Raw genomic sequence first — 60948 nt, forward strand, 5'->3', positions numbered from 1 at the left:
TCCAAAAGCAAAAATTAGAACAAAACTACAAAAGGAGAAGGGATACATTGGGAATAAAATGAAGTATCGGAGGAGAAAAGGGTCAATATAAAACAAGAGTTTCTCAGTTTTGGTCTATTGCGGGTCCCTCACGACACTTTCTTTTCTCATAACAAATGATGTACTAATTATAAACTTTTGGAGGATGTTAAACAGTGCCCTCGGGTATTGGTTAAACACCAAAAGAAGTAAGTTTTTGTTAAAAAGTAATATAATTATTACTTCATGAAAAGTGACAGTTTATAGTTTTAAGACAGAAAATTCTATTTTTGGATTCCTTAACCAATGCCCCGGAGGCACTGGTTAACAAGACCCTAAACTTTTTTATAAAAGAAAAATTAGATGAGGTTGAATTCAGACTCAAGGTTAGGGCAAACTTCAAATCGCTTGCTGAAATACTTGGGAAAAACTTCAGCGACATAATGTCACGGTACCATTGTGCATAGAGCCAATAAAATTTTGACACATATGCTGGGAAAGTTTATGTTTACAAGATCCTATGGACCAAATGCAATGACACAAGATCCTATGGACCAAAATTAATGGCACCGTGCCATTAATGGCACCGAAGTGCTACTCGAAATACTTCCTCTATCCAAAATATAAGTAAAAATGGGTCAATATAAGTTGATATATCTGGTATCAAATTTTAACTAAATACATTAATTTTTGTTGATCAATTTTTGTATTTACATATTATCCTTAAAGAAATTTTTACATCAGTGGCCAAAGTTAATGTCACATCTCTACAAAATATGTGTCAAACTATGAAGCACAGATACTTTTTCAATTAGGCGTGTCTCAGTGTCAGACACATATCATGTCCGATCGACATCGACACATATAATCACGTTGAATTATGTGATTTTTTCAAATTATTAATGGTGTCAACATGTCAATGTCTATATCATGTCTGATGTCCGTGTCCATATCCGTGTCAACTTCTTACTAATCGAATAAATTTTTATCAACAATGATGGTGTACTAATTAATTATGTTTGGGTGTTTTGTCACATTGACATGTGACAACTTACAAGACCTTTTAACTAAACACAAATTTCGAGCCAACCTAAGCCAAACATTCGAGCTTTTAATTCCCGCTAATGTTTGTTCCTTAAAAAAATCCAGTTGTTTTACAGGCTGTTATGATTGGATCATACCAAAAGGTCACATGATAGATCTCCTACTACTTTTTCTAACAATGAAAAAAATGTGCTGGAACAAAAATGATTGAACCAGAAAACAAAAATAAATCCTTAATAAATGGTGGCATTTAACATACACAAATGATAATAAAGCCCGTCATCAATTATAAAATCAATGAAAATTAATTTTTTGTCACAATAGAACAAAACAAACACGAAACATATCCCTTAAATATGTGTTTTCAATAAATCACTCATAACTACCAAACTATAGATGCCTTTTTTGTCATAATGTTTTAACTAACATTTCTTTTGATTATTTTTTGGAAAATGCTAACTGATGCCCCGACACTGGTTAAGAGTACTAAAAAAGGAAATTTTATAGTAATTAGTAATTAATATAGTGAAAAGTGTGTAATTAATCCATAAAAAGTTTAAAAAGTTTCCGTTTTTAGTAATACGTTCCTTTTATGGTGTGTTTAACCAGTGCCCCAGGGCACCGGTTAGCATGACCCTTATTTTTTTTATAGCCAACCTATTGCATATAATCATATATTCATATTTATATATGAACAACTCTTCATTTGAAACCTTAGTTTGTCGCATTATTATGAAAGTCCTTTTTTGTATTTCTACGTGTAACTACATAAACTAATCCTTAAGTTGAGTAAGATTACGATAAATGATAAAACTCTCTCATAAGATTAACATCATTGCATTTAGGACGCTAATTTGAAATGAACATGCTAACCAAACTAAATATTTATGTTTTTTGATTATTCAAATTTTTTTTTTTTTATGTTTTTTGAGTGAAGTAACTAATATTGAATATTATTGATTACAACCAACAACAATTAGTACTAGTAGTAGTATTACTCAACTAAAAACGCAGAACAAGTTTAAATATCCAAAGGTGGTAATTAAATTATGCCAATGTGATAGTATAAAGTTGAAAATGACAATAAAAAAAGTAACCAATAAGAAAAAAGAAAGAGTAATGATAACCTGAGTAAATTGCAGGACAGTGGTTGCCATCTATAATGGGTATAAATCAGATCAGGTCTACCATTTGCTTCACACCTGAACTCTCTTTCTATAAATGGACACGTGGCTGTTGGTTTATACAACGGATATGACTCATCCACCACCCATTTTCCTGTAAACATATCACACTGTTGAGAAGAACCTCCATAACCCTTTGCTTTCACTCTCACCACCACCATAAGAATAAGGAAAAAATATGAGAGAATATGGTGAATATAACCCATTTCTCAACCTCTCAAAGGTTATGAGAGAGAGAGGGAGAGAGAGGGGAGGGAGAGAGAGGGGAGGGAGAGAGAGGTTGTTTTGTTTTGTAACTCTCTTGTGTTATGAATATTTGTTTGATAAGCTCATGGTATTTATATAAGTGTGTGGATGCATGTGTATTCATGGGACACTCTTTGAAGAGAGTTATTTTGTTTTCTTTTGCTATTTTTAGTTTTTAGTTCTCTTTCTTTTTTAGAAATTGTTGTTTTCTTATGGGAATCGAATATCTTTACTTATAACTATAAAAATTAATTTTTTGAATCGGATAAAACCCGGTAAAATGCGATAAAATTCTCGTTCAAAATATTTAAGTTTGATTCGAATCACAATCTTGGGTTAAACTTAGAGCATCCATAATAGTAGTTCTTTAACAGGGACTCCTTAAATGAATCTCACGTTACACATCATTTATTTATAATATTTTAATAAAAGTACATATTAAAGACTCAATGACTCCAATAAGAGTACACTAATAATGATTTCAATGAAAAGTACTTAAATAGGTCCCACTATTTTACATCATTAAACAAAAATAATTTATTTATTAAATTATAAATTACCTCATAATATTTAATTATAATCCTTAAAAAAATTAAATTATAAAATATTTATTTATTCGTATGAACTTAAATTTCTGCCACATTTGCCAATAATTTAAAAATGGAAAAATTAACATTACAAATTTTACATTCCTTCCTTAAAAAATAATAATAATAATAATAATAATAATAATAATTTGCATGAATTACATTTTATTTAAACGTGGGATCCGTTAGTTACCTATGAGAGAGAGGGTCTTTATATAGTTGCTCGTTCCTTAATGATGACTCATTTTTTCTTCCTCCAATAGAAGGTCCTTAACAGGAAGTGGCCATTGTTAAGTAAGGACCTCTCGTTGGAGATGCTCTTATCTCATTCAAATGTTTTTGATTAAATTGTTATTTAATGTTGAGTGATCATTAATTGAATATAATTATCATTGATTGATATAATTGAATATGAGTCTTGTTAACGAGTTCCCCGGGACACTCTTTAATGATCATTGATTGATATATTTTAATCATAATACCAAAATGCATATTTCGAATCTTTAAGATTGATGAAATCAGAATAACATCGTCATTATGATAAAGTATTTTTTTATTTTTTTTAAAAAAAGTTATAATGAAATTTCAATAATCAAACCTCTTTACTTGTCCAGCACAAGATATGCTAGAGAGAAACAAAGAGAAAAATTAAGTTGCATAAACATGTAAGACATACAATCTCACAATTTTTTATTTTTTATTTAAATTAACAGAAACATGTAGGACATATATACAATCTCACGAATATATGTTACTTTTGTAAATATCATCCGAATTATGTAAAAAAAAAAATAAACATTAAAAAAATTGACAGCGTATTCCAATAACCATAGAAAAATACATCTTTTATAATTTTTTTTTTGTGGTCGGGATTCGAACCAGGACCATCTTTTATAATCTTTGATATGACTAAAAAAGAGAAGAAAACTATTAAAAACAAAATGGTATTTACCCGGAATAAAAATACGTTGTCGATCTACAATAAAAACGTTGATCTAATAATAATTAGCTTTTAAAACGTTGATCTTATTCCCTAAAAATAATAATAATAACGTTGATCTTATAATAATAGTAATAATTACCTTTTTAATAGTTGGGAAGAAAGAGATCTCAATCACCAAATGACTACTACCTTGAAAGGAATTTACTACTGAAATTAGCGCCATTTTAATTTTGAGTGGAAAAGGAATAAAAGGAATTGGGTGTTGTGTGGTTGTTGCAAGATGGTATGAACTTTCGTGATGAGCTAGGGATTGCAATTGACACTAATATGAAAATATAAAAAGAAAGAAAAAGGAAATATCAAATTGATTCTAACACAATAAAAGAAAAGGCTAAAATATGGTTTTGGTCCCTGCAGATATGCCTCGTTTTCGTTTTGGTTTTAGTCCCTGTAATTTTTTTTTTGTAGTTTTTGATCCCTGCAAATATGCCTCGTTTTGGTTTTGATCCCTGGCCCCACTGTTGTGATGATTTGCACACGTGGCACATGATGACTGAACCTATTTTGTAGAAAAATAGTCCCTGTAAAATATTTTGATTTTTAAAAAGGTCCCCCCTAATGGACTATTTCCAAAAACAAAATATTTTGCAGGAACCAAAAACTACAAAAAAATTTTACAGGGACTAAAACCAAAACGAGGCATATTTGCAGGGATCAAAACCATATTTTAGCCTTAAAAAAAAGAAGAAAAAAAAGGCCCGAGTTTTTTCAAAGTTGCTATCTAGTTTGAAGAGCGACTAATTTGGAGTATGAGTCTCATCATCCACTAGCAGAAGGTGGTGGCAATTAAAGCCGAGCAAAATTTTGTATAAACTGATTCAATACAATATTTTTTTTTAGTCTAGAGATTGGAATCTAAGACCTAAAAAAAAGCATACTATCAAGTTTGAAGTCTATACCATTAGTTGAAGAATCTTATTTGGAGAATGTATAGGGGTTGTTTGCCAACGCGTGTTCGTCTTTAGGATAAAGGAGTCGAGTGTTAAACAAAATGTGTTAGTTGTAAATTGCGGTTTCAGTGCTCAATTAGGTCTTCTGTCTTTGTTTATATAGCCTGCTTCCTGAATGGGCTTGATGCGCAGAACCGGCTAAAGATCAGCTGAATCTCGAATATTCAGCACAAATATTCTGAAGCCGATCAGATGTTTCCTTAAATGTTGCAACAACATTGTTAAGGACCATGCTAAGTATAAACCGCCTTTACCCTGCTTCTAGAAACATGCTTTCTTGGTCAACTCTTCACGTGAAACAAATCTTTAGATAATACATGAATATCTTCACGTTTAAAACGAATCTCCAAGTAAGCGGATCAAGGCACGCTATTATGTTGTACCAACATGTTAAGACGTTGTGTCTGACATCTTGCTATAACTAAAGTTTTAACAAAATGCAGCCAATACATGTCTAAAAACCTAACATAAATAATTAAGCATCAATTAGTCTTATTTGAATTTCCACTGATTTTTGGAACAAGCGTCACAAAAATCTAGAATTTGATTTACCGTGATTCTGGAGAAATCGTCACAAAATCATGGCTAATCTGATTATCAAGTTCAACCAAACCTACAACTAAGCGTTATGGAACCTAACAATCTTCATTTGAAATAGTATAAATCAAGCATCTAAAATAATTCAAATATCCTATGCAGGTCTCTGATAACAATTCAATATAATCAAATTTGAATTGAAACAAATGTTCAAACACAGACGAAATTATGAGTTGTAATTGATAGAATCAAAATGAAATGAAACAAGCGTCCAAACATATATAATCATGGGAAAATAGAAGACTGAAAGAAAAAAGATAGTAAATCATAAGAAACAAAAGTGACATTAGAATTCAGACCTCAAGACATTAAGCAAAATATTTGACCAATGGATACATGATTATACTTCAATGGACAATAACAGTTAAAGGCTCCCATAAGATGTCATTTTTGGTTGTAGCTTCCTTATTTATACCCTTAACAGTTTAACCTAGTTTTAGAAACCGAATTTCAACAGTTGTTGGGCTATAAATTGGCCTATCACAACAAAATATTTAGTGGCCCAAAATCCCGCAGTCAGCTTTAGTGATCCATAGATTCTTATTGTTTTACCATCAAGACGTTCGAACTGGGTTTTGTGAATAACATGAAAGTTATAGCTCCATTCCTTAGCTTTCCAACGCATATTTGTACGTCTTGTTTTGATAAACGCATCTGAAGTTATGGCATGAACGGTGAACATGGGTCAGAACACATTAAATACGGAAATTAATCCAAGAATTACATTAACGCTCAAATCAGACCAAAAGATATAGAAACATGCTAAAAAATATTATGTTAAGGACAGAAAGCTCTCAAATTGTCAAAATTATCAAACTCCCCCACACTTAAGATTTTGCACTCCGACCAAAACTCAAGATTAAAGCCTTAAAATAAAAATCAAGACAAAATAAAATAGATCATGATACAAAGGTGCAAGACTCTAGCACATTCTAAGATTCAAGTAGCATGGCAATCATGAATAAAATCTTATAACATGCGTAATATATAAGGGGGCTAATCAAGACAAAATAAAATAGATCATGATACAAAGGTGCAAGACTCTAGCACATTCTAAGATTCAAGTAGCATGGCAATCATGAATAACATCTTATAACATGCGTAATATATAAGGGGGCTAGTTGACTAAAAAGTGCATAAAAGATGATAGCACTAAATTAAGTTTTCTTATATATTCGTTTGTAATCTATGTTATGGAATGTTGTTGTTAATCATATTGAAACCCTAACCGTCTCTTTATTATTAGGTTAAAATGCACTTTTGGTCCCCCAAGTTTCACAAACTTGTAATTTTGGCCCCCAAGTTTAAAAATAGCACTTTTGACTCTTAAGTTTTACCCCCTTTTCAAATCCTTGGTCCCCCTTGATTTTGACCCAGTCAAAGCTGACATGGCGCTATTTTTTAATGTTCTTTGTTGATGTGGATGCAATTTAAAATAAAAGAAAAAAGCATAAAACAATTAAAGGTCACGTGAGCCATTCCATTTTCCAAATCAGAACACAAAATCAAATTGGGAATTAGGGCTTAGGGTCTCATTCTCATCTCAATCAAAAATAAAAAACGTGAGAAGATTACATTCATGAAATCGAAACCGAACATGATTTGGAAAGACTTGGATTCCAAAGGAAAATAAAAAACGAAAGGCTCTGATGCGAAATTGAAAATGATAGCGATGAAGAAAGGTACAAAAATGGTGGTTGGTGAGAAGGTTGATTCGAGTTCGAAGATGAAAGATCCGAAAACGATGGTTGCTGAGAAGGTCGATTCAAGTTCAAAGAAGAAAGAATCGAAAATGGGAGTTGCTGAGAAGCTGATGGGTGATGCGATGAAGGAAAATAATGGAATGAAGGACATTGCTTTGGGTGATGGAACAAGTCAGAACCAAGTCAGGAAAATAATGGAATGAATGAAGGACATCGCCTCGAAAGAGCCCTAATAATTTTCTTCTGCCTTTCTGAAACTTCAGCATCATACCAATTAAAAAAACTAGTATGGAGCTCGTGTCAAGCACAGGTAAATAATTTTCCATTAAAAAAATAATTTTTGTTTCAAAAAAATAAAGGAAAATAGTTGTTTTTTGTTGTATAGTGACACACGTTTTAGAGAGTGCTCAAGTAAAATATACCATCTTTTTTTTTTGGTAGTAAAATAGACCATCTTTTTATTATGTTTGGAATATAAAACAGATCAGTTTTGTAAAAACGTGTTTAAATATAAATATGGTTTATTTGTAATAAAATTACATATTTAGTCTCAGCATTATTGTTTGACATGCAGTCACGTATTTATGTATGGATGTAATTTATTATTAATTTTTAATATTATGAAATATATTTGAAACATTAAAGATAATGGGGCTATATTGACCATATTAACGGTCTAATATTATTAATTAGCGTAAAGGGAACACAAAAATATGTTGAGATAGCCGCCTCCACCAATGACCTAACTACTCTTTTCTCCTTTATCCATCAGGTGAGGGGTGAATTATTGTAATTTTTTGGTCTCAAATTACCTCTCTTAATCGTTTTATCTTCTCGTTCGATTCAAATAAGTGAATTTTTACATATATTTGGTTTTTCTTTTTGTTTTGTTTTGTTTTTTTACATATCTTCTCGTTCTTCCCCCTTTTGATTCTTTTAATTGATTGCTTCTATCCCCTTTGATTCTTCTGATTGATTGCTTCTCCACCCTTTTTATTATTCTGATTGTTTGATTCTCCCCTTTTTATTCTTCTGATTGATTGCTTCTTTCTCTATTGATTCTTCTATTTGATTGTTTATCTCTGTATTTAGTTCTTCTCTTTGATTGTACTTCTCCCTTTCGAATCTTCAATTTCATTTCTCCTCTCTTTATTGGTTCTTCTGTATGGTTGTTTTTCTCTACCGGTTCTTTTGTTTGTATGGTCTATCTCTTTGGCTAGTTGATGGTTGTTGTTGCTCTCTCTACGATAATAACTCACTTTGGTTACTGTTTTCCATTGATTATTCTATCAGCTGATTTGGTTTATTTTTCGGGTTAATTTGTAACAAGCTTAAATCTTAGTAAGCTTATGCTTGAAGGGTAGTGTTAGAAGTTTATATTATTTAGTACATTTTCGTATTTTGTTTGACAAACTCACAATGCTTCTTGTTAATGCATCATGAGTTTGAGGGTAGGTGTTAGATAATAAAGTATTGAGCTTAAATTATTGGACCATTATATTCCTAAGTTAGCAGTCCATTAGGTTTTATTATATATTTGTTTGTAATATATGTTATGAAATGTCGTTGTTAATCATATTGAAACCCTAGATGTCTCTTTCCTATTCTTTTGAAACCCTATATTGTTAAGAAAGTGCACTTAATCACTCATAATGTGTGTGCAATATGTATAAAGTGGCATGTATTGGGTTGGTATTCGCACTAAAAGCACATCATCAAAGCTAGCACTGTCATAGGCTTGACAAGCTTATATCGTCCACACATGATTAAGGATGTCCACACATGGTGAAAGTTATGAGTGTTTCGAGGTAGCCTATAACCTTTACGTTGTCAATTCTAATAGAACATCATTGTATGGATTCTATTCCGAATAAGGAAATCGCAGCTATTTGTATACATCATCGAAGATGATGTCCGTATAACTGCCTTGGTTAATCTAGCTCCTTCTGACGTTGCAGTTTATCATGATTGCTGATATGATCACAAGATATGTTCATCATGTTGCTTATATATACCCTTATAGTACTTCTCATAGAATAAGTGTCATTCCTGACATTTTATTGGCCTTAGGACAAGTTTGAGAAAAGGGCCCCTTCTATAATGTATCATAATGTTTTTTTATTATAAATAATGAATGAGACATGCAATAATCATGGTGGTTGACATCTCAACCATGCTGCCACCCTAAAATACTGTGTGTCAAGTACATCTCGTCCTATATATTATTAACAAAAAAGAATAACAAAACAAAAAATGTTTGGGGGACCGAACCAAACCCAACAAAGCTAAGTAAAACACATTTCCCTCATACCCAATAACATGAAAACCTTTTATCATTTGATGTTACTAATAAAAATTCACACAAGACTAAATTTGATGTTCCAAGTATGAAACTTTCATGATGAGAGTCATATCATTATATTATGAAAACTCAATATAAAATCGGATTCGCTTCAATTTGAAACACCAAAAAGTAACCTCAAAATAAAAAACAAATTTATCCTTTGAGAAGGAGTAGACATTTTAGGTTTTACGTGTTGCTTCTGTGTTTTACCTTTTAATTCTAATTTTTGCGTTTTCGCCAACGAAATGATAGGGTGTGTGAAATAAAAAGGGGTGAAAGGGCTATTGGGCTGAAGTATGATAAAAGGTTGGGCCCTAATTGCGATTTTCGCTATGTATATCCCCATTATAAAACATATTGATATATACACCCCCACCTGATAATTTTTTTTGTCCCCCCCACGGGCATGTGCCATAGGACTCTGTACCCCTGGCATATACCTTTGGGTCGGCACTGCGTAGAATGTAATATAGGAAAGTATGTTTCTGACCGGTGTTGTGCAGACGGACCTCACAATTCATAGGCATCTTGTTTTTGCGCATTTAAGAGGTCCTGCTCCAACGAATCTTTTTGAAATTGAAGTTGATGTCACAAGGTGGAGGGGTAGCCCTCCTTTCTCTCCGTTCTTCCCTATTATGTCAAATTTTTTGGGCTACTAGACCTTCTTCAAGGTTAAGGATAATAGATTGATATGTGTACAATTAACTTTTTTTTTAAGGGATATGTGTACAATTAACTTAAAAATTAAATGTAGAAGCGATACCTATTACTATCCATCTAAATAAGAGGTTGCCAATTCATATATAGTTGTGATATAATGTTACCTTTTTTTTTGTTTGTTTGTAATTCAAAAATATTATTTCTCTTTTTAGAATATTCCCTTATGCACCACGAAAGAGTAATTAAAATTTAAATAAATATCATGAAATTTCAGTTTGAAAACAATTAATTTTTGAAGTTTATGAAGAATTAATTTGTTCTTCATAGAATGGGGTGGTTTTGGTCTTGACTTGTGGTTGGTTTTGTAAACCCGAAAAGGTATGTTGTGGTTGGTTTCGTATACCCGTAAGGGTTGTTCTTCGATTAACTCAAACGGGTCTGGCTACTAACGTATTGAACTTATCACTCGATCTGAGTTTTACGCGTCTCTTGGAAACCGTTGTGTTTGGTGGTCTGTCGTTCGATTTTCTAATGTTTTCAGAACTGTTGAGTTCTGCGTGTTTCGAAGAGTCATGGTCGCCACCGATACTTTGGTACATGCTCGAAAGAGCTTTTATGCTTGCTGCTTGTTCAGGGAGTTGTTGTCACTTGGATTTTGATACTGTGTTGGCGGTAAATCTATTCACTATTCTTAAATCCTAACTGTTTTACAGAAGTTCACTCTTCATATTTTTTTGTAGCATGGTTTCGTGCCCGTACGCAGGTTCGCTAGGTTGCGCGCCTGACTAGTGATTTTTTGTTTGAATAGATTAGGACTGGTCCACTTGGTATGATTTATCACGATGTATTTTCATATGGATTGTAGCTGGGTCAGGTCTCATGTCTCCTGGTCTTTGTACCTTTCTTTTTTATTTTAATTTAATTTAATTTTCATTTTGCCTAAAAAAAAGGGAAATGCTAACCTGTGTCCCTTGCATTGAAAATTGCACTAATTTATTACTCTTAAGATTGAAATTTAATTTTTCTCAATAAATACTTTCTTTTTTTGAAAACCTTAACATGTGCCCTTGGAGCATAAGTTAGCATGACAAAAAAGAATAATTTAAGTGATCTATTGATTGAGTTCTAGATATAACTATTATAGAGATAGTTATAGAGACAATTTAAGTGATCTATTGATTGGTAAACTTTAAAGACGTTTATTATGATTTGATGTATGGCTTCATACACTTCAAAGTGTGCTCAAATTTATATAATGAGTTTTTTCTTTTCTTTTTTATTCATAAATTCTATTTAACTGGGGACGTGATTCACTGCAGTCAAAATAATAATACAGTCATGCAGTCAAATTAATTACAGCCATTCGATCAAAGCAATGCTTCAGATTCACTCACACTTAAAATTCACAACACAGCAAATCCAAATGTGTGAATCTTCTCCCTTTCTCCTCCAAGTCTCCAACCCAGCAAGAAAAAGCACAAGATTGTAAAATACGAAAAGCCAACACCGTCATGTTCTGGTTCATCTGCATAAGTGGTGGAACCTTTTGTTCCGATACTCATGTTTTGTGGCCAATTCATCAATTCAGTCAAATGTTGTAATACCAATTCACTCAATTTCATGCAATCCATGCCAATTTACTCAATTTGAATCTCACAATTTTCTTATGCCAATTGAGAGTGGTTATTGCCATTCATACCAGTTTTCTCAATTGCACAGAAACTTTTTCTTCTCACTCTGTGTCACTGCCGACACAAAGACAGACACCGACACACAATACTGAGGCTGTGAGCATCAACACAAACTGCCTCAACCGCAACATAACACACCACCGTAATTTCTACTTTCTATCGTTGTCCTACGGTACAATCGGTACAATTAATTCATAGAAACAATGAACCATCTAAGTCAAACCATCGCAATTAAAGGGTTGTTTACAGTGGTATTGCATCTAAACTGTGAAATTGATTTTTTTTTTTTTTGAAAACTCCATTGAATAAAAAATTAATAAGCCCTAATGTGGAAGATGAAGACAAGAAACAGATGACCTGAATCTGAATCGTTGATGGTAAATGGAGGCAAGAAACTGAAAACGGAGAAAAGAGAAGGTTGACGATGGTGGAGAGAGAGAAAGAGAGAACATGGAAAATTTGTTTTGGACTTAAAAGAGTAAAATAAGAAAAGTTAGATCTGGACCGTGGAATAGATCGGATGGCTGATATGCTTTTGACTGTGTGACTGCATAATATTTGTGACTGCTGTGAATCATCATCCATTTAACTGGAGTTGACAAAGCCTTATGTTGTTACTTATAAATTCAAACATTTTCCTAGTTGTTAAACGATAAAAAACATGGCTAAAATTCTCAAATACGTTCATGTTATGTTCATCTTTCTGTCTCTATTTCTTGTTGTAACCAACGCTAGTAAGTCCACTTTAAACTTTTCTTCTTTATCATACACAAAATCTTTCATCCCCGTTTCTAACATTCCTTTACTCTTATTTTGCATCATAGGTACTTCTTCCTTCCTCATAAAAACAGAAACTTTTGTTATTGAGTGTTATACCAACACAGATTGTGCACATCGTGTGTGCAAACCTCCTGCTTCTCCGAAGTGCCTTAATTGTCTTAGGTGTATTTGCTTATGATGTATTTGTATGTCATAATGCTATTACAATTATGATTTTTGGTACACTTTAATTTATGTTTCTGAAAGATTTCCATATTGTAACAAGCTCATAAGAATTTTATAGACAAACCCTATATTATAATTGTCTTTTGACAAAATAATATTATATAAATATAGGTTTTGTGGGGATTATAAAAATATTCTTATTACCATTATATAAAAATATTGAGAAAAACGTCATTCCATAATTCCTCTAAAAGAGAAAACACATTCCTTAGTTATAGTGTATGTTCGCTCATGCATTGAATTATAAAATAGATCACACTTAATTTGAATAAGATAAACGTAATATTATATAAATATAGGTTTTGTGGGGATTATAAAAATATTCTTATTACCATTATATAAAAATATTGAGAAAAACGTCATTCCATAATTCCTCTAAAAGAGAAAACACATTCCTTAGTTATAGTGTATGTTCGCTCATGCATTGAATTATAAAATAGATCACACTTAATTTGAATAAGATAAACGAAATGATAAACATTCTTAATTACTTCCTTCAAAAAAAAACATTCTTAATTACTGATACTTATCCTTTTTCAATAAAACTAATTAATGTTATTTATTTGAAAAATCAATTTTTTTTTTTGTGTGTAACAAAGTTTGTTTTTTGTTATGTGCAAATTTAAATTTCCATGAAAGACATGATATGAAAGTTTTTGTTACTTGTGTTTGATCTGCTAAAAAATGAAGGATAAAACATGACAACTTCAGTTGTATAATGTTTGATTTGTAAAACTCTTTTAGGGATAGAACAAATTGGAGGCAAAGAACATAACAAAAATAGTATAAGACTAGATATTATTCAATACCATAAAATTTTGTTACATGTTATTCGTCTTGTGTTGTGCTATATATTTTGTTTTGAGCAGTTTTGTCCGGTTCTTACTGTTTAACATATCAAACACACCCATAATAATGGTTTCCTGTATAGTTAAACCATAAAATTTTGTTACATGTTGTTCTATCTTGTGTTGTGCTATATATTTTGTTTTGAGCAGTTTTGTCCGGTTCTTACTGTTTAACATATCAAACACACCCATAATAATGGTTTCCTGTATAGTTAAAATTCTATTATTAAGATCAAAACATTGTTAAAAGTCTCAAGTGCAAATATAATAACAATTCTAATGGAAAAAACAAAAGACTTCGTTAATGTTAATAAAAAGAAGAAAGAGTGGAAGAGAGAGGACCCATCAATTTATTTATTTTTTGTTTTTGGTGAAATGACCCATCAATTTGAGATAAGTGTATGTAAAAAAATAAGGAATTTAGTGGAGAGAGGGGGTAATGTATCACAATTATTTATTATAGGAGAAAAGATTAGACATCAAAGTTATTGGAAACAAAGAGTGAATGAGTTTTTTTTATTGGTGGATTAAAATGAGGATATAATATAAAAAACAAAAAAAAATCCCCTTCATTAATTTTAGGGATGAAAATATTTCATGTGATTCTCATCGTCAACAAATGCTATGGCAAAATATTTCAGTTAGCTTGGCGACTTTGCAGGATGAAAATGTGTGTATCTGTGGTGATTTCAATGTGGTTCGATGTTTGGAGGAAAGAAAAAGTGTGGGTAGCACTGTCAATCTTGTAGGTAGCATAGGTTTCAATGATATGATCAAAGGTAATTGTTTGGTGGACCTACCTCTTCGGGGGCGCAGGTATACTTGGTATCGTGGGGATGGTAGATCGATGAGCCGGATTGATCGGTTTTTGTTGTCAGAAAATTGGTGTGTGACATGCCCTAATTGCTTTCAGATGGCTTCGTCCCGGGGTTTGTCAGATCATTGCCCTATTCAATTGTGTATTGATTTAGTAAACTGGGGTCCAAAACCGTTGCGTATGTTAAAATGTTGGGAGTTGTTTACGGGATATGATTCTTTTGTTCGTGAAAAATGGAATTCTTTTCATCTGGAAGGCTGAGGTGGTTATGTTTTGAAAGAAAAATTAAAATTAATTAAATTGGCTTTAAAGGAATGGCATGTGAACCACTCAAAAATTTACCATCAAGAATTAATTCTCTTAAGGATCGGATTGCGGCTTTTGATATTAAGGCTGAGACTTCTGTTTTGTCGGTTGAGGAAATTGAAGAGATGCATGGGTTCTCTGAAGAGATGTTTTCGTTAACTCGTGTAAATGCTAGTGTTTGTTGGCAACAATCGCGTGAGCAATGGTTACATGAAAGGGATACGAATTCCAAGTTTTTCCATAACATCATGTCTAGTAGGAGTCGTCGGAATGCAATTCCCTTCTTTCTTGTGGATGGTACGTTGGTTGAAGGGGTAGACAATGTTCGGGCTGCAGTGTTTCATCATTTTTCTTCTCATTATAAAGCTCAAAGAGTTCGGCGTACTAGTATGGAGGGTTTACAATTCCGCTCCTTATCTGTTCGTGAAGGGATTGATTTAATTAAACCTTTCTCTCTGGAGGAGGTGAAGGCAGCTGTATGGGACTGTGATAACTATAAAAGTCCTGGTCCTGATGGAATTTATTTTGGTTTTGTTAAAGATTTTTGGGATATGTTGAAGAATGATGTAATGCGTTTTTTGGTGGAATTTCATAGGAATGGAAAGTTAGCCAAAGGAATAAATAGTACTTTCATCGCTCTCATTCTGAAGATTGATAGTCCTCAACGATTGAATGATTTTCGGCATATATCTTTGGTTGGGTGTATGTATAAAATATTGGCTAAGGTTGTTGCAAATAGGCTTCGATCAGTAATTGGCTCTTTTATTTCTGAAGCTCAATCGGCCTTTATTAAAGGTCGTCAGATTCTTGATGGGATTTTGGTGGCAAATGAGGTTGTCGATGATGCAAGGAAACGTAAAAAGGAATTATTACTCTTCAAGGTTGATTTTGAGAAAGCTTGTGATTCCATTGATTGGAATTACTTGGAGGAAGTGATGGTGAAAATGAGTTTTCCGACTCTTTGGCAAAAGTGGATTAAGGAGAGTGTGGGGACGGCTACAGCTTCAGTGTTGGTTAATGGGTCGCCTACAGATGAATTCTCTTAAGGCAAGGAGACCCTCTCTCACCCTTTTTGTTTCTCTTGGCGGCGGAGGGGTTTCATGTATTGATGGAAGCTTTTGCTGCTAATAATCTTTTTACTGGTTATAAGGTGGGTAGCAATGATCCGGTGGTGCTGTCTCATCTTCAATTTGCAGATGATACTATTATTTTATGCGAAAAATCGTGGGCTAATATTAGAGCTCTGCGTGCCATTTTATTGCTCTTTGAAGATCTATCTGGTCTTAAGGTGAATTTTTCTAAGAGTCTTTTGGTAGGGGTTAATGTTAATGGGTCGTGGTTATTGGAGGCAGCTACGGTGATGAATTGCAAGACTGGTTCTATTCCGTTATTGTATCTTGGTTTGCCTATTGGAGGGATTGCTAGTCAGTTGGCTTTTTGGGAGCCTCTTATTAATGGATTTAATTCTAGATTGTCGGGTTGGAAGTCGACACACTTGTCCTTGGGTGGCCGCTTGGTTTTACTGAAGTCTGTCCTGTCATCACTGCCTGTTTATGCTCTTTCTTTTTTCAAGGCTCCGTCAGGTATTGTTTCCTCTATGGAATCTATTTGAAATAATTTTTTTTTTTTGGGGGGGGGGGGGGGGGGAGTTTAGATCACAGGAAAATCATTTGGGTTGACTAGAATTCTATTTGTCGGAGTCAGGAGGTTGTAGGTTTGGGGGTAAGGAGAATTAAAGAATTTAATTTAGCATTGTTAGGGAAGTGGTGTTGGCGGGTGTTGGTGGAGAAGGAGAGTTTGTGGTTTAGGGTGTTGGCGGCGAGGAATGGTATAGAAGTTGGTCGGTTGTGTCTTGGAGGTCGCGATAGTTCTGCGTGGTGGCGGAATATAGCGACTTTGAGATCGGAGGGGTGGTTTCATAGCAATGTTAAATGTTCCTTGGGCGATGGCAAAAAAACGCGGTTTTGGACTGATGTTTGGGTGGGAGAGGTGTCGTTACGGGATAGATTTTGTAGGTTGTATGAGTTATCGTTACTAAAGGGGGAGTCTGTGGATGCGATGAGAGCCTTAGGGTGGGGAGTGGATGGTGAGGTGTGGAGGCGGAGGCGTAGGTTGTTTGCTTGGGAGGAGGAGTCGGTGGGAGAGCTTATTCTTTTACTTCAGAATGTGTCTTTACTGGTACACAGGGAGGATAAATGGACGTGGCAGGTGGACTCTTCTTTAAATTATACAGTTCGCAGTGCATACAACTCTATTATTGCTCAGGTGCCTATTAACAATGCGAGGACAGCTCCGTTCATCTGGCATAAGGATGTTCCGTTAAAAGTGTTGTTGTTTGTATGACGTTTGATACGTGATCGGCTTCCTACTAAAAATAATTTATATAGGCGTCAGGTTTTAGACTTTGATGATCAAAATTGTGTGCGTGGTTGTGGATTGATTGAAACATCTACTCATTTATTTTTACATTGCTTTCTTTTTAGCTCGGTTTGGAATCATATTCTTCAGTGGCTTGGAATTGTTACGACACTGCCTCATGATGTTTCAGAGCATTTTAATCAATTTCAACACTTGGGCGGTGTCTCTAGGTCGAGGCAATCTATTTTACAGATTATATGGATTGCATCAGTTTGGGAAATTTGGAAGGAAAGGAATAACAGAATTTTTAAGGCTAAAGATAGCTCAATTATGCAGGTGGTAGATAGGATTAAGTTGCTAACTTTCAAGTGGTTGAAGGTGAAGTTTACTAATCTTTCCCTCAACTATCATGGTTGGTGGCTCAGTCCGTTTACTACACTAGACATAAGCTAATTTCTTTAGTTGTTTTGGGATGTCTAGTCGTGCAGGCTTTGACTTGTAATTATTGTGTATACTCTGTATTAACTTTTGGGTTTTTCTTCCTTGGCTCATCTTGTGTTAGGAAGGCCTAAGTTGTGGTAATATATTTCATTTTAGTCTCTTCAAAAAAAAAAATAATAATTTGAGGGTGTTATTCTAAAATGACACTTCAAAAGAAATAGATGAAATTAATTATCCTAGTTTCATAATCCACTTCATATCTTTGATAAATTACATTTGCAAATTCTTCTTCCTATATCTAACACAAATACTCGTCAGTTTTTTCTGTCCTAATTAATCACGTGGTCTCCTAAAAAATATGAAGCTATTTCACTATTATTCCCATTAAATCTAGTAGTGCTTCCATAATGTCCTCAATTAAATAAATCTTCAAAGTTAGAGAATATTAATCTTTTGTCAATACTTATCAATTCCAACATTCATGCAATATTTTGCACTGATATTATCATACGTAAAACATAAGAACTGAAGTAAAGGTCGTGTAAAAACATGAAATAAAAATTATACAAGTAGAAAAAATATTAAATAAATTATTGATAAATCTTTTAAAACATTAATATAATGAAATTCAGTAGGGAGTCGGGGACAATATAATACTAACGTAATAATTTTTAAACAAATGATTCTTGTTACGAATGCTTTAAAACAAATGATGTTTGATATCCCAGAAAAAAAATGCAACTATTCATTTTGAGATGGAAAAGATAAACCAAATATTAAAATAAAAAATTGAGGTTGTACCATGTTAAACTTGTAAATAGAACTAAGAAATAGATAACTTGTGCAACAAGTTAACTTGATATGCAAGCTTCTGCATAAGTTAGATATACAATTATTATGGTGTATAGACATTAGAATAATATAGCATTATATAAGTTAGTTAATGATGAACTTCATGACAGTATCAGAGCTAATGCCGCCGCGAACGGTGGTGGAAATTTGATTCCTTTAATTCTTGATCATTATGAACAACCTAGTACTGTTTATCATGTTCATCCTTTTGATGGTCCCTCTTCTGTTGAAGTCACTCCAATTTTAACACATCCGAATTGTCATGCTAGGGCTTGATCTATGAGACGAGCTTTTGGAGCGAAGAACAAATTTGATTTTGTTGATGGTTCTATACATGTTTCTACGAGGTTTGATCCAAGTTTCAAGGCTTGGAATCGCTGCAATATGCTTGTTTATTTGTGGATAATGAACTATCTTGATGAATCAATTGCGCAGCACATAGTTTTTCTGGAAAATGCAATTGACGTTTGGAATGAGCTAAAGCAAAGATTTTCGTAAGGTGATTATATTTGTAATTCTGAGTTACATTGTGAAAGCTTTGGTTTGAAGCAAGATTTGTGGTCAGTTTTAGAGTTTTTCATCACTTTGAAGATTCTACGGGATTAACTTGAAGCATATCTTCCTACTCCTAGTTTTTGCTTGTCCTTATTGCTAGAGCAATGCCAAACATCAACATGAAATCACACGCTCTATTCGTTTCTTGACTCGTCTGAATGATTCTTTTGTGCGTTCTCAAATTCTATTGATGAATCCTTTACCAACGCTCAACAAGCTTTATGGTATTGCAACATGAAACTCCATACACAAAACACAAGGTAAAGGGTGTGGGAATGGTCCTTCATTCAATTTTGGTAACAAATGGATTTGTACTCATTGTCGTACAAGTGGAAACACAGTTGAAGTTTGCTATAAGAAACATGGTTTTCCTCCTCATTTTGGAAAAAGTGAGCAAAATATTATAAAAATTAATGGCTTCATAGCAGTTTTAGCTCCCTAACTTTCACGAAGTTGCGATTTTGGCCCCCTAAGAAAAAAAACTACAAATCCGCCTCTAAGTTTTGCAACTGTAGCAGTTTTGGCCCTCCAAGGCAAAAAAAATAACACGTGGCACCTCACTTAGGGTGCCACGTCACCGTAGACCGAGTCAAAATTGGCCTTGGGGGCCAAAACTGCCACAGGTGCAAAACTTAGGGAGTGGTTTTGTAGTTTTTTTCTTCTTAGGGGGCCAAAATCGCAACTTTGGAAAGTTAGGGGGCTAAAACTGCTATTAAGCCAAAATTAAACTACTTTTTTGCTAATAAAAAAAAACCAAATGATTTCATATGCTGATATTATGTGTTTAATAGGTTGATCATCATCATGAATATTTCAGAGCCTAACCATGGAGTGTAAACTATAATCTAACTACTAGTAATATAGTAAATATTTTATTGGTCATGCTAACAAGTGCCGCCCTAAGTGCATTTGTTAATGATTTAAAAATGAAAACAAAATGAAAAAGTTTCTTTTTAATATTTCAATAAGTTGAATACACAATTTCTAAGATAAAGTTTATACTTCCAGTTTCTTTTTAGCATTTCCCATATTTTTTATATGAGTAGTGCTATACTTCACGAGAGTAATCCTCCCGAGAGCATCACGAAAACAAGCTCAGCCAATGACAATGTAATGCCTAGTGGAAATCATGGCGGGATGGCGGAAAACACGTAAGCCAAAGCCACTAAAATATGACAACTGTCTCGTGAATTCCTTCGCTATCCATTCCTTCGCTACACATAGCATTACTGTTTTTATATATATAGTTTATTTATTAAAATCTACAAAGTGTTGAAACTTCTATAAGGAGAATCCATGCTGATAGAATGCATATCTGTATGAGACATAAATTCTGAAGTTGCATTTGTTAAGATGCTCTCTTCTTGAGTCTCAGGTGTATAAACTTTTTCACTTTGTTCACAATACTGTTGAATAATTTCCAACTGTTGATGATACTGTTGAATAATTTCCAACTCATTGCCTTCTAAAACTTGGCTTGTGTCTTGTATAACTTCTTCAACATTAGATTGTCCTTCAAGCATGCTTACAACTGATGACATGGTTGGCCTATGCATTGGAGAAACACGAGTGCATAAAAGTGCTACATCGATCATGATCATTGCTTCCTCTTTGTCGAAATCTTTACCTAACCTTTCATCAACTAAGTCCATTATGTTACCTTCTTCCTTCAAGAGATGCACCTGATAAAGATGAAATACAAACTTCAAGATATTGTGATGAAGACTCAAATTGGATAGAAGGTATGAAGTTATGGATGTGTTAGTTACCCAATCAACAAGAGAGAAGCATTCATCCCTTGGCCTATTCATGGTGTTGTGCTTCCCACTAACAATTTCCAAGGCAACAACTCCAAAACTATATACATCCACTTTCTCCGTCAAATATCCGTGCATTGCATATTCTGGAGCCATATATCCACTGCAACATCGAAACTTATATATTAACTCAAGTGGATTAAACTAAATTTTATGAGGTTTTATTCTTTTCTTCCTCACATTACAATTATACTTAGAAAATGATAAATACCCTTCGACAAATTCCATAAAAAAAGAACAAATTATATATAGAACTCACTATGTGCCGGCTACTCTAGTAGTTATATGTGTGTGTCCCTCATCTTTAAGCTTGGCCAAACCAAAATCAGATATCTTTGGATTGAGATCTTTATCGAGCAACACATTAGTTGCTTTGATGTCCCTGTGAACTATCTTAAGCCTCGATTCTTCATGTAGGTAAGCCAAACCTCTAGCAATACCGAGGCAAATTTTCTTCCTTGTTGACCAAGTCAATTTCAATGGATTGTTTTCTTTGGCTTCATTTTCAAATGTTATAGAAAATTAGACAACAAAATCATATGGTGTGTATGTTTGTACACAGAGAGAAACACACAACATTGTAGATTATATTAATGAAAGAACTACAAAACTTGACAACATGGAAAAAAAGTTTACCAAACAAAGCACAAGCGAGGCTATTATTTTCCATGTATTCATATATCAGCAATAACTGATCTCCCTCCATACAGCAACCATAGAGCTTAACTAGACAAGGGTGTTGCAAAGCAGAAATCAAGCCGATCTCGTTAATAAATTCGCGGTTCCCTTGCTTTGATTTAGAAGAAAGCTGCTTAACTGCTACTATTGTGCCATCTGAAAGAACACCCTGTAATTCTAGGAATTTATGTTATTTCTCTATACTTGAATGAAGTTGTAAAGAAGTAACAATAATAATAGATCTTTCAATTATAATCAAATAAATGTATAGTGTCTTTAATACCTTGTAAACCGGACCAAACCCTCCTTCTCCAATCTTATAGGCAATATCAAAGTTGTTAGTTGCTGCTTTGATTTGCCGTAACGTAAATAGCCCAGGTTGGAAATCTAAACCCTTTAGCTCTGTTCATTGAGGTAAAAAAGAATATATAAATAAAATCAGAGATATTTTTTTAGTAACTTCAACATCTAGACATAATGGCAGCCTTGAATAAAGAATCTATATTTTTATAAAATCAAATTCAGCCTGTTATGTGTATAATGGAATTTCCCAAAATTCATTTTTATGGTTGCAAAATCCCAAGTTTGCATCAAAATTCCTCAGTGTTTTAGAGTAACTATCTTAGGTCTTACCTCTTTCTAACGGATCTATATGTTGTCGACATCTTCTCCACCAAGATATACCAAATACCAGCAAGATAACTAGTCCTCCAGCAGCAGCAATCACGGCAATTTTCCAAACAGGCATGCTACTTCCCTTTTCAACCGGGGGTGTAAAGTCTGTTTAATTATGATAAAATATAAAAGATTTGCATAAATACCATATTAGAGGATGATGGAATAAGAAGAACCATGAAGAACTATAACTGACCAGGATCAACCGATATAGCCGATATAAGAGGACCATATACTGAATCAAATGGGATACCAGTTGTCCCTTTCCCAGCCCAATGAAGTCGAATCTCCAACGTATTACTAGTCACATTAGCAGTAAACTTCTTTATGATTGCCTTACCAACTCCACCGGCTTCTTTTGCAATATTGAAATCCTTCAGCACCAACTTTCCCTGCAAAATGGTTTATAATTGTCAAAGGAAACTTGTTCAATACTAAACATGTTACTGAAAAACATAAGATGATGAGACCATGCACCTGAATATATATGTCAAATATACGCCTTCCAAGGCTGTTATATGTGTGATCATCCGTAAACATTATCTCCGCAAAATGGAGATTAACAGTGTAGTTTCCATTTCCCAGGCAAAATCCATAATATGTTAGAGAAAGCGGCGAAACCCGTGCATCCATATACAGTTCGGCCTTATCCATGGCAAGGTTAGTTTTGTTAGACCAGGTATAGTAGTCTGCAAGGCTACTATTGCTATCGAAGAAGTGACCAGTGTTGCTAAGTGCCCAGTTTGATCCAGTTCGCTGAAAGCTTGCTGGTCCAACTTTACTTGAATCATCATCATATGTCAAGCTTTCATTAGAAGTTATTTGCTTACCACCACAATTTATACGGAGAGAGTATGAATCTGGAATGGGCAAAAGAAAAAAAGAAGTGCTAAGTACAATAAGATGATCATGTTATAAATAAAAATTGTAAGATTAGAACCTAGAACAACCACCTTTGATCATGTTCGAAAGAAAACAAATGTAAAAAACGCTAAAAGGGAATACAAGGAATTTGATCAAGGAGCTCGGCCAATTTTTCTTATGTTTCAACCCACTTGAGTTGGCTTAGTGGTATTGGCTTGGGACCTGGGAGTGTGCTTCTCTTCGTGGTCTCAGATTCGATTCTCCTAGCGCCAATTTAGGTGGGCTAATTTAGTTTCTTCAAAAAAAAAACAAAATCGTATGTTTCGGATTTCAGAGTTGCTGAAGTGCCTTTCTATCATGTAGCTTATAGTTATAAATTATAACTTTTGTTTAAATATTAAGGTCCAGTTTACAAGAATACCCCTGAAGCATTTCTTGCATCATATAAGAACTTAAGCATAAACTATTCCTATAACAAAAGATACAATAAAGTGAAAGTATTTTCATATAAACTATAAGTTGTTTTCAGAAGCTATCTTGGTTGAGCTTATGGAAATGAAAACAACTTATGGACATGTCATAAGCTATTTTCATAAGCCCTCCCAAGCAGTTTCAGAAATGCTTATGTACGTAGATAAGCTCAAATAAGCCCATTCAAACAGGCCCTAAGTAGAAACAATTAAGCTAAAAGCACAAGATCGTATCTTACAATCTAAAGGAAACCCACGACAAATCAACTTACTTTTAGGACAGCTGAAGTTCCCCAAACATGAAGCCATTCCCCTAAGAAAAAATAATGGTGTGTAACATATCAGCATAATCACATTATAAAATGTAGAAGCTATATGCATAAAATAATTTATTATGACTCATGAGTAGTACAAAACTTACGAGTTATTTCCTTTTGAAGACGACGCAAACAAGTTCCTGCGGCACATGGTAAAAAGCAAAAGATTAGATAGTTTCTTAAAATTGTTGAAACAAAAAAAGTATTAAAAAACAAGGATTCTTACACGGTTCCCTGTTGACATGTCAACTGCTCTGGATTTTCAATGCTCAAATTGTTATACGAAAGATCTCTGCATGTGATTCAGAAATAAAGATGTAACAAGAACTATATGTAACACTTTTTGGTATAGAAATATTGAAAACTAGTTGTACAAAAATTTAGCATGCAGAAGTAATAATTAAACTCAATAAATTAAATAAGTAGCATTTGAAGGATTACTCACGTGTAGTCTGGTCTAGCAATCCAATTTGGAAGCGGTCCAGTAAAAAGGTTTCCAGTTAAGTATCTAAGTAAAACAATAAGATAAGATTAATGAAGACTAGATTATAGATTAATGATAATCATTCTCAATTTAGTTTTTCAGCGAGAGGCAGCTACGTGATTATCTCATGGTGATTGTAGAAGTATATATTTAATTTTTGGTCTGAAGTTTTAGAACAAAAATAAATGAAGTGTATGCACATAGACATAGTTCTAGATTGCGGTTCGCAACTGCAATAGGGTTTTAGAGGTTTCGGCAACGGCATCAAACTGCAATTGCGTCCGTATTTGCCTGCATTTTGCCATAATATCACTGTGGCAGTGTAATTGCAATTTAGATCCATGCATGCACATGGACTTGAAATGGATAATAGAGAAATGAATCAGATTCACTATTTTGCACGTGCGTCTCTATCTAAAATCCAATCTATTAATAATCTCGCTGTTTCGTATCATACAAGTCTAACCTTGTCTTCATCAGTTTAAATCACACTAATTTCTTGCAGGTATCTTTAAGAATTCAATTTGGTGTATACAAGTATCTCAGGATATTGCTTACAGCATATTTATGTTCTTCAGGCCGCCCAAGGTGTTCGGAATCGGTCCAGTTAATTTGTTAAAACTGAGATCTCTGAAAAAGAAATTATGCTAAGAATAAATATTATTCGACAAGAAAAAATGGTTCAGTCCTCATAACATAATAAAAGAAGCGTCTAGCTTTTCACCAAAATATGAGTACTGATTGCATATATCGTAACTGGTTCTAACACATGTGAATAATGCAAGAAACTTCCTAGCATTACTTACAAAGATTTTAAATTGATAACATTTCCAAGATATTCAGGAACTTCTCCTATAAGATTGCAACTCCTCAGCACTCTGTCAAAAAAATTGATAATATGTAAATTTTCAAGTGCAAACATGCACTTATGCTAATAATCCAAGCAATTCCCTTACAATGTTTCAATATTTGTCAAGCCAATAAGTTGCGGAAATGGAGAATCTGATCCTTTCAAGTCACTTATTCTCCTGCATAACATTTCTTAAGCACTGTAAAACTCAATAAGAGAAAAATTGAATTTTAAATCCTTGACCAAAATCCATAAAGCACTGACACAAATACCGAACAAGATACTGACGTTGACATACAAGTATCGATTTGTCGGACACTAGAAAATACATCATACTTACAAGTCATTGAGGTTTTTCAGATATGAAATTCCAGAAGGAATTGGACCACTGAAACCACTCCCTTGCATCACCCTGTCAAAATTAAAAGTCATTCTTTTGACGAACCAGCTTAACTAAGAAAAAAAATTCTGATTTAGAATTTCGCAAGAAGAAAGAAAAGGTTCACACATCCTCTCAAGAATTGTCCAGCTCTGAATGAAATCAGGTATAGTTCCAGAAAATTGATTGTCGCAAAGTCGACTGCATTTTCAAAAGGTAAACAATGAATACGATATTACGATTCATATGAACATCAATAGAATGAATGTCATTAAGTGGTGTAACAAAAACAGTTAAGGGAAGGATTTGTTACATGTGCTTCAGTTTAGTGAGCTTAGCAAATGTTGCAGGTAAATTACCAGTAAAATAGTTGGAGGTAAGAAGCCTACATCAACATCGAAATTGGAATTAGGGATTTGCAAATGTTGCTGGTAAATTACCAGTAAACTATAAATGGATAAAATCACTTATTTTCTAGGTGTAGCAATCTAGAAAATGGCAGTGTAGTTACTTGTGGATCACATAAATAGCAGTTTGTTCAAATTCCGTTATACTACAGTGCTATAACGCCACATTATGGGTCTGTTTGGTAAGACCAAAAAAAGAGCTTATAGCGAATAGCGAATAGCTTATAAGCTCGTTTGACCAAAAAAGCTCTGTTTGGTAATGTCTTTTCACCACGAGCTTATAGCTTATTTCACGAGCTTATAAGCTATTTTTTAGACGCTATTCCAAATAACGTTTGAGCTTATAGCTTATAGCTTATCATCTTTTATCTCATTTTTACCCTTATCACTTTAACTAAAATCCATTTTTACCCTTTGTAATAAATAGCTATGTTTAAAAAAAACATGTTATGTACATATGTTTAATTAAATTTCAGATTTCATTGGCTGATAATAAATTGTAAAAAAAAAAATGGCTGATAATAAAATTACATGCTCACGTTATTTTTCGGTTACAAAATATAGACCTGCTTTTACATAACATTCCTCTTTAAAAAAAATGTTACTTTTTACTTAAAAAAATTACGTTACATTTTAAAAAAAATTATTGTCACAATTAACATTTTTTTAAGAGGGTCAAAAGTAACTTTTGTTTATGTTTTTTTTTTTGGAAAGGTTTTGCTTAATTTTTTATATAAAGTATAAAAACTGAAAGAAAATAAATTTTAAATAAAACATTAGCAAATTTATGAATTTACAAATAAGATATGAAAGACATATTAAATTAATATATTTAAATTATTAAATTTTAAATACCAATTGATTTAAATTTTATTATGGATTAAGAATACCCTTTTATGTCATTTTACATTTATCAGCTAGTTGAACCGTTAAATTTACCAAGCGCTTCAACTAGCTTATCAGCTATAAGCTATCAGCTATAAACTATCAGCTAGCTTATTATCTATCCGCTATCTTTACCAAACGGAGCCTATGTATCGCAGAACTATAACAATTTGTTAAAATTCCGCTACAATATAACATTGCTATAGCCGCTATTTGACAAAGCTGTAATATAGAAATTGTGAATTCTACAAAGGTGCTTACAGTCTTTCAAGCTGGTGAAGATTCCCAAGCTCTGGTGGAAGCTCTCCAGATAATTGATTGAACTTCAGAATCCTACGCATTTCAAGTTTCAAATTATAAGTTCCTTGAAAATTTTCATAAAATTGACATGGGAAAATTACTTACAATTTTTGCACGGTGCTGATGTTTCCAAGCTCTTTCGGGATTGAACCCGTTAATCGGTTTCCTATGAGTGAACTGTCACAAAATTAATAAACATGCAAAACTATTTATAAGATTATATTCCAAAAAGAAAACAATAATCTAAAACTAAAAATTACATAAAAGAATAGTTAAGGGTAAATACATGTTGACAAGATTCATGGAACCCCATTGTGGAGGGATTGTACCATTAAGGTAGTTGTTTGAGAGATCACTGTACCACATTAAGTAAAAGAATCAAACATTAATACTGAATTATGATAATGATACAAATTTAGTATGGTAATTAGAATAACATACATTTGTTGGAGGTAAGGCAATCTCACAAGTTCCTTTGGAAGTGTGCCAGAAAGATTTTGTGATCTGAGAACACTGCATCATCATAATTAATTATAAGCTTGTGTTTTGACTCTATAAGTTTGTGTAGAACCTTGAAAATTAAGTTCTAAACATATGACTTCATATTTAACTTATTTAATCAGGTTCTGAAAGTTAAGAACAAAAAATCTATCCACCAATGTAGTGACAAACCTACAATAAAGAATATGTTCAGCACACAAGGTGATCTCCCCACACAACACAGCTTTTCTAATAGTCGTACACAAGGCAGAAATCGAACATCTAACCACCTTCTTAAAGGTGTATGAGTCTCTTACCACTGTAACCAACCACATGTTTGTATCAAATCAAGGTGTATGAGTCAATAATTGACAAGACATTTAAAACCATTTCTCTCTCTTATTCATTTATACAATTTTTTAATATAAGTGAAATGATTAAATTGTTCAATTATTTCAGGACGGAGGGAGTATAATTTTTTTCAAATTTTGCAAGTTGGTCCTCATATTTTTCAAATTGACACCTATAAATTCTCATAAATTTGTCAATTAACCCATATAAACAGCAATTTGGCTCTCAATTTTCAAAAATTGTAAATTGACCTCTCAAAATTTCGATATTTTCAAATTGATTCATATTAATCAATTTTCAAATTACACAAATTTTTTATACAAGTGGCCCAAAAATGTTAATAAATTTTTAATTAGTCTATCCAAACAAAAACATTTAGAAATGAATTCAATTTAATTGAATCCTTTAAGTTGCTAAAATTCTAAATTCTCTAAAATTTTCAATTATCATCCAAACACACTCTTGGATATAGTAGTATTTGACATATAAAGGCTTAATTACATAAATGGTCCCTTACATTCTGGTCCCCTTAATAATTTTCGCCTCATTCTGGTCCCATAAGTTACATCCGTTAGTCAAATAAATCCATTCTGTTAACTTTTGTTAAAAAAACGTTAACATTCATCTTCCTGCTACATCAACTTCATCCTCAAACCCAGAAAATTCATCATCTTCATTCCAAACCCAGAAAAATTAATATATTTCATCACAAAACTCAAAAAAAAAAAAAACTAATAAAAAAAATCAAAATATACTTTTAATAATTTATAAAGAAATCAACAGAAAATTGGACAAAAAAGGAAGAAGCGTGTAGAAAGAAAATTAACAAATCATTCATCGATTCATCATCACTTCCAACTACTCAATTAATTACCAATTAATCATTTTCATCTATTCTCATGGGTTTGGAACCAAACAAGATCCATTGGAGCGTCTACGACAGCGTAAAGATAATCGCTGCAACACCAGAAGCACTAATGTCAGAAATCGATTCAGCAATTTCAATCATCTTCTTCTTCTTTATCTTCAAATTAATGTTGCAAAATTTGCATTTGTTGTTGTAATTTGTATGAATTAATCATGGTGGTTTTTCAATGAACAGTAACGCCAGATTTGAGTTCATCTTGGTTTCAATGAACAGTGACGCAAACTGGGTTCTGGACAGGTAACACCATGTGGGTTCTGCAGGTTTTAAATACAGGAACGATACCGCGATATCTGCCGTTACAAAACGGTATAGGCGGCCACCGATACCGTTATTTGCTGTTTTAACTTTGAGAGGAAAATTCACACTGAAACACCGTTACGTATCGCCGTTACAGCCGCAAAACACCGTTACGGCCGCGAAACCTGCCGTTACGGCCGTGAAACCCTCCGTTATGGCCGCGAAACATTGTTAATCACACAAGAACTTCATATATGTTTCTTCTTTTCAGCTTCGTTGTTCAATCTACATTGATTCCTCTTCAATCTTCATTGCCTCCTCTAAGTAATTTCACTCTCACTCTTAATTTGGGTGTTGTTTTGTAGATTTGTAACAGAGAAGAGATGAGATGATATTTTAGAGGGGAAAGATTGGACTTTAAATATTGTTGATTGTGTCTGTGTGTAAATCTGTGTGTCAGTTTGGAATTTAGAGATAAGATTTTTGGTTTGTGAATCCATGGTTGCTTGCTTCTGTTTTGTTAGAAAGAACAGAGAAGAAAAACCTAGAAAGAACAAGGTGAGGTGAGTGAGAGGAAGTGGGCGTAGTTGGGTTAGGTGGTGGAATCCCAGACTAATTAATTTCACCAGCTTACTGACTTTTTGGGATGTATCCCATTGACTCATTATATAATAGTAGTATGCATAATAAGATTTGTGCCTTTGTGCAACATCGTGATTAATTCACACCGCGATGACCGCGTCAGTAACGCAACATCCGTAATAGTCCGAAACCGTGTAAACCTTAACGCGACCGCGATCGCGACCGTTACTGTTTTTTAAAACCTTTCTGGTAACGCTCTCAATATATTTCTTTCGAATTCGATTTTGTGATTTTCTCTGTATGTAATAGCGAAACAGAGAAGGGTTGATGTTTTGTTTACCGTTTTCTTCCTTTCCAAGACAGATGTCGGTACTAATAATCTATAACTACATATTGATAAGACTTAAAATGAGTTTATTTGAAGAAAGGGCACCGCATAATATAAAGACAAGACTTAAAATGAGTTTATAAAGAATAATGCTCATTATCTTAAAATCAATTTTATAGGACTAGTAAGGCACAGTGTAAAAATATAATAATACCTGCAGCAAACACACACAAAATAGACACAAGAGCAAGCAAATGACATACATGCTAACAATATGGCAGACAGTGGCATTGGCAAAAGTGCAATTGCATGTGACAGCATTTCCAAACCCTTTCACTTGCACAGAAGATTTCCAATTATTTTCTCCACTACATGGATCTTTGTTGAAGTCCCAATCCTTCTTCCCAAGTGTCTTAGCTATCTCTTTCATAACTTGTACTGTATAATAATTCAAAACCAACATTTGTTTCACCATCCTCATATGTTAGGGAAGGAAAAACTAAAGACATAGTTTTTTTTTTTTAAGAAACTAAATTAACCCGCATAAACTGCTAGAGGAGAATGAACTTGAAACCTTGAGGAGAGCACACTCCAAAGTCCTAAGTTAACACGACCAGAGCAATTCAAGCTAAGAGAGACATTTATAAGGTACATACCTTCTTCTTGTAAGAGAGTAGCTCCACTAGCAAATGAAGAGATCAAACAAAAGGAAAGAAACAAAAGATGCAAAGACATGTTCATGATAAGGTTCATATTTGAAACAAGTGAATGGAATGGAAGAAATGAAATCAATGCATGAATGTGTAAGGGTTATATTAAGCAATTAATTGTAGCAAGAGATACCTTCCCGGAAAGAGATGGAAAATAGACCACTCTCTATGACTTAATGAAATGAAAAGTCAATAGTAATGTGAAATAGACAAAAATTTAAGTAAGGGCCCGTTCACTTTTGTTTTCCTGCTTTTCATTCAACTAATAGGTATAAGATAATATAGACTTTTTTTGAAAGAAGGATAATACAGACTTGGTTTACACATAAAATATTTCAAGTTGTTAGTGGAAAACGGTCTATAATCAAAGTTATGATAAAATGAATTAAGGTATCCGAGTACATGCTTGGTAGAGGTAAGAACAACCGAGAAATTTGGTATAGAAGTACATAGAGTCTCAATCCAAAGATATTTATAAATACATCCTCCGATCACATTTATAAGCAAAAAACAACTTTTTAGGTTCATGGAATAAATGGGACCCGTGATAAGCAAATAAGCGCCTAACACAATCATTGTTGTGTTACTTCACTTTTTAAACTACCACAGAGAACTAAAACCTAGTCTAAACAACATTTACGGTTAAGACATGCATATATAGAATCACCAACTACCATAATTTCTCCAACCCCAAACACTAACATTTTCACCAAATTTTGAACAAAATAGATATAAAACTAACGACGTGAATACAAGAAATTAAGAATACTTACATGTTATTAGATCAATGAGTTGCTTGAATTTGATGAAGTTGGTTTGTGTTTTGAACAAGTGTGGGAGTTGTTGTTGCTGTTCTGAAATAAACTAGAGCGCAACATCAGTAGCTGTCGTTGGTTCATTTAGCGAGTGATAGTTAATTGTGGTTAGAAGCGAATGCCAATTAGTTTTAGTTAAATTTAATTGACTCATTTACTCTACATTTAAATTTTAGATTTACTCTCTGTTAAATGTATTGTTATTTGAAATATTTAGTTTTGATTATCATGGCTTCAAGTAAAAGTTCAATGGAAATGCTCTCCCTCTCCTACCTACTAACATAATTTTGAAATTTGGATCGGACCGACCAGTTAGACCGGTTCAAATTGATTATTGGATCAGTTATGTCTTCAAATCGGTAAGAACCGATAGGAACCGGTCAAACCTGCTGACTCAGCGGTTTGTACAAACCAGTCGAGTCAATGAACCGGTGGGAACCAGCCAAACCCGGTGACTCGGCAGTTTGAGCAAACCAACCGAGTCAATGTTCAGTTTGACCACGCTACTAGTTATTTTTTCAAAAAAGAACACAGAACCACCAACAAAAAAAACATAATAAGCTCTAACCAACACACTTCAATGCAGTTTAAAGATAATTTTTACGTTTTATCTATTATATTAATTTGAGACATTCAAATGCATAAGCCACTTTCTTCAACAAAAAAAAAATGCATAAGCTACTTTTTCACTTCGTATTTTAAGTATTCTTTTTTTTTATTATTATTGTTTTTTGGAAGGGGTAAACTATTCCCGTATGCTTCAATTCTCTTTTGACTAAATCTAAATGTATAAGACCATCTCCAATGGCTTGTTGAATGCCATATTCAATAGGTTGAAACCATTGGAGGGAGGGTATTGAAGATGAGCTGGAGGAGAGAGTAGATGAATAACACGATTGGCTGTGGGGAAAGGAGGGACACGTGGCGCAACAAGATTGGCTGTTCCGATTTTTATCTTCTTAATTCTTTGGACTCAATTATTTCGTTGCAAATAATTTTTTTATTTTTTTACTAAAATTCGTGATTTTTTTTTTCTCTACAAATAGAGACTTGAATCATTTGATTTGGATACAGAAACAAAAACCAAGTTTTTCACTTTCTTAATCTTATTATTTGTGTGTCGCGTGCTTAGTTTGTTGTATTGCATTTTAAGTTAAGAAGATAAAAATAAATTATTTTACTAAATTTTGTAAATTGTATTATTAATTGTAAATTGTATTATTTAAATTTAATTATAATCGATAATTATAATTTTATGTAATTATAAAAACAAAAATTAAATAAGAATAAGAATAAGAAATAAAAAGTGGTGGGGTAGGGTGTTGAATGAAAACCATTGGAGAGGTAAAAATTGAATGAGTGTTGAATTAAGAGAGAGAAAATGATGTGGAGTGAATTGAAAAAGTGGGTGTTGAAGGGTGTTGAAAGAAAAAGACCATTGTACATGGTCTAAACTTTGAGGTGTTCATTTATTTTGGTTAAAAAAAAGTTGAAATTTACTTTATTTTTAATAAAGAAAAAAGCATTTCACCATAACAACGCAACCACATTCATATTAAAATTAAAATAATTTTTAATATTTATTTAAATATGGTATGATTTTGTGTAGGTATAAAATGCACATATTATAATTAGTTTTGATGCGTTTTGATAATTGATAGGTTTTATAAGTTTTTTATTTTTTGAGATTGAGTGATCTAGTTCAATCTGATCTAACTCAATTTAATACATGCACACATTTTTTTTATAGAGACCAAGTTTTATAATTGAGTTATTCGGTTTAATCCGATTCATGCAGTTTAAACCAAATGATCTTGTGATTGAATCAACATCCAGGTTGTGTTTGGTAACAACAAAAAGCTAGCTTATAGCTTTTTGAATTAGCTTATAAGCTTGTGGGATCAAAATGTGACGTGTTTGGTAATAAGCTTTTCTCATGAGCTTATAGCTTTTTTTGAAAAGCTATTTTAAGTAGCTTTTGAGCTTGTAGCTTATAGCTTCTTATAATTTTTTCCAATTATAACCTTGTTAATTTAATTTTATTATTTTTAAATTAAAAAAAAACCACCCATGTTCCCACGTTTTAAGGCTTACTGCCACCAACCTCACAGCTTATTACAAGTCACGACATGGTATATAGTTTTCTAAATTTTGTTGTTCATTTTTTTTATGACCTTGCTTTCAATTCATATAATATTGAATGTTAAATAAAAAATTCGTTAAAAAATAAAATTTGTCTAATAAAAAATGTCAATTGAATTCATAAAGCACATTTATCATGTGAAGATGAAAATAATTTCAAATAAATTTGAGTAGTTAAAAAAAATACATTAAGTAAAAAAATTTGCATATATAATTTATAAAAAATAAACAAATAAACATGTGTTTTTATGTCATTTTATACTTATCAGCAACTTCAACAACTAATTTTACCAAACATATTATTTTGAATAAGCGAGTTTTTCAGCTATAAGCTATCAGCTATCAATTATAAACTAACTTTTCAGCTATCAGATAGCTTATCAACTATCAACTAGCTTATAACTTCTTTTTACCAAACAGAACCTTATCAAATCAACGACCAATCCAATTTTAAAAATTATGCCTACTAATAAACCGGAATTTCTATGTCGGTTGGTTTAAGGAGACTTCAACAGTTCAATGACTGTTCTTTTCCACTTCCTTCTTTCCCAATCTCGACTTGATTATTTTTTTTTTTTAAAGAGTCCTGATAGGTATACCACCATAGGTGGCAATACCACTCCTACACCCACATAAAAAAATGACATGTGGCAATGTGGGCCCCACACTCCACTAATTGTCTCTCTTTTCCTTTTTCCTTCATCCCTCTCTTCTCTTTTCCTCTTTTCCTTCTTCCTTTGTCTCTTTTCTCAACCACCAACAATACCAACAAAACGTATTTTTCTTATACCCTTTTTGTTCAATTTCATTGTAATATGTTCTAATTCCATAAAAATTGAATTTTTAAAATTTGGGATTTTTCTTATATCCTTGGATTTGAATTTTTGTTGCAAGGTTTGAATCAGAGGCCAAAGAACAAGATTCCCGTGGTTGGAACAGGTTCATTGAATCTAGCTGAGTATGCATCTGTTGTTGATCAGAAGGATTTTGATTTGAGCATTCCACTTACAATTCCTGGTGGTTCTGCTGTTGACCCTTCTCTTTCACTCATCCACAATTTCATTTTGACTTATTTTAAGCTTTTTATTTCATTAATTTTTACTAGAATGGTTTTTATTTTGCTGACTCAAAATTAACACTTTCAATTGCAATTTGTTGTTGGATAAACCATCAATTTTCTCTTGAATTTAATACCTAAAGTATATAAAAATTATAAGTATTGTATGTGAAATTGGTTAATTTAGTCCCTGAAGTATATGAAAATTCATTATGTTATGTTAGTCCCAAACATCTTAATAGAATAGCCTAATTATATTGAAAGTGATGTTAAAGGATAGCTATTGAAATCTTCTATTGAATTGTGAGTTTGAAGTTGTCCTTCTTCCCATGAACTAGTTCCATAATCATCAGATTTTATAGCATTTACTTGGAACTGAAACAAAGGGTCCAATTTGTTCTCTGATCCATCCCAACAAAACCCTGCATTATTATTTTCCATCACAGTACTTCTCATTTGAGATGGATAAATAGTACTCATATTTGAGCTATTACTTGAATTGCTTTCTTTCCCTTGATCATTAATGAACAATGAGCTGAATTTTGAAGCTGAATTGTTGTCTGAAAACTCTGTCATGGACACATTTGCGTGATCCGAATTTGTTAGACTCGGCATTGAAGTGAATCCATAGCTTGAATTAAGTCCGAATTGACTCTGATCACATGGTTTAAGGCTTGTGTTAAACCTTTGTAAAATTCTCGTTATTTGCTTCACCTATTATTGCTTTCACATCTCTCTATTTGTCAATTCAAGCAGCTCAATCTTCACTATAGTGCAGCTAATTTTTTTCATCGTAAGCTTGTGTTCTGGTTCAGTTTCTGGTGTTGTATTGTGGGACTGTTATGCAGGTGTTAGTGTTGAAATGATGGCCTCTAATGTTGTCATATTGAGCTTGGGAGAGAGTTAATTGGCTAGAGTATATGGTTGGTGTTCTGATTCATCTATTTGGCCAGAGTACGATGACCTTTTATGGCTGGATTTTTAACAGGCTAACATGCCAAAGAAAATTGATGATAACTTGAACAAGATGGGTGCAAGAATACCAAATATGAAGCTTGGGAATTCTACAATATAATACCAAGCAAAGGTTCGGGTATCCACATGATGAAGATCATCAAATGTATCAGATGATGAAGATCATCAAATGTATCAGATGATGAAAATCACCAAGCATCAACCTTGTTCACTCGAATAAAAGACAAGTCAAGAAATCGTGTCAAGAGCGGGGTTCTTGGAACACCGTGGGTGAAGAGTGATACGAGGAAGAATAAAAATAGTGTAGTGGCGTAATCAAAATTTAATGTAAATTTTTTTAATGCTCTAAGCTTGTAATGTACTATTCCTTCTTTTACTAACTTTCTTGAACAATACTATGGTACTCACTAAGCTTGTAATGTACTATTCCTTCTAATCGCACGATGTATGGTTTTATGGTTCTTAAGATAGATATTGACAGAGTATGAATATGAATATGTTTTGTGTGACCACATTTTTACAAATATGTGACCACTATTTTTTTTCATAAATTAGAACTTGTCCGTCTTTAGGCGTGATAAACTTGCCGATTGTAAAACATGTTATTTATGGTTGGAAATGCTTTTAGTGCAGTGATCAAATGAGATCATGCGTTCGATTCGCCTAAAACAAAATTATTTACATCTGGGAAATATAAACTAGCCAAATATATGGTCTGTATGACCACATTTTTACACATGTGTGACCACTATTTTTTTCATAAATTAAAACTTGTCCGTCCTTAGGCGTGATAAACTTGCCGATTGTAAAACAGGTTATTTATGGTTGGAAATGCTTTTAGTGCAGTGATCAAATGAGATCATGCGTTCGATTCGCCTAGAACGATATTATTTACATCTGGGAAAGAAAAACTAGCCAAATATATGGTTTGTATGACCACATTTTTACAAATACGTGACCACTATTTTTTCATAAATTAGAACTTGTCCGTCCTTAGGCGTGATAAACTTGCCGATTGTAAAACAGGTTATTTATGGTTGGAAATGCTTTTAGTGCAGTGATCAAATGAGATCATGCGTTCGATTCGCCTAAAACGATATTATTTACATCTGGGAAAGAAAAACTAGCCAAATATATGGTTTGTATGACCACATTTTTACAAATACGTGACCACTATTTTTTCATAAATTAGAACTTGTCCGTCCTTAGGCGTGATAAACTTGCCGATTGTAAAACAGGTTATTTATGGTTGGAAATGCTTTTAGTGCAGTGATCAAATGAGATCATGCGTTCGATTCGCCTAAAACAATATTATTTACACCTGGGAAAGAAAAACTAGCCAAATATATGGTCTGTATGACCACATTTTTACATATACGTGACCACTATTTTTTCATAAATTATAATGTCTCAGTGACAATTGGCTTGAATTGATTTTTTTTTTGCACATGTAAGTTACAGATAACCAAATAAACGAACAATATAACCATAATTTGTCAAAGGCGTAACCATTTTTTCATTGCATTCAAAATTCAAAGAGGACGCGACGGAGGTGGGGGCAGAGTGAAACTGTTCCTCTTCCTTATCCTCCTCTCAAATCTACCCAAATTCAAAGAAATCATCTCTCACCACTGTTACTCTCTCATCGACGTCGGAGCCGGATCTAAGCAGAAACGGTGATTGTTTTAAAAGCGAATCTGAATGTCTGTTAGATTTGAAGGAGATGCCGGCGGAGGGAGTGAGGGACGCGGCGGCGGGAGGTCGGGTTGTCGACGCCGTAGTTTTTAGATCTGAACAGATTTCAAGAGACAACGACGATATTGACGAGGACGGCGGTTGTGAAGAAGAAGAGGAGGCGGTGAGGTTGTGTTGCAGTCAAATCGTTTTGAAGAGAAGAGGTGGTGATTGTGGTGGTGTTAGGGTCGGAGACGGGTGTGAGAGTGGGTCGGGGGCGCGAGCAAGAGGACGGAGAAGGCTTGAGAATGGGGGCGGCGGCGCTGGTGAGTGATATGTGGGGATAGAGATGAAAGAAGGGAAAGAGAAAGAATGTTGTTGTGTTTTTTTTCCTTCTGTTGCTGTGTTTTTGTTTTAGACTTTTTAAACTGGTTTTTTGAAGAACCGGTTTAAAAGATTTTTCTTTTTTGATATTACAAAAATACCTGCCAGCTAGGAGGTGTATGGAGGAGTGGTATGAAAAGGGGTGTTCATGAATCTTTTTCCTTTTTTTAATAAGGACGTTCCATCCATAGCCATGGGCTGCCCGTCAATCAGAGTATTATAAGCATTTAAAATAACAGAGTATCAAAAAAGAATTTTGATATGAGTCATCACTATTTTAATATAATCCGGATATTGCTCAATTTGGAAAAGCAATACTTTGAGCTTGTGTTGTATGTAACTTAAGAGTTTGTAAACTTAGATATTTATAAACTCATATGACAAAAAAACTCTTTTTGGTAACATTTTATTTTCCCACAAGTTTATACCTTATTTAGGGCCCATTTGTTACGAATTAAAATGAAAGTGATTTTGACATAAAATAATTTAGAGATTATATTTTAGAGATTTTATGAAAAATCAGAATTTATTTTGCGTTTGTTTACCGTAATAAAAACCACTTTTTTAAAACAAATAATCTAGTTTGTTTGGATACAACTATATAAAAGACATTTTTTGTTATAAAATTAGTTCAATCTTTTAAATCATATTTTCTCCCTCCTATAAAAAAAATCTATTTTTTGAGAAGCTGCTCTTAACAGCTTCTCATTTGAAGCTGTTTTTAGATTATTTTTAGATTCTGATTTTTTAAAAAGCTGTAACAAACGGTTACAAAACTCTTAAAAGTGGTTTTTTTTTCTTAAAAAAGATATAACAAACGGGCTCCTATATTTTTTTTGATAAGACAAGAAGTAGGCTAGACGTCAAGGAGCCCAGACACATCTCAACTAGGTTGCCACCCAAAACCATTGAAACAATGCATAACGGGAAGATAAACAACCGAAATCTTAGGGAAAACGATAATTAGGCAAGTCATTCCTATCCCTAAAGAAGTCGAAAGACAACGAAGGTGGTAACACGTCAAACCAAACCGTGCCAGTCAAATCATGCTCAAGAGAAGCCATCCGATCCGCACAACAATTTCCTTCACGATAAATATGAGAGCAGACAGCAGTAATACCAAGTTGAAAACAATTATGCTAGCGGGTCCGAAGACGGATAGGAATCAAGTTCGAATTGAAACTAGCAGCATATTCCATGGCAAGAATAAGGTTTGTAAGCTCCGCCTCAATCACTCTCCAATCACGGAAGATGCCCCGCAAGACGCGAAGGAGTTGCAGACAGATCCATCTGTATTTACCTTTACCCAACGGACGGCTGGAGGCTTCCAAACCACGGGAGTAATATCTTTAAACCGACGGAAAGAAGGGGGAACATGAAATTTTGTCAACAGAGAGGTGTCTGAAGGAATACAGTTATCTGCCGAGAGAGAGTCACTCAAGGAAACCGATGCAATAATACTATTCTGCGCCATATGCAAAGAGTAACTGCGGCCACCAAATCTGATAGCATTTTGAGCCAACCAAATAGTATGCAACATGTGAACTATGACTGAAACAAATACATCCCGAATCTGAGAGGTGCAACCAGACGGAATACAATTTAAAATAGCAGCAGTGGACTGTAACTGAAACAAACAATTCAACATGGACCCAAGCCAATACCAAAGGCTAGCCGCAAAATCACAGGAGAAAAATAGGTGAAAAGAAGTCTCAGTTGATCTGTAACAGAGCACACAAATAGACACAAGAGTGTAACCATGGGACTGGAGATGCTCATCGGTGGGCAACTTATGATGCATAAGTCGCCAAAAAATTCGATAACATAATTTGATAAGTTAATTCGATCAACTTATACTCTCTCCGGTTACATTTATAAGCAATAAACAACTTTTTAAGTACATTCAATAATTAATATAATTAATGTATCTAACCCATAAATGTAACCGAATACATTAATTATTCAATGCACCTAAAAATACATTTTTTGCTTATATATGTGACCGGAGGGAGTAACTTTAAAGTTATCATTTTTCTCTCAATTTTATCCATGTCATCTTTTTTTAAAAGTAATAAATAATAATCAAACATTATATTTTTAACGTTAGTATTTCATATTTCTAAGTTATTTCAACGGCTAAATTAATCAAACATCATAAATTCTATCAACTAATTTATCCACTATAAACTATAAATATGAAATGTAACATTAAAAAGATCATCGGATATAAGTTATCTTATTAACTATTCCACGGAACAAAAAAGCAAACTATAGAAAGTGATGATGGAAATACATCAATTTATTTTCAAATATGAAAAATTAATATTAAAATGCAACTATACATAAATAACATTAGAATGCAATTAATCATTAACAGTTTTTTTGATTTGGACAAGTGGAGGTAGTATTTGGTAGCGCTATTTTGTCTCCTTTTTTATACATTCAAAGTATATAACGCTAAAACTCACCATTTTATCTTCTTTATAAACATTCAAAGCATCTGAACCTAACTTTTTAAAGGATTATTTTTAATAAAAATCTTTGCTAAATGTAAAGCTTGTCGTCAAGAAAGTTAAAATAAATAAATAGAACTTCAATTTCATATATATAATTTCCACGTATGTCTGATTCAACGTATGGAAAAATTAAAATTAATTTTAATATGTTTGGTTGTTTAAATAAAATTAAGGAGGCTCAAAAGATCTTATGACAGAGAGTTATAGAAGAGGAGATCTACGTCTGATGAAGCTCCAACTTTAACTATAAAGTCGGCACATTGATTTCCTTCACAGAGAGTGACATTACTTGCTCAATTAAATGCTTGATGTTTTGAATCAAAACAGCATAAACATGGAACATCATGGTGGAACCTTTAATAAGATTGATACACGGACACGGTAAAGAACCCGAGTAACAAACTAACTTGTGTTGTTGGTCTCTTTTGCCAACATTAGGCCTTTGTAAATAGCGAATAACTGTCTGAAGAATGTCACAGGAATGCTGAATATAGCCAGAGAAACCAGATAAATAAAAATATTTAGAAAGTATTTAAACTTCTACAAGGAGAATCCATGCTGACAGAATGCATATCTGCATCAGACATAAATTCTGAAGTTGCATTTATTAAGATGCTCTCTTCTTGAGTCTCATGTGCATCAACTTTTTCACTTTGTTGATAATACTGTTGAATCATTTCCAACTTCTTGCCTTCAAAAACTTGGCTTGTGTCTTGCACCATTTCTTCAACAACAGATTTTCCTTCAAGCATGCTTACAACTGATGACATAGTTGGTCTGTGCATTGGAGAAACATGAGTGCATAAAAGAGCTACATTGATCATGATCATTGCTTCCTCTTTTTTGAAGTCTTCACCTAACCTCTCATCAACTAGGTCCATTATATTGCCTTCTTCCTTCAAGAGATGAACCTGATAAAGATGAAATACAATTGGAATTCACAATTTGGATTGACTTAATTAATTGAGCTTGTATACTGGTATAAACACTTGTGAGACTGTTTGGGAGTGCTTATGGAAACAATTTATGACATGTATATAAGCTGCTTTTAGGTTATTTCCATAAACTCTTCATGATAGCTTATATGAAAACAATTTGACTTTATTTTATCTTGAGTTATAGAAATAACTTGTGCATAACCACTTATATGATAAACACTTAATTAAGCTATTTATCCAGCATGGCCTAAATTAAAATTCAAGATTGAAGTTATCCATAAAGTATGTATGAAATACAGTATAGAATCACCCATTTTGTAATCAGCATTTCTATATAAAGCGAATTAAACCATCACGAAAGCATCGTGAATTAAAAAGCAACCAATGAAAACTTGGAATTGTGCAGAATTCACGGTAAGTCAATTGCAAAAGGAGGAAGTCAATAAAAGTGGCTGGGTGGAATACAAAGTCGCGATGTCTTCGCGAAATAGGATTTTGCTTGAAATAGCAATTTTCTTTTGTAATTCTAGTTTGACTAAAAGTAAAAAATTTAGCAAGCATGGAGGACACTTTATTTGGATACATTCTTGGAAAATAATATAGATGATTTCATTAAATAATTGGAAGTGCAAATTGTATTTCTCTTCAAAGGTGGCATTTCGTGAAAATTGAATATGATTTTTAAAGAACCGTTTACAAAACAAACTTATAAATACTGCGACAAAGACTCAAATCGGATATAAGGTATGAAGTTATGGATGGGTTAGTTACCCAATCAACAAGAGAGAAGCATTCATCCCTTGGCCTATTCATGGTGTTGTGCTTCCCACTAACAATTTCCAAGGCAACAACTCCAAAACTATAAACATCTGCTTTCTCCGACAAATATCCGTGCATTGCATATTCTGGAGCCATATATCCACTGCAACATCGAAAATTAGGTTGGAAAATGATAAATACCCTTCAACAAATTCCATAAGAAAAACAACAAATTATATATAGAACTCACTATGTGCCGGCTACTCTAGTAGTTATATGTGTGTGTCCGTCATCTTTAAGCTTGGCCAAACCAAAATCAGATATCTTTGGATTGAGATCTTTATCGAGCAACACATTAGTTGCTTTGATGTCCCGGTGAACTATCTTTAGCCTCGACTCTTCATGTAGGTAAGCCAAACCTCTAGCAATACCGACACAAATTTTCTTCCTTGTTGACCAAGTCAATTTCAATTGACCTTCTCCTTTGGCTTCATTTTATAATGTCATAGAAAATTAGACAACCTAATCATATGGTACATGCTTTGTATAAAATATTGTAGATTGTATTAATGAAAGAGCTAGAAAACATGAGTACAGAGAAAAAGATTTACCAAACAAAGCACAAGCAAGGCTATTATTTTCCATGTATTCATATATCAGCAGCAACTGATCTCCCTCCATACAACAGCCATAGAGCTTAACTAGACAAGGGTGTTGCAAAGCAGAAATCAAGCCGATCTCATTAATAAATTCGCGGTTCCCTTGCTTTGATTTAGAAGAAAGCTGCTTAACTGCTACTATTGTGCCGTCTGAAAGAACACCCTGCAATTACAGGAGTTTATACTATATCTCTATATATGAAAGAAGTTATAAAGAAGTAAAAACAATAATAGATCTTCAAATTTCAAATGAAAGTGTAGATTTTCCACAATACCTTGTAAACAGGACCAAACCCTCCTTCTCCAATCTTATAGGCAATATCAAAGTTGTTAGTTGCTGCTTTGATTTGCCGTAACGTAAATAGCCCAGGTTGGAAATCTAAACCCTTTAGCTCTGTTGGTTGAAGTGAAAACAAATATATAAATCAACATTAAAATCAGGGATATATGTTATGAGTGTTTTAGATTTAAAGTATCTTCGTAATGCTTACCTCTTTCTAATGGACCTATCTTTCTTCGATATCTTCTCCATCGAGCTATACCAAATATCGTTAAGATAACTAGTGCTACAGCCACTACAACTGCAACAATATCCCACACTAGTCTGCTACTTTCCTTTTCCACTGGTGGTGGTGTAAAGTCTGCTTGATTATGATATAAGAGATTTGCATGTATTAGAGGATTAGGATAATAGCAAAAGAAGAACTAAAGAGAACTATTACTAACCAGGATCAACCGATATAGCCGATATAAGAGGGCCATATACCGATCCAAATGGGATAGCAGTTGTCCCTTTCCCAGCCCAATGAAGGCGAATCTCCAGCGTATTACTAGTCACACTAGCAGTGAACTTCTTTATGATTGCCTTACCAACTCCACCGGCTTCTTTTGCAATATTGAAATCCTTCAGCACCAACCTTTTCTGCAATAATTCAATCAAAAGATGGTTTATAATCTTCAAAGGTCAATTTGATCAATACGAAAAATGTCATTGAAAAAGATAAGACAAAGAGACTATGAACCTGAATATAAATGTCAAATATACGCCTTCCAAGGCTGTTATATGTTTGGTCATCGGTGAACATTATCTCCGCAAAATGGAGATTTACTGTGTAGTTTCCATTTCCCAGGCAAAATCCGTAATATGTTAAAGAAAGAGGAGAAACCCGTGCATCCATATACAATTCACCATTGTCGATGGAAAGGTTCATTTTATTAGACCAGGTATAGTAGTCCACGAGGCTACTATCAAAGAAGTGGCCGGTGTTGCTAAGTGCCCAATTTGATCCAGTACGGTGAAAGCTTGCTGGTCCAACTTCATTTGAATCATCGTCATATGTCAAGCTTTCCTTAGAAGTTACGAGCTTACCACCACAATTTATATGGAGAGAGTACCAAGCTGGAATAACCAGAAAAGAATTAAATTCTAATTACAATAAGATAACCACATTAGGAAAAAAAATCTGATTTTTCCATCCTCATGTATCGAGTCCTCCTTTGCGCATTTCTAGTCCTCCACAACAAGCTCTTCGTATAGGGAAGAAAATTTCGCATTTCACATTCCACCTTTGAAGAAATAAATAAATTGAAATGAAGAATCTGAAGGAAATCTATGAAGAATCAACTTACTTTTCGGACAGCCATTGTTCCCCAAACATGCAACCATTCCCCTGAGAAAATAATGAAGGTGTGTAACATATCAGCATAATCACATTATAATATGTATAAGCTATATGCATAAAATAATTTATTGTGACTGATTAGTAGTACAAAACTTACGAGTTATTTCCCTCTGAAGATGATGCAAACAAGTTCCTAAGGCACATGATTAATAAACAGCCAAAGCTTAGATAGTTTCTTAAAATTTCTGATACAAAAAAAAGTATGATGCAAATACATGGATTCTCACAAGGTTCCCTGTTGACATGTCAACTGCTCTGGATTTTCAATGCTCAAGTTGTTGTATGAAAGATCTCTGTGTCAATTTAAGCATGCGATTCAGAATTAAAGACGGAACAAAGAACTATATGTAACACCTTTTGGTATAGAAACATTGAAAACTAATGGTACACCAATTTAGCATGCAGAAGTTATAATTTTCAAATCAATAAATAAAATAAGTAGGGTTGGAAGGATTACGCACGTGTAGTCTGGTCGAGCTATCCAATTTGGTAGCGGTCCAGTAAAAAGGTTTCCAGTTAAGTATCTAGGTAAAAAAAACATAAGTGAAGTCCATTTATAAAACTCATAATTAATGATGAACCATCAAAATGGTAAATAGTACTAAATTAGATCCTATTCCCAGATGATTTGGATGGTCCAGAAGGATCCTTTCATCGACTTAACTGAGTTGATCATGTCGATATTCATTTTAATAAAGATTAGATCATAGATTAATGATATCAAGACAGAAGTTGCACCAATGTTCTCACATTTCTCCTTATATCCACTTATAGATATTCCGCTTTTTCTAATCATTCCGAGTTAAGCTTCTCAGTGAGGGGAAGCTACATAAACGAGCATATGCAAATGGACATAGTTCAATATTGCGGTCCACAACCGCAATTGTGGCTGCAATATGAATGTTTGAGATTTCTTCAGCAGCATCACAACTGCAGTTGCGGCGCAGAAATTGAAAACCATTCACATAGACTTGAAAGGAGTCTATATTTTGGAGAGAAATAAATCAGATTCATTTTTTTTTTGAATGTGTGTCTCTATCTAAAAACCAATGCAGTACATTTTATTAAACTCTCGACATTTCATTGCAAAAATGTCTAACCATGTCTTGATCAGTTTAAATCACACTAAGTTCTTGCAAGTATCTTTAAGAATCCAATTGGTTTTAGTTGTATACAAGTAACTCAAAGGATATTGCTTACAGTATATTTATGTTCTCAAGGCCGCCCAAAGTGCTCGGAATCTGTCCGCTTAATTTGTTAAAACTGAGGTCTCTGAAAAACAAATTATGTTTGGGATAGTATTACTCAAGAGAAAATTTGGTTTCAGAAAAGAAACAAGCAAAATGTTTAGTCACCGTAATATAATGAAATAAGATTCTTGTTTTAGTACTTACAATGATCTTAAACTGGTAATATTTCCAAGATATTCTGGAACTGTTCCTATAAGATTGCAACTCCTCAGTATTCTGTCAAACAATTTGATAATATGTAATTCTTTAAGTGCTAAAAGGCTAAACTGTCTCCTCGTTCTTATTTTTTTGTACTAAAAATACTGCTTTATAGTAAAAACCATGCAATATACACTCACAATGTCTCCAAAATTTTCAAGTTCATAAGTTGCGGAAAATGAGAATCTGATCCTTTCAAGTCACTTATTCTCCTGCATAACATTTCTTAAGCATGGTGAAATTCAATACGAGAAAATTTGAATTCTGAGTCTGTGATCATAAACTATGAAGCATTGACACAGACACGAACACCAGACACGATACATACATTGACACGCAGACACCCGTAATAATTTGAAAAAATTGAAGTCATCAAATGTGACCACATTTGTCGGTGTCGGGCTAGTGTCAGACACCGATCATGCCATCAATTCGAAGTGTCAGTGCTATACAGACCTCAATAAGAAACATCTTACTTACAAGTCGGTGAGGTTTTTTAGATATGAAATTCCAGAAGGAATTGGACCACTTAAACCACTCCCTTGCATAACCCTGTCACAATAAAAAGTCATTCTTTTGATAAACAGATAAATAATATGCAAGTCAACTAGGAAAAGAAATTGATGATTTAGAAATTTCACAACAATAAACAAAAGGTTCATACAGCCTTTCAAGACTTCCCCAGCTTTGAATGAAATCAGGTATAGTTCCAGAAAATTGATTGTCCCCAAGTCGACTGCATTTTTAGACCGTAAGCAACAGATTAATGTGAAATCAAATTAGTAAATGTAATTCAGTGTAACAAAAATAACTTAAGAAAGTATTCTTACATGTGCTTCAGATTAGTGAGCTTAGCAAATGTTGCTGGTAAATTTCCAGTAAAATTGTTGGATGTAAGAAGTCTACAACAACATTGAAATTGCTATTAGAGGTTATGATTCTCATTCTCTGAAGGGTTGTGGTCATGGGAATTCGGAGTTTAGCCAGGAAGTACGTAAAGTCTGGCAAAAAATTGTTTCTCCTATGCTATAGCCGCTATTAGACAACACTGAAATATAGAAATTGAGAATTCCAAGTCCTACAAATTAAGGGGCTTACAGTCTTTCAAGTTGATGAAGATTTCCAAGCTCCGGAGGGAGCTGTCCGGATAATTGATTGAACTCTAGAACCCTATGCATTTCAAGTTTCAATATTTTTAAGTTCCTTGAGAAATTTTCATAAAATTCACATGAGAAAAATTACTTACAAGCTTTTCAGAGTGGTGATTTTTCCAAGTTCTTTTGGAATTGGACCAGTTAAACGATTTCCTAATAGTGAACTGTCACAAAATTAAGTAACATGCAAAACTAGTTAGAAGTTACATACCAAAAAGAAAAGAAAAAAAAATCTAAAAATGATCTAGAAAAACAAGATCCATTTCTCATAACTTTTTATTAGTAAAAAAATTTCATTGCTAAACCGAATTTTATTAGTACGCAAGAAAACATGATGGAAATTCTGATCACTTGTTTAAGGAGTATAAGTCTTTTACCACTTGGAGAAATTATTGTTGATGAACTATTTACTAATTAAATTCCATTAATCAACATAAAAAAATTAACAAGAAATCAAAGAAAGAGTAAGAGAAAATACATGTTGACAAGATGCATGGTACCCCATTGTGGAGGGATTGTACCATTAAGGTAGTTGCGTGTAAGATCACTGTACCACAAAAATAGAGAACCCCATTGTTGATGATAATTTAATAATGATGATGAGATAAAAATTTAGTAAGGTTTAGAATAACACATACATTTGTTGGAGGTAAGGTAATTTCACAAATTCCCTTGGAAGTGTGCCCGAAAGATTTTGTGACTTGAGAACACTGCATCATATTATTTTTTAGGCAAACATGAGATTATTATAAGATTGTGTAACACCTTGAAATTATGATCTGAACTTAGGAATTCACTTGAAAAAAAACGAGTTATTTTAACATCTAATTATAAATCATTTAAAATCTAATTATAAATCATTTAAAATAAGTTATTTAACTACAAAGTATTTCCCCTGAAATAAAAATGACAAATTATTTTAAATCTAGAATGTAAGTATATTTTTTTAGTTTAGTAACCTATTTATAAGTTATTAACAAATATAAATTTAGATTCCGAAAAGTATAAGTTAATTTTTAAATTAGAGAACACGTTTAAGTATAATAATTTGCTGTAAATTATAAACTTCAATTCCCACTTGAGATGGCTTTAAATTATAAATAGCTTTAAATTATATAAACTAGCTTCAGTAAAAAATATTTGGATTCCATCCTTAGCTAGAAACTCCTTTCCCACATGCTATGGCTTTTTCTTCACGTATACCACATTTGTACATAATCCACACAATATAAGCAAGAGATCCCTCAGTATTTAAGCATGGCATAGTCCCAATTTAGCATTTTGTACTAAAAGGTATTTTTGACCGACGAATAATACTAAAATTCTTGTTAAATAATAACAGAAAAAATATAGTTGTAGGTTTTTCCTTCAAGTATCATTATAGCATTACTAGACCAAACACAACACTATAGAAAAATTGATTTGGTCTTTTGGGCATAAAGACACTGAAGGAGATATTCAACAAACACACAAAACAGACACATATATGGAGATTAGAGACATACATGCTAACAATACGGCAGACAGTGGCATTGGCAAAATGGCAATTGCAAGTTACAGCATTTTGACCAGAAGATGTCCAGTTACTTTCTCCACTGCATGGATCTATGCTGAAGTCCCAATCCTTCTTTCCAAGTGTCTTAGCTATGTCTTTCATAACTTGTACTGTATATTATTCAAAACCAACATATATACATAATCATAATGTTAAAACCATATTGTGTTGGAATTTAAAATAGGACTTTTTTTCTACTACTACAAAAAGTTGAGTTAGTGACAAAAAAGTAGAGATTGAAAAACAAAAATTGTTTGAGTTCAGTATTAAATAGGCAAAAATTGAAGACTAGTTTTATTTATTCCGTCTTTAATATTCAACGGGTGAGTAGGGCCTCAGGGGCTCACCAGGATTAGAACAGTCTCAAGACTAAAAGAGCATTGAGAGTTGTACTTACATATTATACACAAATAAGGTCCTAATTAACGCCGGCATGAGGAGTTAAACTCAAGCCCTTGCGAGGTATGAGCCTACTCTTTACCAACTGACCAACTTCTGTTGGTAATAGTAATGTTTTACTGTGGTAATAATTTAGTAAGAGACATATAAGGTACGTACCTTCTTCTTCTAATAAAGTAGCACCACTGGCAAATGGAGAGATGAAACAAACTGAAAGAAGCAAAAGATGGAATAATAGAGAGAAATTCTTGATCATGATGATAAGCTTCATATTTGAATGGAAATGAAATCAGTTTTGGAATGTAAAAGGTGTATATTAAGAAATGATGCAGCAGAGAAAAATACTTTCTGTATGATTGTTTGTATATATATTGTTGACAAAAAGTTGAAGAGAAAAAGAATGACTCTATGACTTATAAGAAGTCAATTAGATCTTAAGCATGTTACCAACTTGTTTATATGTAGTTAGAAATGTGAAATACGCAAAATTTAAGGTTTCTTAAAGGAGGTTACTTGATTTAAATATATGAATTATGATGAAGTATAAATGGGGATACACGTTGTAAAACTTGAAATATGTGTTAGGTATTATCTTCCTTATAGTTTTGTTTATAACTTTCTTAGACAAGTTGCAAATTCGGTGCTATATATCTTGTGTTTATTCAGAATATGGTTGACTTTCTGTGTTTTGATTAAATTTTAAAGTAATAATAATTTAAAGTTGGTGAATGAGTCAAAGAAGTAAGAAGAAAATCCAAGAGAAAGTCACAGGTGAGCATGAAGTGTGAAAGGAGGAGACAGAAATCATAAATTATTTAGTCTAAAATATATTATTTACCACTAACTTAAGGACTCTAATTGTTGAAGTCAATGTGCTAGTTTCTTTGTTGATAAGAAATCATAAATTATGAATTTGCATTTTTGTTAAGATTAGAAATCAAATTGTTTTCCAAGAAAAAAATTACAAATCAAATTCAACATTGTGGAATTTACAACATTCACCGATCAACGCATTAACCATTTGCACTAGACTCCAGTGATATTAATCTGCTTTGTGGATATATAGAAAAGTTGAATTTAGTATCAAAGTATGGATACAAAGTTGCATATAAAAATGTTTTCTTTGTGACACATAGGCAACAATTACGAACTGTAGTGACTTCTAGGCCAACAATGCAAACTATTATGTCACCTATTTGAGCAACTTATAGAATACATTTTAGAAAAGTGTTGCTTTAGACAACAACATAATAGACAATCCCCAAAACTGCTGCATATGCTTTTTGGCAACAGTTTTCATAGTTCAAACTATATTTGTTTGTTAATTGTTATAGAAAAGTGAAAAGGTTGCCATGAGGGTAACCCTGCAATGTTTTATTAGTTTGAACTGTAGCATGTGATGGAAAATGATGGGACTTAAGCACATGAGGAGAGTCCAGTCTAAATGACTGGGCCATTCATTAGAGAGGAGAGTACTTTAGCTTAATGGGTGAATACTAACACTGTAACGCCCTTTATAAGCTGATGTCAATAACGACTTTAATTCAATAGGCACTGACCCAGTGGTTGCTCTTTTCTCTTTGGAGGCTTCACTCATCTATCAATGATTCAGTATGGTGAGCTTAAACTAGCCTATAACTAACCCTTTTCGGGACCAAACTATCAACAAAAGCACCAATTATTATGACTTAACCACATAGAAGAGACGAATTCAAAAGACTAGTCTATTGGATAGGAAAGGATCATGACTGTAATACCAAATTGAACACTTTTCTCTACTCAATGTGAGACTCCAAATAGAGAAGCACATTAACAAACCACGAGGAAAAGGGTAACAAATGTTGAAGTATGATATCCAATCCGTTTTTCTATTGCTTAATTTTACTTTTACCCATTCAAGTATCATGTGATCCCTTCACTTTTCTTTTGAGCGATTTTGATCCCTTATGTTTTCTCTCTGATTTGATAGCCCCCTCCCAATTTCCTCCAAAAGCTTATGAAGATACATTATGTACCTAAAGTGCTTGAAATTACTTTTTTTTTCGTAACAAGAAAAGCTTGTGAAGATTGTCGAAATTAATTAGAATATGTTAGTAAAATAATATTTAACGCAGTAAATAAAATTAAAAATAATTGTATATTTAAATTGGAGGTAGTAAAACATATAAAGTTATTAAGCTAATGATTGGATGGTATATTCAAGTTTTTGTCCAACATAGATGATGATGTTAAACTATCAAAATCCTATGTGTAATCTGCATTCTACAAATGAAAGGTTGCTCGTCAAAAGATTGGAGTATTTTTTTTTTTTTCAGACATAAAACTAGAACTCTTAGAAATGAATTACATCACTATAACAGACTGTATCTATTTAACAATTTTTTGCTTTTAAAAATAACATTATAATAGAATTCAAAACTAAGTTTAAGATATCATGGTTTCTTCACATGATAATGGCAGGACTTCAAGCAGCAGATGCAATTATTTATCAACAAACAATCTTAATTTCTTTTCTCCCAATAGGAAGAATCAAGATGGACAGGATAAAGATCTCTAGCTGATGAAGATGAAGCAGTCCATGGCCCATCAGTTAATAAACTCTTACTTTGTGTTTGTGTTTTACTTATCTTATTTTCTTCAATCTGATAGTAATACTTTCTCATTGCTTCCAACTTTTTCTCATCCATTACTTCACTTGAATCTGAAACAAATTCTGGAACCACGGTATTTCCTTCAAGCATACTTACAACGGACGACATGCAGGGCCTAAGGTTTGAAGTGACGTTCGTGCATAGGAAAGCCACATTGATCATCACCATGGCTTCCTTTTTGTTGAAATCTGAACCTAATCTTCTATCAACTAGCTCCATCAGGTCACCTTTCTCTTTCAACAAATGTGCCTGTTGAAAGAAAAAAAAAACAAAGAGTTTAATTTCAAACAAATGTAAAATTCTTCAAAGAACGAACAATAAATGTGCGACACAAAACGAAATGCAAGTAGATAGTGTCATGGATAATCAAATTTACATGGTCAATGGAGAACATAGAATAGTTACCCATTCCAGAAGAAGGAATGCTTCCTCCTTTGATTGATACATGGTGTTGCTCCTTCCACTAACGATTTCCAAGGCAACAATTCCAAAACTATAAACATCGGCTTTGTCTGTCAAATAACCATGCATTGCATATTCAGGAGCCATATATCCACTGCATAGTTTGAACATAAAATTGTAATAACTTGATATCGGTATACAACATATAAAAGTTTTATACTATATAAAAATAGCATTTAAATTGAATTTGGTAACTTTATGGAGTAATTTTTAATAAACTCGGAGAAGGCAAGAATTGTAGTTACTCACTATGTCCCAGCAATTCTAGTGCTAATGTGAGTATTGTCCTCCTCATCAAGCTTGGCCAAACCAAAATCAGATATCTTTGGGTCGAGATCTTTATCAAGCAACACATTAGTAGCCTTGATGTCCCTGTGAACGACCTTAAGTCTTGATTCTTCATGAAGGTATGCTAAACCTCTAGCAATACCAACACATATTTTCTTTCTTGTTGACCAATCTAATCTTATTTGGTGTTCCTCTGGACCTTCATTTGTGAATGTAATAAAAATCAGACAATGAAACTTCATAGTCAAGTGCTACGATAGAAAATGTGAAAAATCACAAAAATAGACCATACAGGAAAAATTGCCAAATAAAGCACGAGCAAGACTATTGTTTTCCAAGTATTCATATATCAGCAACAATTGATCTCCCTCCACACAACAACCGTGGAGTTTAACGAGATAAGGATGTTGCAAAGCAGAAATCATGCCTATCTCGTTTAAAAACTCACGATTCCCTTGCTTTGATTTTGAAGAAAGTTGCTTCACTGCTATCAATGTCCCATTTGGTAAACTTCCCTGAATTTTAAGGAATGGTAGGCTGTTAGAAGTTGAAAAGGAGTTTTACGAAAAGCATGACACACAAGAGGTTTTGATATATTATGCAAAATACCTTGTAAACCGGACCAAACCCTCCTTCTCCAATCTTATAGGCAATATCAAAGTTGTTAGTTGCTGCTTTGATTTGCCGTAACGTAAATAGCCCAGGTTGGAAATCCAAACCCTTTAGCTCTGTTGATTGAATTATATATAAATAAAATCAGAGATATTTTTTGAGTATTTTCCACATCAATACATTTAGCAAGTACAAATGTAGACATAATGGCAGCCTTGACTAAACAATCTATATTTTTATAAAATCAAATTCAGCCTGTTATGTTTATAAAGGAATTTCCCAAAATTAACTTTTATGCTTGAAAAATCCCAATTGTGCATCAAAATTCCTTAGTGTTTTAGAGTTAATCTATCTTCTTAGGTCTTACCTCTTTCTAAAGGACCTATATGTCGTCGACATCTTCTCCACCAAGATATACCAAATATCAGCAAGATAACTAGTCCTCCAGCAACAACAATCACAACAATTTTCCAACCAGGCATGCTACTTCCCTTTTCCACCGGGGGTGTAAAGTCTGTTTAATTACAATAAAATATAAAAGATTTGCATATATACCATATTAGAGGATTATGGCATAAGGACCATGAAGAACTATAACTGACCAGGATCAACCGATATAGCCGATATAAGAGGACCATATACTGATCCAAATGGGATAGCAGTTGTCCCTTTCCCAGCCCAATGAAGGCGAATCTCCAACGTATTACTAGTCACAATAGCAGTGAACTTCTTTACGACTGCCTTACCAACTCCATTGGCTTCTTTTGCAATATTGAAATCCTTCAGCACCAACCTTCTCTGCAATAATTCAATCAAAAGAAGGTTTATAATCTTCAAAGGATCAATACGAAATATGTCGTTGAAAAAGATAAGACAAAGAGACTATGAACCTGAATATAGATGTCAAATATGCGCCTTCCAAGGCTGTTATATGTGTGGTCATCGGTGAACATTATCTCCGCAAAATGGAGATTTACTGTGTAGTTTCCATTTCCCAGGCAAAATCCGTAATATGTTAGAGAAAGAGGAGAAACCCGTGCATCCATATACAACTCACCATTGTCAATGGAAAGGTTTGTTTTATTAGACCAGGTATGGTAGTCCTCAAGGCTACTATCAAAGAAGTGGCCGGTGTTGCTAAGAGCCCAATTCGATCCACTACGGTGAAAGCTTGCTGGTCCAACTTCATTTGAATCATCGTCATATGTCAAGCTTTCCTTAGAAGTTATGACCTTACCACCACAATTTATATGGAGAGAGTACGAAGCTGGAATAACCAGAAAAGAATTAAATGCTAATTACAATAAGATAACCACATTAGAAAAAAGTTATCAATACAAAAAACAATTGGATTCTTGCATCCTCATGTATCGACACTTCCATTGCTATTTCCTTAACTTTCAGTTTGAATTGACTTACATAAGTTGATGCAAGAGAAAAAAGATAAGCAGTGGATTCATGAAAAAGAGAAATGAAAAGATGATTTGTTTGGTTACATGATATCTAATTTGTAGGTACTCATTAATAAATGCTTGCAAAGAAGGTGAAGCCAAGAAAAATGGACCATTGACAAACATTACCGATTAAGTTGTTCAGATGACCTACTCATATTAACATGGCGTTCTTCGGGAAGAAAATTTTGCATTTCACATTTTACCTTTGCAGAAATAAATAAATTGAAATGGAGAATCTGAAGGAAATCCATGACCAATCAACTTACTTTTCGGACAGCCATTGTTCCCCAAACATGCAACTATATTACCCCTGAGAAAATAATGAAGGTGTGTAACATATCAGCATAATCACATTATAATATGTATAAGCTATATGCCCTAAGTAGTATAAAACTTACGAGTTATTTCCCTTTGAAGATGATGCAAACAAGTTCCTAAGGCACATGGTAAAGATCAAAAGATTAGTTAGTTTCTTAAAATTGTTAAAACAAAAAAGTTATGAAAAAACAAGGATTCTTACACGGTTCCCTGTTGACATGTCAACTGCTCTGGATTTACAATGCTCAAGTTGTTATATGAAAGATCTCTGTCAATTTAAGCATGTGATTCAGAATTAAAGATGGAACAAAGAACTACATGTAACACTTTTTTACATTGAAATATAGAAACCCAATGGTACACCAATTTAGCATGCAGAAGTTATAATTTTCAAATCAATAAATCAAATAAGTAGGGTTGGAAGGATTACTCACGTGTAGTCTGGTCTAGCTATCCAATTTGGCAGTGGTCCAGTAAAAAGGTTTCTAGTTAAGTATCTAGGTAAAAAGATCAGAGAAGTCAATTTATAAAACTCATCAATAATTTATGAACCATCAAAATGCTAAATACTGTTAAATTATATATCCTCTTCCCACATAACGCGGATAGTTTCAAGAATCCTTTCATCGACTAAACTGAGCTAATCATATCGATATTCATTTTAATAAAGACTAAATCGTGACCCACGTGGGTTGGCCCGGTGGTGTTGGCTTGGGACCTTCAAGTTTGCTCAGGTCTAAAGTTAGAATAAGTGTATACAAGTAACTCAAAGGATGATGCTTACAGTATATTTATGTTCTTGAGGTCGCCCAAAGTGTTCGGAATCTGTCCGCTTAATTTGTTAAAACTGAGGTCTCTGAAAAAGAAATTATGTTCAGGATAGTATTACTCAAGAGAAAATTTGTTTTCAGAAAAGAAACAAGATAAATGTTTAGTCACCATAATATAATGAAAGAAGCTTCTTGTTTTAAATACTTACAATGATTTTAAATTGGTAATATTTCCAAGATATTCTGGTACTGTTCCTATAAGATTGCAACTCCTCAGTACTCTGTCAAACAATTTGATAATATGTAAATCTTTAAGTGCAAAATGGCTATGGTGTTTCCTCTTTCTTATTTTTTTGTTACTAAAAAGATTGCTTTATACTAAAAATCCAAGAAATTCACTCACAATGTTTCCAAGTTTTTCAAGTTAATAAGTTGCGGAAAATGAGAATCTGATCCTTTCAAGTCACTTATTCTCCTGCATAACATTTTTTAAGCATGGTGAAATTCAATAAGCGAAAATTCGAATTTTGAGCCTGTGACCACAAACTATGAAGCATTGACACGCAGACACCCGTAATAATTTGAAAAAATTGAATGGATCAAATGTGACTACATGTCGGTGTCGGGTCAGTGTTAGGCACCAATCATGCCATCAATTCGAAGTGTCAGTGCTCTACAGACCACAATAAGAAACATCTTACTTACAAGTCGGTGAGGTTTTTAAGATATGAAATTTCAGAAGGAATTGGTCCACTCAAACCACTCCCTTGCATAACCCTGTCACAATCAAGAGTCATTCTTTTGATAAACAGATAAATAATATGCAATTCAACTAGGAAAAAAAATTGATGATTTAGAAATTTCACAACAAGAAATAAAAGGTTCATACAGCCTCTCAAGACTTGCCCAGCTTTGAATGAAATCAGGTAAAGTTCCAGAGAATTGATTGTCGCCAAGTCGACTGCATTTTTAGACAGTAAGCAACAATTAATATGAAATCGATTAGACCGTAAGCAACAGATTAATATGAATTCGATATAGTAAATGTAATTCAGTGTAACAAAAATATCCAAAGAAAGGATTCTTACATCTGCTTCAGATTAGTGAGCTTAGCAAATGTTGCTGGTAAATTTCCAGTAAAATTGTTGGAGGTAAGAAGCCTGCAACAATATTGAATGAATATTCCCTCAAAATAGAAAATATTGAATGAATATAATAACACTTATTTTCTAGGTTTTTCTATATAAATCAAACTACCTAGAAACCTATGAATTTGGAAATAGTTTCGTCACCAGTGTTCATCTAATCAGTTCAAAGAAGCCAAGTTTAAAGCATAAAATGTAGACAAAAAACTTCTCAATCAACACTGAAGATAAATTTTTAGTAGATAAAAATAAATCAACCAAATGAAACGGAATATAATAGTGTTATTAATCGTGGATCGTGGAAAACAGCAATTTATTCAAATTCCGCTATGATACAGTGATGATGTGATATGACACGGTTATAGCATATTGTGGAACAACAACGATTTATTGAAATTCTGCTATGCTATAGCCTCTATTTGTCAACGTTGGAAATTGAAACTGTGAATTGCAACTCCTACAAATTAAGGGGCTTACAGTCTTTCAAGTTGATGAAGATTTCCAAGCTCCAGAGGAAGCTGTCCAGATAATTGATTGAACTCTAGAACCCTATGCATTTCAAGCTTCAATATTTACAAGTTCCTTGGGAAATTTTCAACAAATTGACGTGAGAAAAATTACTTACAAGCTTTTCAGGGTGGTGATTTTTCCAAGTTCTTTTGGAATTGGACCAGTTAAACGATTTCCCAATAGTGAACTGTCACAAAATTAAGAAAACCGAATTTTCTTAGTGCGCAAGAAAACATGATCGAAGTCCTTATACCACTTGTTTAAATGTATAAGTCTCTTACCATTTGGACAAATTCATTGTTGATGAACTATTTACTAATTAAATTTCATTAATCAACGTAAAAAAAATTAAAAAGAAATTAAAGAAAGGGTAAGAGAAAATACATGTTGACAAAATGCATGGAACCCCATTGTGGAGGGATTGTACCATTAAGGTAGTTGCGTGTAAGATCACTGTACCAGAAAAATAGTGAACACATAAACATTATGGTAATTTAATAATGATGGTGATATACAAATTTAGTAAGGTTCAGAATTACACATACATTTCTTTGAGGTAAGGTAATTTCACAAATTCCCTTGGAAGTGTGCCCGAAAGATTTTGTGACTTGAGAACACTGCAACATTGATTTTTGTGGCTATGAAATTCATAACTAGAAATCTAGAGCATAAAAATATTTTTATTATAAGCTTGTTTACTTGGTAGAAATATATAATCACTCTTATTTATTACAATAACACGGAATGCAAATTAAATGGTTGAATTCAAGTATTTAATGAATTTTAATTAATTAAGGTTGGTTGAAAATATTTTGGTTCCATCTTTAGTTAGAAACTCCTTTCTCACATGCTATTGCTTTTTCTTCACGTGTACATAATCCACACAATATAAGCAAGAGATCCCTGAGCATTTAAGCATGGCATAGTCCCAATTTAGCATTTTGTACTCAAAAAGTATTTGACCGACGAACAATACTAATATTCTACTTAAATAGTAACAAAAGAAACTTAGTTGTAGTTTTTTCCTACAAGTTTCATTATATCATTTTCCGTTCTTTTTATAACGCTAACGCAAGTAGAATATCAACGATATTTTATTGAAAATTTGCGTGAAAATTACAAACAATATTTTATATAAATTTTTTGATATAGATTAAAATTATAAGTATAGATATTTGTGATTACTAGTCCAAACCCAACACAAAAAGTAAAATTGATTTGGTCTTTTGGGCATAGAGACACTGAACGAGGGACAATGCATAATATATGCAAGGTCAGGGTTCACATCCCAGCCACCACAAAAAAAAAAAAAAAAAAAAAAAGATCTTCAACAAACACACATGGAGATTAAGGACATACATGCTAACAATATGGCAGACAGTGGAATTGGCAAAATAGCAATTGCATGTGACAGCATTTGCAAACCCTTTCACTGAACTAGAAGATGTCCAATTACTTTCTCCACTACATGGATCTTTGTTGAAGTCCCAATCCTTCTTCCCAAGTGTCTTAGCTATATCTTTCATAGCTTGTACTGTATATTAATTCAAAACAAACATATATACATAATCATAATGTTAAAACCATATTGTGTGTTGGAATTTGAAATATAACTTTTTTTCTACTACTACAAAAAGCTGAGTTAGTGACAAAAAGTAGATATTGAAAAACAAAAATTGTTTGAGTTCAGTATTAAAGATGCAAAAATTGACGACCAGTTTTATTTATTCCGTCTTTAATATTCAACAGGTGAGTTGGGCCTCAGGGGCTCACCAGGGTTAGAACAACCTCAAGACTAAAAGAGCATTGAGAGTTGTACTTACATATTATCCGCAAATAATGTCCTAACGCCGGCGGGAGGAGTTAAACTCAATCCCTTGCAAAGTATGAGCCTACTTTACCAACTGGTCAACCTCTGTTGGTGATAGTATTGTTTTTATTGTGGTAATAGTTTACTAAGAGACATATAATTTGGTACGTACCTTCTTCTTCTAACAAAGTAGCTGCACTAGCAAATGAAGAGATCAAACAAAAAGCAAGAAGAAAAAGATGAAATGATAGAGGGAAATTCATGTTCATGATGATAAGCTTCATATTTGAATGTGAACGTGGGGGTGTATATTAAGAAATGAAGCAGCAAGAGAAAAATACTTAATTCCTGTATGCTGTGTATTTATTGTTGACAAAGAGTTGAATAGAAAATAATGACTCTATGACTATGAGAAGTCAGTTAGATCTTAAGCATGCATGTTGCCAGCTTGTATATATGCAAAATTTAAGGCTTCTTAAAGGAGGATACACGTTGTAAATCTTGAAATGTGTGTTAGATGTTATCTTCCTAGTAGTTTTGTTTAACTTTCTTACACAAGTTGCTAATTCGATACTATATATCTTGTATCTACTCAGAATATGATTGACTTTCTCTGTTTTGATTAAGTTATAAAGTAATAATAATTTAAAGTTGGTGAATGAGTCAAAGAAGTAAGAAAAAAATCTAAAGAGAAAATCACAGGTGAACATGAAGTGTAAAAGGAGGAGAAAAAAAAGGAGGAGGTTAGTGATGATAGAATATATTATTTACCACTAACTTAAGGACTATAATTTGTTCAAGTCAATTTGCTAGTTTCTTTGTTGATAAGAAATCAAACATTATGAATTTTGCATTTTTTATTTTTTTTTTATGATTAGAATCAAATTCAATATTGTGGTGTTTACAACGCTCACCAATCAACGCATTAACCATTTGCACTAGACTCCGGTGATATCAATATGCTTCATTGAATATAGTATCTTTGTGACACATAGGCAAACGTTGTCTCATATTTGAATAAGAATTTTTCACCTATTCGAACATCTTAGGTAACAGTTTAGCAAAGTGTTGCTTTAGACAGTAACAGAATAAACAATCCCATTTGGAAGTACCTCTGTTAGCGTTCCTCGAAGCTTAAGGGGTGGTTACGGTTCGTTTTTTAAAAAAACCGAACCAAACTGTTCTAATGGTTTAAAAAACCGAACCGAACCGAACCATTTGTAGTTTGGGCCAAAACTACTGCGTTTGCTTTTTGACAACAGTTTTTCATAGTTTAAATTACATTTGTGTAACTGTTATAGAAAAACAAAAAGGTTGTAGTGAGGGTAAACCATGTGATGTATTAGGAGTTCGAACTGTAGCAATTGATGGAAAACGTTGAGACTAAGCACATGAGAAGAGCCTGATCCAAAAAAACGGTTTATTAGATAGAAGAGCATCTTGGTTTACCATATTGAGCATTTTTATCTACTCAATGTGCAACTCCTAACGTTGTCACACCCGTTAGAGGTGACGTCCACTACCACTTTCACTCTATCATCAATAACTCCCTGGTAGCTCTTTTCTCTTTCAAGACTTGACCCATCTATTAAAGACTGAGTATTCTGTGGAGCTAAATTATCAACAAAAACACCAATTATTAAGACTTAAGAACATAATGCAAATTCAAAAGACTAACTCAAGAGCTTGATATTTTTTAATGGAATCAAACGGCTCTAACGATTTGCATATTTGAATATCATAAAATATAGAACTATGTATGTTATGAAATGCAAAAGCTGAAAATGATCTCATTTCTCATAACTGTGAATGTAGTTACA

At 33.2% G+C, this 60948-nt stretch overlaps 5 protein-coding genes across 13 annotated transcripts in view; all 5 read right to left on the reverse strand.

Moving 5' to 3' along the window:
- Positions 1 to 2556, reverse strand: part of TBL41 (TRICHOME BIREFRINGENCE-LIKE 41) — a 5648-nt gene extending 3092 nt beyond the window's left edge. The window contains exon 1 of the mRNA XM_085745448.1: positions 2190 to 2556. Within this exon, the coding sequence (XP_085601574.1) occupies positions 2190 to 2452 (263 nt within the window). The 5' untranslated portion in view covers positions 2453 to 2556. The remainder of the gene's footprint in view (positions 1 to 2189) is intronic.
- A 17580-nt stretch (positions 2557 to 20136) lies between these two features.
- On the reverse strand, positions 20137 to 31025 carry LOC146949433 (putative leucine-rich repeat receptor-like serine/threonine-protein kinase At3g14840). Of its 9 annotated transcripts, none has more exons than XM_085745454.1 (25): positions 30898 to 31025; positions 30505 to 30679; positions 28008 to 28134; positions 27777 to 27848; positions 27622 to 27690; positions 27441 to 27512; positions 27297 to 27368; positions 26057 to 26128; positions 25873 to 25944; positions 25705 to 25776; positions 25471 to 25542; positions 25321 to 25392; positions 25073 to 25144; positions 24476 to 24538; positions 24257 to 24322; positions 24135 to 24170; positions 23986 to 24026; positions 22857 to 23239; positions 22576 to 22771; positions 22338 to 22484; positions 21988 to 22106; positions 21663 to 21873; positions 21286 to 21523; positions 20979 to 21129; positions 20137 to 20891 (listed from the first exon to the last, which is right to left on the reverse strand). In XM_085745454.1, the coding sequence occupies exons 2-25, from the start codon at positions 30560 to 30562 to the stop codon at positions 20472 to 20474; spliced, it is 2973 nt and encodes a 990-aa protein (XP_085601580.1). In that variant the 5' UTR covers positions 30563 to 30679; positions 30898 to 31025; the 3' UTR covers positions 20137 to 20471. The 9 variants fall into 9 exon arrangements, with proteins under 9 accessions (XP_085601580.1, XP_085601581.1, XP_085601579.1 ...); XM_085745455.1 differs by having other exon boundaries at positions 30816 to 31025; XM_085745453.1 differs by lacking the exon at positions 28008 to 28134.
- An 8204-nt stretch (positions 31026 to 39229) lies between these two features.
- Positions 39230 to 39799, reverse strand: LOC146949434 (uncharacterized). The gene has a single exon (XM_085748525.1). It carries the CDS (start codon positions 39797 to 39799, stop codon positions 39230 to 39232), a length of 570 nt encoding a protein of 189 aa, XP_085604651.1.
- Positions 39800 to 40740: 941 nt separating this feature from the next.
- LOC146949435 (putative leucine-rich repeat receptor-like serine/threonine-protein kinase At3g14840) lies at positions 40741 to 49412 on the reverse strand. Its single transcript, XM_085745486.1, has 24 exons — positions 49268 to 49412; positions 48660 to 48819; positions 47793 to 47864; positions 47633 to 47701; positions 47247 to 47318; positions 47099 to 47170; positions 46831 to 46902; positions 46665 to 46736; positions 46481 to 46552; positions 46141 to 46212; positions 45947 to 46018; positions 45753 to 45824; positions 45014 to 45076; positions 44780 to 44845; positions 44650 to 44685; positions 44500 to 44540; positions 43893 to 44269; positions 43597 to 43792; positions 43362 to 43511; positions 43146 to 43264; positions 42823 to 43033; positions 42462 to 42699; positions 42224 to 42374; positions 40741 to 41425 (listed from the first exon to the last, which is right to left on the reverse strand). Exons 1-24 carry the CDS (start codon positions 49377 to 49379, stop codon positions 41036 to 41038), a joined length of 3027 nt encoding a protein of 1008 aa, XP_085601612.1. The 5' UTR covers positions 49380 to 49412; the 3' UTR covers positions 40741 to 41035.
- A 2102-nt stretch (positions 49413 to 51514) lies between these two features.
- LOC146949436 (putative leucine-rich repeat receptor-like serine/threonine-protein kinase At3g14840) lies at positions 51515 to 59588 on the reverse strand. The gene is made up of 24 exons (XM_085745485.1): positions 59301 to 59588; positions 58678 to 58852; positions 57864 to 57935; positions 57703 to 57771; positions 57434 to 57505; positions 57286 to 57357; positions 56752 to 56823; positions 56553 to 56624; positions 56369 to 56440; positions 56067 to 56138; positions 55873 to 55944; positions 55678 to 55749; positions 55328 to 55390; positions 55096 to 55161; positions 54974 to 55009; positions 54842 to 54885; positions 54012 to 54388; positions 53724 to 53919; positions 53489 to 53635; positions 53119 to 53237; positions 52814 to 53024; positions 52471 to 52708; positions 52165 to 52315; positions 51515 to 52008 (listed from the first exon to the last, which is right to left on the reverse strand). The coding sequence occupies exons 1-24, from the start codon at positions 59410 to 59412 to the stop codon at positions 51610 to 51612; spliced, it is 3051 nt and encodes a 1016-aa protein (XP_085601611.1). The 5' UTR covers positions 59413 to 59588; the 3' UTR covers positions 51515 to 51609.
- Between the last annotated feature and the right edge of the window lie 1360 nt (positions 59589 to 60948).

This window comes from Medicago sativa, chromosome 2 (genome assembly GCF_051527215.1).
Source record: "Medicago sativa cultivar Bolivia chromosome 2, Bolivia_mono, whole genome shotgun sequence".
In the NCBI taxonomy this organism is placed as follows: domain Eukaryota; kingdom Viridiplantae; phylum Streptophyta; class Magnoliopsida; order Fabales; family Fabaceae; genus Medicago; species Medicago sativa.

Excerpts from the sequence above, each read along its gene's own strand:
- LOC146949433 (XM_085745452.1), bottom strand. The coding sequence starts at position 30,994 with ATGAACCTTATCATGAACATGTCTTTGCATCTTTTGTTTCTTTCCTTT. Across the intron at positions 27,849-30,504 it reads GTCTGCCATATTGTTAGCAT|TGTTCTCAGATCACAAAATC; the intron begins GTATGTCATTTG and ends ATGATGATGCAG. Across the intron at positions 25,145-25,320 it reads GTTATCAATTTAAAATCTTT|AGATCTCAGTTTTAACAAAT; the intron begins GTAAGTAATGCT and ends TTTCTTTTTCAG.
- LOC146949436 (XM_085745485.1), bottom strand. The coding sequence starts at position 59,412 with ATGAAGCTTATCATCATGAACATGAATTTCCCTCTATCATTTCATCTT. Across the intron at positions 53,920-54,011 it reads TATTTGACATCTATATTCAG|AGAAGGTTGGTGCTGAAGGA; the intron begins GTTCATAGTCTC and ends GAATTATTGCAG. Across the intron at positions 53,636-53,723 it reads GGCTATATCGGTTGATCCTG|ACTTTACACCCCCGGTGGAA; the intron begins GTCAGTTATAGT and ends GTAATTAAACAG.
- LOC146949435 (XM_085745486.1), bottom strand. The coding sequence starts at position 49,379 with ATGAAGCTTATCATCATGATCAAGAATTTCTCTCTATTATTCCATCTT. Across the intron at positions 47,171-47,246 it reads ATCACCACTCTGAAAAGCTT|GGTTCTAGAGTTCAATCAAT; the intron begins GTAAGTAATTTT and ends TGAAATGCATAG. Across the intron at positions 45,077-45,752 it reads CTTGAGAACATAAATATACT|ATACTTAACTGGAAACCTTT; the intron begins GTAAGCAATATC and ends TTTTTTACCTAG.
- LOC146949434 (XM_085748525.1), bottom strand. The coding sequence starts at position 39,799 with ATGCATCATAAGTTGCCCACCGATGAGCATCTCCAGTCCCATGGTTAC.